The 72,089-nt window shown below is 41.1% G+C and overlaps 2 protein-coding genes and 1 long non-coding RNA gene across 3 annotated transcripts; all 3 read left to right on the forward strand.

Moving 5' to 3' along the window:
* Positions 1 to 35,352: 35,352 nt before the first annotated feature.
* LOC147884044 (protein DOG1-like 3) lies at positions 35,353 to 36,114 on the forward strand. The gene has a single exon (XM_087398134.1). The coding sequence runs from the start codon at positions 35,353 to 35,355 to the stop codon at positions 36,112 to 36,114; it is 762 nt and encodes a 253-aa protein (XP_087254260.1).
* Positions 36,115 to 63,604: 27,490 nt separating this feature from the next.
* LOC147884045 (uncharacterized) lies at positions 63,605 to 64,606 on the forward strand. Its single transcript, XR_015543611.1, has 3 exons — positions 63,605 to 63,675; positions 63,871 to 63,953; positions 64,465 to 64,606. It is a non-coding gene; the product is annotated as an uncharacterized LOC147884045 (long non-coding RNA).
* A 110-nt stretch (positions 64,607 to 64,716) lies between these two features.
* LOC147884046 (protein DOG1-like 3) lies at positions 64,717 to 65,600 on the forward strand. Its single transcript, XM_087399055.1, has one exon. It carries the CDS (start codon positions 64,718 to 64,720, stop codon positions 65,480 to 65,482), a length of 765 nt encoding a protein of 254 aa, XP_087255181.1. The 5' UTR covers position 64,717; the 3' UTR covers positions 65,483 to 65,600.
* Positions 65,601 to 72,089: the final 6,489 nt, after the last annotated feature.

Raw genomic sequence — 72,089 nt, forward strand, 5'->3', positions numbered from 1 at the left:
GAAATCCAATGAAAGATTGAACAATGAGATAGTCCAACTGTGGGATTTTCCTATTTGCCTTATAAGATCATGCAAAGATGGTCCGAACATTTATTTTTCTTTGATGGGCATTTAAAAATGATTGGTGGCTAAACCTTCACAAAATTTTCAAACATTTCAACAGGAAAAAAAGATAAGGGAGCATCTGGCTATGGTGAGCATGCTTACCAAGGCTTCAAGAAAGGTCACTTGTGAGGAAATGTGTCAAGGTTCACATCCAGCAAGAGTGCAGCACTTGGAGTGGTTTTCTTCCCCTTGCTCTACAAAGTGGTGGACAAGGAGAAGGGCAGAGTGTGTGTATGTGTGTGTGTGTTTGTGAGAGAGAGATAGAGAGAGAGAGAGAGAGAGAGAAAGAATACTATAGGACACTGAATTTTTCTAAAGACAAAGATTTAACCTGCTTAAAATTATCCAATGATAATGAATTAATCGTATGGTACGACGAGCCCGACCTAGTTGGGAGATTAGTGTGTGTGTTTAGATTTAATAATCCCATCAATAAATGAGCCATACAATTAATTCAATCATTTGGATAAAAAAGCATTGGTTGGAAGATATAAATAAATAAAACTAAATTGAAGTACCATTTGACAATTGTTGGCTCGTTCCCATGGCTTCCACAAGAAGAGCAGGGTATTCTTAGTATGCAGGGTTCCGAGGCTTTTTGTCACCTACATATATATCGGGGTTGTCATTTGTAGTACACGTGTAGCTTAGGACCTCAAGTCGTATTTTGGTGAGAGACGTAGGCTTAAGTGTGGTAAGAAAACATAGTGCATGCACTTGTGAAAGAGCGTGCATCATCATGGTTGAGGTAATGAAGGCTTTTGCCTTCATTGTGGGTTGAAGGCTTTAGGAGGAGTTTTAAGGGCTAGAGGGAGGTTCAGGGTTTAGAAGGAGGTTCCAAGGTTTAGAGAGAGGTTCCATAGTTTAGAAAAGGTTCTAGAGTGTAGAAGAGGTTCAAGGGTTAAAAGGAGGATCCAAGGTTCAGGGTAGAGTACATGGTGGAGAACTCGTCTCCCTCATAGTTCATGGAGGTTAAGAATTGAGGAATCAATGGTTTAGGTGGAGGATAGGAGTGGGAGAGGAGGAAGATGTAAGAGCATGGGGGGAAAGGAGAGAGAGAAGAGGGAGAAAGAGGAGGGAGGAGGAGGAGGGGGGAGAAGGAGGAGGAGGAGGAGGGGGGAGGAGGAGAGGGAGAGGATGGGTTGCAAGATTGGAGGAGAGGGGAGGAGGATTTCTAAGGTTAGGACATGCTTTTGGACGTGGAGTGCAAGGAAGCATGGACACTTGAGACAATTTCTTGGAATACCAAAGTAGAACTCAACACAATGCCCCAAGAGTGTGGGCTTCATTCCATTATGGGGTAGTTATACAAGTTGGAAAGCTTCTCTCTCTGCATGTAGGAATTATAAGAAATTCTCTCTCTACATGTAGAACTTGCGTATAGAAGTTACATGTAGGAGTTGCAAGTTGCATGTAGGAGGAGTTGCATGTTGCATGTAGGAGTTGCATTAGAACTTGCTTGTAAACATGCATGTAGGAGTTGCAAGTAGAACTTGCATGTTGAGGATTCCTAAGAGAGATTATTCCTAGCCTCATGCAAGTACAAGCGGAGCTTTTCTGCAACTCTACACACACATTCTGTACTACCTAAGTCCATGTTGGTATAGAGACAATATACTCCCATATCCACTTTATTACCCATCCTCGAGCTATGGCTTATTGTGAGCATGTTGCTGGGACACCATGCATGTAATCTAGTGGTTGTCGAACTTCTGTTGTGCAAGTCGAACCAACTGTAAAGCCTTAGCACCATACAATTTTTTCTCAATTTCCAGGTAGCTTGTATCCACCATTTGTTCGAATAGAGATACATGGCATGCTTTTAAGAAGATGACTCTTTGATAGAGTCAGCTTGTAATCTGAGCATCGATCCATTCATTGGGATTAAAATTGAGTGGAGGAAAATGGCTATCCATGTGACATGGGACCTCCAGAATATCAAGTGGAGGAAAATGGCTATCAAGGTGACATGCTACTGAAGTGCTATGATTATTGTGCCTTGGATATTCCATTCTACACTAGAGTATGGTTTGATCATTGGCCAATTAATAGTGCTATCTTCACCCAAAGTGTGTATGTTGGCTTCTATCTGTGACATCGTGGAATGGCATAGACCTTGGGATGGGTTCAGAGACATGGAGGTACATGCAGGTACTCTTTCAAGAAGATTACATCAAAGAGCTTGGGATGGTGCCAATCACGTTGGGGATCCAACTTGCTTATCCAATCTTCAGTAATTTGATGATTTCAAAGGTTGGTAGGGAAGTTTTTTAGGGTCCATCCACCTCGAGTTTTCATATCAGGATATTTTCTTCAAAATTCCTTGATGGGGTTACTGGGAAGTGGTATCTCATCAAAATCATACCCATCACTAGAATTTGGCATGGGATTATGAATTGGATTATCCAGATCTTGATATTCAAACTCAAATACTCTGTCATTTTTTGCTGATGGTAGCACAAGTAGACTCGGAGGTGATGACAGGGCAGGGATAGAATTTGGGGACATGGGGGAGAAATATGTAAGAGTGTTAGTTGTGGAAGGGGGACCAGAGGGGAGGAGGCAAAGAACTAGGCAAATGGTTTGCACATCTTGGTAATCCTCAAGGGTAGTATTAGCAAGGGAAAGGAAGAAGCTAGGTGTGAGGGGCTAGTAAAAGTTTGTGACTGTTAGGTTAGTTGAAAATGGTGAGAGGCATGAGCAAAGAGAGGTGAAGGGAATAGCAAAATATGAGTAGACCTGCAGTGTCCTCTAGCAGTGGTTCACATACTTCGCCATGGACAAGCAGATTGAGATCAGGAGAATCTCCTCAAATCAATGCAGATAGTGGTATGCAAGTATCACGAAAAGGAAAAGAGAAGGTAGATCAGCCCATGTTTGATGTGAATGCAGGTCACTCTTATGTGGATGGTGAATCTAGTGGCTGAGAACAAAGCATTGATGATGAGTTGGGTATTCCTTCTGTTGTTACACCTAGAGTAAGGAAGACCAGGGATGTTTTGAGAGCATCTAGAAGTGAGCCTATTTTGTGCAGGTCTACCAAAGCTAGATATCCTGTGGATAGGCTGCAATATGATGGATTTATAGCCATTCAGTATGCCTATATGGTCAAAGTGATACAGGAACCAGAACCCACTTCTTTTGAGCAAGCCATGGGAAAAGAAAAATGGGAGAAAGCCATGGATGAAGAAATGGATGCCTTGGAAGCAAATGCTACATGGGAATTGGTGCCTTTGCCTAAAGACAAGAATGCAATTAGCTATAAGTGACTTTATAAGGTCAAGCACAATGCAGATGGTTCTGTGAATAGATACAAGGCAAGATTAGTTGTCAAGGGGTATGCACAGACATATGGCATTGATTATGAAGAAACATTCAGTCCAGTTGCAAGGATGGCAACCGTAAGAGCAGTCATTGCTATGGCTGCATCAAAGGGATGGTCTTTATATCAGATGGATGTAAAGTATGTGAACCATTGCTAGAGGAGACTACAAGTCCACTAATATTTTGTGATTGCTGCTGTGAATTCTGTGCAGCATTACCATTTTGTGCATCTACATCATCAATCACATTTATTGGTTTATACCAGCTGCTCATCTCATAAAAAACAACATCTCTGCTCATTGTAAACTTACAAGTAGAAGGGTTATAGCATCTATACCTTTTCTGCTGCAGAGAATAACCAATAAAGATGCGCTTCTCAGCTTTTGGATCCAACTTGGATCTCAAATCATCTGGCACATGAACATAAGCAATGCAACGAAAAACTTTTAAATGAGAGATATTTGGTTTCCTACCAGTATACCTCCTCTGGCGTCATGCCATTGCTGTAGTGGGAGTCCTATTCATTATGTAGACTACTGTAGCAACTACTTCAACCTAATAATAATCTGGTAGGTCTTTCTCCTTGAGCATGGCACGAGATACTTCTCCAATATGCCTGTTTTTCCTTTCTGCAAGTCCATTTTGCTGTGGGGAATGACTGCATGAATATTACTGCTTTATGCCATGCTCTTGTAGGAACCTTGCAAACTCATTTGAGAGGTACTCTCCCCCTCCATTTGACCTTAGGCATTTTATTTGCAAGCCTGTTTCTTTTTCAACCATAGCTTTAAAAGCTTTGAAATGCCCAAACACTTCACTTTTCTTTTTCATAAAATACACCCAAGCTTTTCTGCTATAGTCATCAATAAAAGTGACAAAATAATGATAGCCTCCAATAGATGCAGCTTTAGTAGTCCAGACATCAGAGTGGATTAATTCCAATGGCCTCTTACTCTCTTGAACATGTCTAGCTCGCCACGGATAGGCAGATTGAGATCAGGAGGATCTTCTCAAAGCAATGCAGATAGTGGTATGAAAGTATCATGAAAAGGAAAAGAGGAAGTAGATCAGCCCATGATTGATGTGAATGCAGGTCACTCTTATGTGGATGGTGAATCCAATGGCTCAGAACAAAGCCTTGATGATGAGTTGGGTATTCCTTCTATTGTTACACCTGGAGTAAGGAAGACAAGGGATGTTTTGAGAGCACCTAGTAGTGAGCCTATTTTGTGCAGGTCTACTAGAGCTAGGTATCCAATGAATAGGCTAAAATATGATGGATTTACAGCCATTCACTATGCCTATATGGTCAAAGTAATACATGAACCAGAACCCACTTCTTTTGAGTAAGCCATGGGAAAAGAAAAATGGGAGAATGCCATGGATGAAGAAATGGATGCCTTGGAAGCAAATGCTACATGGGACATGGTGCCTTTGCCTAAAGACAAGAATGCAATTGGCTGCAAGTGGGTTTATAATGTGAATCACAATGCAGATGGTTCTATGAGCAGATACAAGGCAAGATTAGTTGTCAAGGGTATGCACAGACATATGGCATTGATTATGATGAAACATTTAGTCCGGTTGCAAGGATGGCAACCATAAGAGTAGTCATTGCTATGGCTACATCAAAGGGATGGTCTTTACATCAGATGGATGTAAAGAATGCCTTCTTGCATGGTGATTTGCAAGAAGAGGTCTATATGGAGCAGCCACCAGGTTACATTCATGCTATTCATCCTGAGTTTGTTTGTAGGTTGAAGAAAGCCTTGTATGGCTTGAAGCAAGCACCCAGAGCATGGTCTAACAAGATAGGACAGTATCTTGTCACTATTGGCTTTCAAATTTCCAAGGCAGATTTCTCACTTTATGTGAAAAAAATAGAGAAAGGCATTATGTTGCTTGTCATTTATGTTGATGATTTGATCATCACAGGTGATAGTGAATATTAGTAGTTCACTAGGATTGCTTCCATTCCTAGATTAGTTGTAGGCATGCCTTAGGAGCTCATGTTTTTTCTCCTAGGTTAGTTTTAGTTTTAGATTGAAGGAAAATTTCCGTCCCTAGAGAGAGAAAATTTCCGTCCATTGATTCCTTCCATTGCATTGAGGGAATTCCGTCATTGAGAAAGTAAGAGAGATCCATTGTGAGGGATTCAATTCTCCAAGGAGAGAAATATGAAGAGTGCAAAGTAGTTCTGTGTTTTTTGAGAGAGAGGTATTCAGTCTAAGAAAGAAAGAGAGATATGGATTTATTCTCAGGTAGTAAGTACAAACAGTGAGCTTCCTGACTATCAAATGGCACACCTCTACTCACGGTAGCTTCAACTCCTAATGATCAAACGCCTTCTCAAGCTCCTATCTACAGCGCGACCCTATCTACCATCGTAGCCGCGATCTCCATCGAGCCCTGCAAGAACTCTCAGCTCCAACAAAGCCGTCATCGGCTTTGCAGCAGAGAAGCTTCAAAGCTTCCATTTCTTTGCTAAGGTTCCCACAAAAAGCCACATGGCAGATAGGACCCATGGTTCAGTTTAGCTAACTCTGCTTGGTTTAGTGGTCTTTGGTTAGCAGAGTGCCAGGTGGCAGATAAGACTTAACTCTAGTAAGGTCAAACATAGCTATGGTTAAGTTATGTGGTTAGTTAAGCCACATCAGCATGCACAATCAGCAGTGCCTTCTAAGCACACAGCCTCTTGCTAAGCACAGTATGGAATTCAGCATGTGAATCCCTGTGCCACATCATCAAAGGGCCCTCTTCTTAATCAATACTTCCACAAGCCGTAACTTGCAATCCAGGAAGAATTTCCACACGCTCCAAAAAGAAAAAGTGATCGTCTTTTTGAGCTCTACGCGCTTGTCAAATCAGAATCATTGTATGCAATCAGACACTTCCAATATTGAAAGAAATCAATTGGTAAGACCTTTGCAGCAAATGACAAATCAAAGCATGAATGCACACATCATTGTCATAAGCATGCCAAAAGCACAAGTGCATGAGATGACCATAGCAAAAAGCATAGCATCCACACACAAAGCATTAAGGCACATGAAAGTACAAAGCATCATGCATCAAGCTACGTCAAGCAAAGAAGACGACGACATCGACAACATGTATTGAGAAGCAACACCCTTGCCACCTTCAACCCACACGTTTGTAAATCAAGCCTGAGCACCTGAGAGTAGCTATGAAAGCACCCAAGGGAGGTATTGACGTGTAAAAAACACACTTGACCACCTTAAGTAGCAATGCATGCACTAAGGGGAGGTGATGGAATGTAACTCACATCTGACCACCTTGCAGTAGCCAAAGAATCATGGCACCAAGGGGAGGTGTTGAGAGTTGTGGTGCCATGAGCACATGTAGAGCAAAGGTATGAGTAAAGGGAGATCTGCCACATGGCATGGAGGAGATATCCCACATGTGAGCAAGCATATGGATGTAAGTACCCTCACCTATAAAAGGGAGGTTCATTTGAAGTAATATCAATCAAGCACTTTGCACTATCTCAAGATTCTCTTTATGAGTCCAAGCTAATCTATCTTGGAACCTAATTGACTTGAGGTACATGTCATGAGCACTCTCTTCATCATGTTTCCACATAGGTTCCATCCACCTTAGAGTGCTCCATAGATCCTGAGGCATACATGTTTTGTCACACATACCATAGGCCAAATCACTTGATGGCTTCTACTACTACAAGAATTCAATTTCAAAATCATGGTGAGAAAAGGAGCTCAACATTTCATTGCCGACAAGTGATTTGGCCAAATGGTGATGACATATCACCATTAAGGATAGGAGAAGAGCCGAAAGGTATAGAAGATGACATACCAGATGCCGCATTATTTTAAATAGACGTTGTGCTTGATTGGTGTGTAGACATCATTGAGTACTTAATGGCAGGAAGACCACCTCCTTAAATGAAAGTAGTGGATGCCAGAAAACTAAATTTAAAATATGCACCGTATCAACTCAATGCAAGGAAACTATACAAGATGGGCAAGGAACATGTTTTAAGGAGATGTGTGATGCCACATGAGATCATGCCAATCCTCAATGAATCCCATGAAGGCATTGCAAGTGGAAATTTCCAAGGGGAAGCAACAGTAAGAAAAGTCCTTCTCGCAGGAGATTGGTGGCCAACACTTTGGGCAGATGCCTATGAATACGCCAAAACATGTGATGTATGCCAATGGACTACTAAACCACAACACAAGGACTTCAATCCCCTAACAACAGTCATTGCACAAAAACCATTTGAAAAATGGGGGATTGATTTTGTGGGTTCCATCCATCTATAGTAGAGCAAAGAGAACACGGGCACACTATAGCATTGTGGCCCACTGATTACTTTACCAAATGGGTTGAAGCTAAAGTAGTCAAAAAGGCAAATGCTAGAAGCACAACAAGGTAATTCAACAATTCAATAGTCTAAAGCTTGCATACACCTCCACACTAGGTAAGTATAAATACAAGTGCATAGAGTGGAAAAATCAAAAGGAAATAATTTCCAAGTTGGAACTTCAACTACTAGGTCAAGCTCAATGACGATGCGGAGGGTCAAAACAAGATCTTTTTGCTATAGGGCATCACTACATTATGCCAAGAGCTTGTTGCAGTCCTCCAGCAAGAGGATCACCTTGAAGGAAGAATACGCATATTGTGGAAACACTTGAAAATCAAAATGTTACATGCAATATCTGGTCTTGATTATACCAGACCAATAAGCACAAAGACTCTCCAAGATCTATGTTAGCAGATGGATGAGGACAATAAGAATGTGTTCTGTCTCTCAATGCATGCAAATCTCATACAATTAAAGGTTGATGTAATACTACTATATGATTAAAGGTTGATGGGAAGCCCCAGACTTCAGGTAGTATATCTGGCCTTCTACCCTTACTGCAATAACCACAGCAACTTCCATGGGATATAACACCCATAAAAATCCAACATTAAAGCTATCAATGCCTACTAGAAGTGACAAAGATCTGCCATAGGAGTATGTGGTCCACCTTCAATATAATCTCCCCTATCTTGCCATTCTCTTTATATCTTCTCACATCCCTCCCTAACTCTAGTACTATCATGCATACCTTTGTAGAAATCCATGCTAACCCATATTCCTTGCCATGCCTCTTTGCCCATGCCTCTCAACACTATCGCCTAATCCAAGAATCTAACTCCTATCATCCAATTATACCTAACTTTTTTCCAACACTTGACAATCCATCCCTTGAGGTTTATCAAGTTGCTAAATCCATTTGCCCATCTCTCCCTCCTCTTTCCACCAACATTCCTATTTCTACCTTCTCCAATTCACTACTTTCTTCAACCTTAAGATTTTCCCCTATAACCTCCTCCTCTCCCCCAAGGCCACATATTCCTTTGATCTCCCTTGAGTTTTCAATGGAAGACCCCATTAGTGATTCCATCAATGAGCTTCAAGAATTGGATAATCCAATTTGCACACCCACACAGGAGTTGCAACAAGATACAGACATGATTCCCATGCCTGATAATCCCATTGGTTATTTTTGGAGGCAATACCCAAACATGCATGCAAGAGGAGGATGGTACCTCTTTGGAATTTCAATGAGTATCTACCGAGCACAAATCACTCTTGACATCAGCATCAAATTGGAGCCACAGCCTGCTTGGCGGAGACCAAAGTTGCTCAATGAAAAGTACCTCCTTGAATACTTACAAGCTCCATCTTCCTTTTTCACGCATCCCACCTTTGATGCAGTACCCCGTTGCGATTGGTGGGATGCCAATCATCATGATCTAGATAGTGCAGATGCTCCTCACAAATGGCCATCAGTAATCAATAGAAAATCTAAAATCAAATGGACAAGACATCAAACACTCATCAAAGCCTTGGACAAACATGCATCAATTATGCAAGGCAGTTATGACAAAACACTCAAGGAAAGTGCAAAATAGAGTGAAGCCTTAGCAATAATCCTAGAGGTTTCCCTCACCATTGATGACCATCTTGTTGAGATATCCAACTCCACTCGTGATATGCCAGGGTGACCGTTGTGCATTTATGTCACCGACTTGTTAGCTGCAGATGCGGTTGGTACACCGCCCATGAATAATAGCTGGATGACAGCTATCTTTATGTACTCTAGTTACTGGCTCAGTTAGTATGCCACCTACATTAGCTAAGTTTGATTTGAGACCCACATATAGGGTTCATCTATTCCTTTTGTACTAAGAGAGAGAGTTCTTTTGCGCTTTCACAACTAAGAAGAAGAAAACTATTTTCAGCCTCCACCTTTGTGTGTATTACCCCATTGTGCATGTGAGAAAGCTGCAAGTGAGACTCCTTACTTCTCTCCCACTCTGTTCACATGGTATCAGAGCTTGGTTCGTGGTAAGGAGCTCAAGAAATCAAACCAAGTTCGCGGTGTCTTGGTAAGAGGATCAGTGTTGCTTTCCTTTTTTGAGTTTGGGAGCAAATCTCTACAGGTAGCATAGCTGGAAAGTGCAAGAGTGCATTGTCTCAGATTGGGATGCCCTTCACAGTGCGGCAAGAGGGCAATATATGATGCAGGCGGCAGCAAAGCCCTCGGTGACATTATTTTTTTGATTCGAGGCCATTTCGGGGCCCGTTTTGGTGGCGGAAGTTTTCCACAAGCACTTAGAAAAGTGTCGTATTTTTGTTGTGCGACCACTGTTCTACAGGTCAGTGAAAAGTTGCCGCAGAAATTGCATCGTATGCCTAGGCATAGAGATATTGGGAGTGACAGAATCATTCTTATTACTTGTTGATGCAAAATCATCACTAGGAATGACTGTGTGTCAAATACCACTTTCGTCAATTTTGCAGATTTGCCCTTGTGAGACAAAAGTTGTGTTTTTTGCAGTGACAGAATATTTTGCAATGTTTTGTAATGGTGTCTAATGATCTTTCATAGATAGTCAGTGAAAAGCTTGACAAGAACAACTTCCAAGCATGGAAGTTTAGAATGACGAATTTCCTTAAGGGAAAAGGCTATTGGGAGTTCCCAATCAACAGCAGTTGTAGGCATTTAAAGGCTGGCATGAGAGAGCCAAGAAAGTTATGTACTAGTTGTCTATCAGTATTTCAGATTCTATGATTGTGCATATTCAGGATGCAAGCACGCCGAAGGAGGCATGGGATACTTTGACAAAAATGTATAGCACAAATATGCAAGCCAGGAAAATGTAGTTCAAGCAGGAGTTGCATAATGTGTAGAGAGAAAATATGAGCATCAATGTCTACCACATGAAGGTGAAGAAGATTGCAGATGCACTTGCTTCCATTGGGTCGCCAGTGGAAGATGATGATTTAGTTTCTATGACCTTGAATGGTCTAGGAAAGGATTATGCACAATTTCGGACATCCATTGCCATCCGTGAGAATTTTCCTGATGTTGGGGAGTTGATTGCTCTTCTAATTTTTGAAGAGCAGAGAAATGGTGGTGCATCTTCTTTAGGAGAAACTTCAAAAGAAACTATCTTCTACTCAAATGCTGGAAGAGGTAGAGGCAGAGGTAGAGCAGGCCGATCTGGAGGCCATGGCAGAAATTAGAATATGCAGCAAATTCAAGAAAACCAGTCCTATGGAGGAGGACATGGTAACTTTAGAGGCAGGGGGAGCCAAAGAGGTCGTGGTGGATGGCACAAAGGCCAAAATGCAAACAACAATGTTGAATGCTACTACTGTGGTAAAATGGGTCATATGCCTAAAGACTACTATAAAAAGTAAAATGACATCAAGAATGGAAAATTGCAGCAAGGCAATTATGCATCCTCTAGTAGATAGGGTGATGACAGAAATGAGCATTTGTTTATGGTGCAGCACATGACCAATTCTGTGACAAGTGCAGAAGAAAGCAATGATGTGTGGTATGTTGACTCAGGTGCATCAAACCACATCACAGGTCATGCAGAATGGATGCAGGATGCAAGGAAAATGGAAAGACTAGGATTTGTGGAGACTGGTGATGATACTGCACATCCTATTGTGCAAATTGGTAAAGTTCCTGTGTCTATGCAGGATGGGAAAAAGAAATACCTGTCTGATGTATTTCATTTCCTGAATATCACCAAGAACCTTCTTTCTAATGGTCAAATGGTTGAGCAGAATTTGCAGGTTGGATTTAATCCTCATGGATGCTTTGTTGAGGATATGAAAAATAAAGATCGCTTGATAGCAAAAGGGAAGAAGAAGGGCAGGATGTTTACGTTGGATGCAGATATGCCTGAATTGAGTGTAGCAATGTTTGCACATGGGACCAGTGTAGTTGCAAATATGGATATCTGGCATAAACGCATTGGTCATGTTAATGTACATTGACTTAAATTAATGCAGGCCCAAAATATTGTTGTAGGATTGCCTAAGTTCAAGGTTGCAGAAATGCATAAGGTATGTGAAGCCTGTCAATTTGGAAAATAGGCAAGGAAACCATTTCCTAGACATGTTCAAGAGAGTAAGAGGCCATTGGAATTAATCCACTCTGATGTCTGGACTACTAAAGCTGCATCTATTGGGCCATTGGAATTAATCCACTCTGATGTCTGGACTACTAAAGCTGCATCTATTGGAGGCTGTCATTATTTTGTCACTTTTATTGATGACTACAGGAGAAAAGTTTGGGTGTATTTCATGAAAAAGAAAAGTGAAGTGTTTGGGCATTTCAAAGCTTTTAAAGCTATGGTTGAGAAAGAAATAGGCCTACAAATAAAATGCCTAAGGTCAGATGGAGGGGGAGAGTACCTCTCAAATGAGTTTGCAAGGTTCCTACAAGAGCATGGCATAAAGCAACAATATTCATGCAGTCATACCCCACAACATAATGGACTTGCAAAACCAAAAAACAGGGATATTGGAGAGGTATCTCATGCCATGCTCAACGGAAAAGACCAACAAGATTATTATTAGGCTGAAGCACTTGCTACAGTAGCCTACATAATGAATAGGACTCCCATTGCAGCAATACATGGCATGATGCTAGAGGAGAGGTATACTAGTGGGAAACCAGATATTTCTCATTTGAAAGTTTTTGGTTGCATTGCCTATGTTCATGTGCCAGATGAGTTGAGATCCAAGTTGGATCCAAAAACTGAGAAGTGCATCTTTATTGGTTATTCTCTACAATAGAAAGGGTATAGATGCTATAACCCTTCTAAATGTAAGTTTATAGTGAGTAGAGATGTTGTTTTTGATGAGATGAGCAGCTGGTATAAAACAGTAAATGTGATTGATGATGTAGATGCACAAGGAGATGTGCTGCTTGGAATTCCTCAATAGGGAGCCAAGGGGTTGCACTTTGGCTGCAACGTAGAGTCAGACAGGGGAGCTGTTGGCTCCTAAGAGAACCCCAAATGTAAAATGTTTGATGAATAAAGTTAACAATATTTTGAGTCAATTATAGATTCCAAAATTCACAAATTTGTTTGGAAATTGCAGAATTGCATGTGTGACATGGTAGGGCGAAGGGGTGAGTGGGTTGGGAGGGAGGGTGGTGAAGATTAAGTATAACCAAACTAGCAACAAAAGACTGGGGGGTGAGGGGGTGCACTCAAAAAACCCTAATTTAAAAGAAAAACCCTAAAGTGCTTCAAAAAAGACTATATAAAGCACTTTAAAACCCTAAAATCCCTCATTTCTATGGCACAAGTTAAAAAAACTTTTAGACCCAGTGGATGCCATTTAGACACTACCCGCTCTCCTCCTCACAACTCCATGGCCTCCGAACACAGTGCAAGCCCTACTGGCCAAGAGGGCAATGATCAGCAGGGATCTGAAGGCAGTTCTCATCTCACCAGGACTCCCAACAATGCAAGTCCCCACCATCTGACTCTCATGAGGGATCCCAGGGATCTTAGCACCATGAGGAATCCTAGCACAATGAAGGATCCAAGCACAATCAGGTGTCCTCTCAGTCCTTCCACACAACTAACCGTGGAAGTAGAGAGGTCTCTCAAGAGGGACAAAATAGTTCAATCCATCATGATGAACTGCCCTCCCTCCTCCGTGGGGTCCTGGCATGGAGCATCTAGACCAACAAGGGGAGCAAGAAAGGCAAAGAGAGGAGATGGAGAGATTAAAGGGGCCACAACAAGAGGAAGTATTTGGCAGGCTCGCAGATATAATGAACCTTGGCCCCAATCCTCCAACCAAGCAGACCGAACGGAAGAGCACTATCAACCCTCTGTGCCTAGATATTGTCACATATGAGGAGCCTCTAGTATGAGCTGAGCAAGAGCCTCAACTTGCTGTCTCATAGCCTCATCAAAAGGAAAAGGGACCAAGGACAAAGAAGACCCCTAGGCGCAACAAGCCACCTCGAAGGACCCACCAGACACATGAAGAGGAGTTTGAAGAGGCGGTTGCAAGGGAGGAGAGGTGAAAGAAGTTCAAAGCAGACAAGCATGATGAGATATCATTGAAGAAGGTGGGAGAGACGTAAGGAGTCTCACTTGCAGCTTTCTCACATACACAATGGGGGAATACACACAAAGGTGGAGGCTGAAAACAATTTTCCTCTTCTTAGTTGTGAAAGCCTAAAAGAACTCTCTCTCTTAGTACAAAAGGAATAGATGAACCCTATATGTGGGTCTCAAACCAAACTCAGCTAACCTAGGTGGCATAGTAACTGAGCCACTTACTAGAGTACATAAAGATAGATGTCATCTAGCTATTATTCATGGGTGGTGTACCAACCACATCTGCAGCTAACAAGTCGGTGACATAAATGCACAACAGTCACCCTGGCATATCACGAGTGGAGCTCAATATCTCAACACTCCCCCTCGAGCTCAATCCCAATTCCTACACACCAAGCAGGTCTCTAAACTTGTGCAGCTTCTCTGCGCCCAATGCCTTTGTGAATATGTCAGCTGGCGTAATGCTTGCAATTTCGATCATTTCACCTTTTTGCAGAAGAGCAAACCGAGCTAACCATGAAAAGTTATGACTCGGAAGAGTTTATGGTTTAACCCTAAACCTATACCCATTTCCTATAAAAACCCACTCCACCGCCTCATTCTTCATCTTTCACATCTTGCCTCCATCCTCTTCCCCATTCCAAGCCCTACACAAGACACTCCTCCCTCTCCATCGACCACCACCTACTCCCATCCTCATATGGTGAGTTACTTCGAGCCCATCTCGTAGCGATAACTTAGAGAGCGTTTAGGTGACCATCTCTTCCTCCCTTTGAATTTTCATCAAAGTTTTCCGTCTGTCAAGTTGTCTTTTTTTTCTCTTTCCCCCCCCCCCACCCCCCCCTCCTCCATCTCTCCTCCCACCACCAACCCCCCTCCACCACCACGACCTCCCTCCCCCCTCCACCTCCCCTCCCCCCCGCCCCCCTCCTCCATCTCTCCCTTCCACCACCACCCCCCTCTCCCCACCCCCACTCCATCTCCACCCCTCCCCTCCTCTCCCCCCTCCCTCTCCACACCCCTTTCCCTCCATCTCACTCCCACCACCCTTCTCTCCCACCCTCCCCCCCCTCCCTCCATCCCCCCCCCCCCGCCCCTTCACCCCTCCCTTTCTCTCTCTTTTCCCCCCCCTCTCTCTCTCTCTCACTCTCTCTCTCTCTCTCCCCCTCTCTCTCTCTCTCTTTTCTCTCTCTCTCTCTCTCTCTCTCTCTCTCTCTTCCCCCTCTCTCCCTCTCTCTTTTATCTTTCTCTCTCTACCCTCTCTCTCTCTCTCTCTCCCTCTCTCTCTCTCTCTCTCTCTCTCTCTCTCTCTCTCTCTCTCTCTCTCTCTCTCTCTTCCCCCCTCTCTCCCTCTCTCTTTTTATCTTTCTCTCTCTACCTCTCTCTCTCTCTCTCCCCTTCTCTCTCTCTCTCTCTCTCTCTCTCTCTCTCTCTCTCTCCTCTCTCTCTCTCTCTCCCCCCCTCTCTCTCTCTCTCTCTTTCCCCCCTCTCTCTCTCTCTCTCTCTCTCTCTCTCTCTCTCTCTCTCTCTCTCTCTCTCTCTCTCTCTCTCTCTCTCTCTCCCCCCCTCCCTCCCTCCCTCCCTCGCTCCCTTCCCTCCCTCTCTCCTCTCTCTCTCTCTCTCTCTCTCTCTCTCTCTCTCTCTCTCTCTCTCTCTCTCTCTCTATCTATCTATCTATCTATCTATCTCTTTCCCCCCCATCTCACCCCACTTGCACTCCCCTCCCTAAACTAAGGGCTTAAAGCCCTACTAGTCTAAGGGCTCCAGGCTTGTAAGCCCTTGGCTTAAGGCAATGCACTGCTTGGCGGCATGCGTAGAGCCTCTTGTGGTAGCACAGCCCTTCCTCTGCCTGCCCCTTTGCTTCCTCCTCCGTGCCCATGGCACCCTTCACCCTGCTCTGCCGTCGCCTCCTACATATCGCCCCCTCCTACACATCGCCCCCTCCTACTCCTCCCTCCATTCTTCTGCCATCCCTCCATCCTCCAGCCCTCCCTTCGTCTCCACACTACCCTCCCCCTCGACCACGACACTTCCCCCCACCCTTCTCCAAACCCGAGATCAATCTCCACCTGAGGGTTTCGAATGCTTGTTCGCATTCATCTATCCAAATGAAGTTGACTAGGAGCTTATATAGGGGTCTTGCAATCATGGCATACCAGTATGAACCTTTTATAGAATTCGGCATGTCCCATGAAGATTTGGACTCGCTTGGCATTTATTGGGGGGGGAAGTTCCATGATGATCTTTATTTTGTCAATGTCAATTGCAATCCCATGTCGCAAGACTATGTGTCCCAAGATTACTCCGTGTGTGACCAAAGAATTGGCATTTTAGAGGATTCAAAGAGATACATACTCCTTGCAACTTTTTAGCACTCCTTCAAGGCATTTCAAGTGATCCTTTTTTCCTGAGTGTATGCACAAGTCATCAAGGAAGACTTGTAGGAACTTGTTGAGAAATTCCTTGAAGGTGGTGTATATGACCCTTTGAAAAGTAGATTGGGCATTGCATAACACAAATGGCATGAATTTGTATGAATGCCCCATTATGTGGCAAACGCAATGTTTTCCTGATCTTGAGGTGCAATTTGTACTTAGTTGTACCCACTGAACCCATCCAAGAAGCTATACACTTCAGATCCGGCTAGCCTTTCTAAAACTATTTCAGTCAATGGTAGGTGATAGTGATCTTGGATTGTTGCTGCATTGATGTTTTTGAGATTTACACATATTCTGAGCTTATTTTTTTCCTTAGAAATAATCACAATTGGTGACACCCAGTTGGTATGCTAAACCAACATCCAGTAATTTTTCTAGTTATTCATAGACATTGGGGCCATCCTTGGGATTTGTCCTATAAGGTCCACATATCTTTGGTTTGGATGCTTCCCTTATTGGTATGGTATGTACTACAACTTTAGGAGAAATCCCTTTCATTTCTTTGTAGGACCAAGCCATGTAATCTTTGTATTCCATCAACAATGCTTTTAATTCTTTTTCTTCTTCTAGAGTGAGCTGTTTGCCAATGTATACAGGCTTTTCTTCTTCTCTATCCAAGGCAAGATTCAGTTTCCTTGTCTTGGCTGGTCCTTCATAAACAAGGGTATCCTCAATATTCTCTATTCTGTGAGCTCTGATTCCCTGACTGCTGTCCTAGGCATTACTATTGTTGCTTCTCCCCTAATGTAGTTTTTGAACTAATCGAGAACTTCCCTAAGGCCTTCATGGCACTTTGAGGTGCTTGCTTGGCTATGCTAGCTCCATTGCCAGGGGTATCTTGATGTGGACCATGCATGACTACTCAAGATATGGAGAGTGTGCATGTATGTGCTTGTGTCTTTATATGTATAATATAGGATTATGCTTCTATGACTCTCTTTTGCATGTAGGTCTTATACTAACACATTCATGCACGCGTGCAGGACTTGTTACAAGTGGATACCATGCTTGTCCTATTTGTGGACCGGGTTTGAAATCGCTTGCATGATACTCCAAACATATGAGGAAAAATGTTTATGAAGGTCATGCTCGATACCTTTCGCTGGACCATCTTGTGTGTGGAGGTCAGCTTTATCCACCACCACCATATTTGAAGGCAAGCGTCTGGATTCAGGCTTGGAGGGCAGATGGAGAGGAACCTCCTCATGGTATGAAGAGGCTATTGATCTTTCATGAGCTTCCTGTTGAGATATCGAGCTCCACTCGCGATATGCCAGGGTGACTGTTGTGCATTTATGTCACCGACTTGTTAGCTGGAGATGCGGTTGGTACACCGCTCACGAATAATAGCTGGATGACAGTTATCATTATCTACACTAGTTCGTGGCTCAGTTAGTATGCCACCTTAGTTAGTTGAGTTTGGTTTGAGACCCACATATAGGGTTCTTCTATTTCTTTGTACATGAGTTCTTTTGGCTTTCACAACTAAGAAGAGAAAAACTGTTTTCAGCCTCCACCTTTGTGTGTATTCCCCCATTGTGCATGTGAGAAAGCCGCAAGTGAGACTCCTTCCCTCTCTCCCACAATCTTCACATGGTATCAGAGCCTTGTTCGTGGTAAGGAGCTCAAGAAAGCAAGCCAAGTTCGTGGTGTCTTGGTAAGAGGACCAGTGTTGCTTTCCTATTTCGAGTTTGGGAGCAAATCTCTACAGGTAGCACAGCCAGAAGTGCAAGAGTGCACTGTTTCAGATTGAGACGCCCTTCGCGGTGTGGCGAGAGCGCAGTGTATGCTACGGGAGAGGGCGAAGGCCTTAGTGACTTTATTTTTCTGATTTGAGGCCGTTTCGGGGCCCATTTTGAAGGCGGAAGTTCTTCGCAGGCACTCAGAAAAAGGCCCTATTTTTGCTGTGCGACCACTGTTTTGCGGGTCGGTGAAAAGTTACCGCAGAAATTGCATCGTATGCCTTTGTGCAGAGATATTGGGAGTTGCAGATTCATGCTTGTTGCCTGTTGATGCAAAATTGTCACTAGGATGTGACTGTGTGGTGAAATACCACTTTCGTCAGTTTTGCAATTCTGCCCGTGTGAGGCAAAAGCTGTGTTTTTTGCAGTGACAGAATATTTTGTAGTGTTTTGCAATGGCATCTGATTCCCTTTCACAGATTCACTGAAAAACTTGACAAGAACAACTTCCAGGCATGGAAGTTCAGAATGACGAATTTCTTGATGGGAAAAGGCTATTGGGAGTTCATTACAGGAAATGAAGAAGAACTTGTTCTTCCTAATGTTCCCAGTCAACAGGAAATGCAGGCATTCAAAGGATGGCATGAGAGAGCTAGGAAAGTTATGTACTGGCTATCTATTAGTATTTCGGACTCCATGATTGTGCATATTTAGGATGCAAATACACCAAAGGAGGCATGGGATACTTTGGCAAAAATGTATAGCACAAATACGCAAGCCAGGAAAATGCAACTCAAATAGGAGTTGCACAATGTGCAGAGAGAAAATTTGAGCATAAATGACTACCACATGAAAGTGAAGAAAATTGCAGATGCACTTGCTTCCATTGGGTCGCCAGTGGATGATGACGATTTGGTTTCTGTGACCTTGAATGGTCTAGGAAAGGATTATGCACAGTTTCGGACATCCATTGCCGTCCGTGAAAAATTTCCTGATTTTGATTGGCAAAATGGGTCATATGGCTAAGGACTGCTACAAAAAGCAAAATGACATTATGAATGGAAAATTGTAGCAAGGCAATTATGCATCTTCTAGCAGGCAGGGTGATGACAGAAATGAGCATCTATTTATGGTGCAGCATATGACCAATTCTGTGACAAGTGCAGAAGAACAAAATGATGTGTGGTATGTTGACTCAGGTGCGTCAAACCACATGACAGGTCATGCAGAATGGATGCAAGATGCAAGGAAGATGGAAAAGCCAGGATTTGTGGAGACTGGTGATGATACTGCACATCCTATTGTGCAGATTGGCAAAATTCCTTTGTCTATGCAGGATGGGAAAAAGAAATACTTGTCTGATGTATTTCATGTCCCGAACATCACCAAGAACCTAGTTTCTGTTGGTCAGATGGTTGAGCAGGGCTTGCAGTCAGATTTAATCCTCATGGATGCTTTGTTGAGGATATGAAAAATAATGGTCGCTTGATAGCAAAAGGAAAGAAGAAGGGCATAATGTTTACGTTGGATGCAGACATGCCTGAATTGAGTGCAGCAATGTTTGCACATGGGACCAGTGTAGTTGCAGATATTGATATCTCGCACAAACGCATTGGTCATGTTAATATACAGCGACTTAAATCAATGCAAGCCCAAAATATTGTTGTAGGATTGCCTAAATTCAAGGTTGCAGAAATGCACAAGGTTTGTGAAGCCTGTCAATTTGGGAAACATGTAAGGAAACCTTTTCCTAGGCATGTTCAAGAGAGTAAAAAGCCATTGGAATTAATGCACTCTAATGTGTGGACTACAAAAGCTGCATCTATTGGAGGCTGTCACTATTTTGTCACATTTATTGATGACTTCAGTAGAAAACTGTGGGTGTATTTTATGAAAAAGAAAAGTGAAGTGTTTGGGCACTTCAAAGCTTTCAAAGCTATGGTTGAAAGAGAAACAGGCCTGCAAATAAAATGCCTAAGGTCAGATGGAGGGGGAGAGTACCTCTCAAATGAGTTTGCAAGGTTCTTGCAGGAGCATGGTATAAAGCAGCAATATTCATGCAGCCATACCCCATAGCAAAATGGAATTGCAGAAAAAAAAAATAGGCATATTGGAGAGGTATCTCGGGCTATGCTAAATGAAAAAGATCTACCAGATTATTATTGGGCTAAAGCAGTTGCTACAGCAGTCTATATAATGAACAGGACTCCCACTGCAGCAATACATGGCATGATGCCAGAGGAGATGTATACTAGTAGAAAACCAAATATTTCTCATTTGAAGATTTTTGGTTGCATTGCCTATGTCCATGTGCCAGATGAGTTGAGGTCCAAGTTGGATCCAAAAGCTGAGAAGTGCATCTTTATTGGTTATTCTCTGCAGCAGAAAGGGTATAGATGCTATAACCCTTCTACACATAAGTTCACAATGAGCAGAGATGTTGTTTTTGATGAGATGAGCAGCTGGTATAAACCAGTAAATGTGATGATTGATGTAGATGCACAAAATGGTAATGCTGCATAGAATGCACATCAGCAATCACAAAATATCAGTGGACCTGGAGTGTCCTCTACCAGTGGTTCACATACTTCACCATGGACAGGTAGATTGAGATCTAGAGAATCCCCTCAAAGCAATGCAGAGAGTGATACACAGGTATCACGAAAAGGAAAAGAGAAGGTAGATCAGCCCATGTATGATGTGAATGCAGGTCACTCTTGTGTGGATGGTGAATCCAGTGGCTCAGAACAGAGCATTGATGATGAGTTGGGTATTCCTTCTGTTGTTACACCTAGAGTAAGGAAGACCAGGGATGTTTTGAGAGCACCTGGAAGCGAGCCTATTTTGCGCAGGTCTACCAGGGTTAGGTATCCTGTGGATAGGCTGAAATATGATGGATTTACAGCCATTCACTATGCCTATATGGTCAAAGTGATACAGGAACCAGAACCCACTTCTTTTGAGCAAGCCATGGGAAATGAAAAATGGGAGAAAGCCATGGATGAAGAAATGGATGCCTTGGATGCTAATGCTACATGGGAATTGGTGCCTTTGCCTAAAGGCAAGAATGCAATTGGCTGTAAGTGGGTTTATAAGATCAAGCACAATGCAGATGGTTCTGTGAATAGATACAAGGCAAGATTAGTTGTCAAGGGGTATGCACAGACATATGGCATTGATTATGAAGAAACTTTCAGCCCGGTTGCAAGGATGGCAACCGTAAGAGCAGCCATTGCTATGGCTGCATCAAAGGGATGGTCTTTACATCAGATGGATGTAAAGAATGCCTTCTTGCATGGTGATTTGCAAGAAGAGGTCTTTATGGAGCAGCCAGTAGGTTATGTTCATGCTACTCATCCCGAGTTTGTTTGCAGGTTGAAGAAAGCCTTGTATGGCTTGAAGCAAGCACCTAGAGCATGGTCTGACAAGATAGGACAGTATCTTGTCACTATTGGCTTTTAGATTTCCAAGGCAGATTTCTCACTCTATGTGAGAAAAACAGAGAAAGGGATTATGCTGCTGGTCATTTATGTTGATGATTTGATCATCACAGGTGATAGTGATGAAGATATCCTTCATGTGAAAATGCTATTGAGGCAGAAGTTTGAGATGAAGGATTTGGGAGAGCTGCGTTATTTCTTGGGCATTGAGGTGATTAGATCACCAAGTGGGATACAGCTCTTGCAGAGGCAGTATGGATTGGACATGCTATCCAAATATGGGATGACAGGTTGTAAGCCTATTTCAGTTCCTTTGGAGCAGAATGTGAAGCTGAGCGCAGATGCAGGTGAGCTTCTGGAGGACCCTACTATGTACAGACGCATAGTAGGAAGTTTGATTTACATGACTATTACCAGGCCAAATTTGAGCTATGCTGTTGGGTTGGTAAGTCAGTTTATGCAGGCTCCAAGGAAACCACATTTGGATGCGACTAGACGCATACTCAGGTATGTGAAGTCCACATTGCAGTATGGACTATTTTATGAGGCTGGGGTTTAGATACAGTTGCATGGATACACTGATGCTGATTGGGCTGGTAGCATTTCAGATAGATGATCTACCAGTGGATATGTGTTCTCTTTTGGGAGTGCTGCAGTCACTTGGAGCAGCAAGAAACAGCCTACAGTTGCCTTGTCGAGCACAGAGGCTGAGTACAGGGGTGCAGCAATGGCTGCATGTGAGGTAGCTTGGTTGCATAAGCTACTCTATGATATGCATCAGTCTACAGATGGGCCAGTTGTCATTTATTATGACAACATGAGTAGTATACATTTGGCAAAGAACCCAGTCTTTCATGCCAGAACAAAGCACATTGAGGTGCATTATCACTATGTGCGGGAGAAGGTTTTACTAGGTCTTATTGATCTAGTTTATGTCAGCACAGAGGATCAGGTAGCTGACATATTCACGAAAGCATTGGGCGCAGAGAAGCTGCGCAAGTTCAGAGACATGCTTGGTGTGCAGGATTTGGGATTGAGCTCGAGGGGGAGTGTTGAGATATCGAGCTCCACTCGCGATATGCCAGGGTGACTGTTGTGCATTTATGTCACCGACTTGTTAGCTGGAGATGCGGTTGGTACACCGCTCACGAATAATAGCTGGATGACAGCTATCCTTATCTACACTAGGTCATGGCTCAGTTAGTATGCCACCTTAGTTAGTTGAGTTTGGTTTGAGACCCACATATAGGGTTCTTCTATTTCTTTGTACATGAGTTCTTTTGGCTTTCACAACTAAGAAGAGAAAAACTATTTTTAGCCTCCACCTTTGTGTGTATTCCCCCATTGTGCATGTGAGAAAGCCGCAAGTGAGACTCCTTCCCTCTCTCCCACAATCTTCACACTTCCTTATTGGGGTCAGTTACAAATCAATCATCTCTTGGATCCCATGCATATCTTCAAGAATGTGGGGGCTACTATTTGGGCACACTTGGTTGGTTCCAAAGACTCGAGAGGAGTGCGAGAAGACTTGCGTGCTATGAATAGGATGTCTCATTTGTGGCCCCAAGTGCATGCTTCGGGAAAAGTTGTCCTCCCGAAGGCAACATGGATCCTCTCCACAAGAGAGGAGGCAGCGGTGGTCAAGGCGGACATTGTCTCTTTTCAAACACCCATGGGGTACATGCGTTGCTTGAAAGGAGCATTTTCAAAGGATAATAAGCTTAGTGGGCTCAAGTCCCATGATTGGCACGAGGTCTTACATGTATTCTAAGCTATAGGATTAGTGTACGGATAATCGTGATGCGTTAATGTAATTATGATTATGTTATATTATTGACATGCCTTCTTTGTTGCTTTGATAGTTCATCCTCCCAATTATAGTAAAAGGGTGCTTTTACAAGAACATGTTAGAAATGCTATATTCAAGATCAGTGATATTGTGAGGTATGCTTACTATCAAATCGCATTGATTGCATTTTCTTCAATTTAAGATGAATAATCTGTAGACTGATTATGAATATATCTTACATGGGCATGTGAAATAGGTGGATATCTCAAAAAGAGATCTCCATATCAAGCATCAAGAAGGCTAGGGTGGAATCCATCAAAGCTGTATGCTTGCTTGAGAAGCACTTTCCCTTGAGCATTATGACAACTCAAGTGCACTTGCTTGTGCACATAGTTGATAAGGTGGCCATTACAGGTACTGTTCATAGTCGGTGGATGTTTTTTCTCGAGCAGTTTATGAAAACTTTGAAGGGATTTGTAAGACAAAGTGCAAGGCCAAAAGCAAGCATGGCAGAGGGATGGTATTGAGATATGGTGCCATGAGCACATAGATTAAAGGGATAAGGTATGTGCTAAGGAAAGAATTAAAGTAGCCACCCTAGGATGTGGACTACATGATGTGGAGATGTGGATTGAGGATATCCACAAGGAGAGATGTGGATGAGAGGATCCCACATGGCTGACTATTCAAAGGGCACTCTCTATATAAGAGGCCTATCATGTATTGTTGAATACACATTGCAATAGATTGAGTGTTTGCTATCCTATGTCTCTCTTGTGGTGCTTTGATCCTCCTTGATCCCTCACTTTGACAGATGGCTTGTGCAAGAGTCATTATTATATATCACAGAGTTTCTTGCATCCACAGATCTTGATATGCCGCAAGCTTGGCATAACAAGGATGATGATCGCATCATTGGCGAGGTTCCCTAAGGAAAAGGGATTGAAAGAAAGATGAGCGAAGAGCAAATGGAGAAATTCAATAAGTTTTGTATCCTCAATAGCAAGGAGATGCAGCAGTGGATTGAGAGATATGAAGCGGCCAAAGCAGAAAGAATAGTTACAAGGAAGAGATTCAGAGTAATTTACAGGAAATCGCAACCATATCCACTGGATCTCGCCCTTCTCCCCACTCACATGTCACTTGATTGGCTACAACTGGCTCTACATAAAGCCAAACGCGATGGAGAGACAATAAATGAGCGTGAGCAAGAGTTATCATCTGGACATATGATGCATGTAAGTTTCTTACCTCTTGACGTAATTAAGTAATTATTTGTGGCAATATATGCTATAAAATAGATGCATCTTCATTCTTTTAATGATGCTCTTTTGTAGTACAAAAAGTACAGTGCATTATGGTCATATGCATGACATTTTCGGTGGAACACATCAATTCAAAGAGAGTCACGTATGATTGTGGAGTCATGGCTAACTTCACACAAGATAGCTGAGCAAGTGCTTCGGATACCAATCTTCTCTCCTCAGTTGGATTATTGTGGAACCATACGCGAAATATATGAAATTGATTTCAGACGATTTAGTATTTTCATTCTTGATGTAAAATGGTTTAGAACTATTTACAACGGTCCCCATGCGATAGTGAGAAAAGACAATAGCGATTTCTTTGCAATAGACTCCACCAAACTTTGGACTGATGAAAGTGATACTTTTGTTCTTTCCGAGCATTGTGAGCAGGTGCATACTAATGATTTAATTAATCGAAGCTTTCGTTTTTAAAGATCCATTGATACATGTACTTAAGCATAATTTCATATATATAATTGATGGCATTTGGCACCCATCTTCAATATAAATGGTTTTTCATCCGGATCGTTCTAATCCAAGATGGTGGTACGTGATCCAAGTTGCACCATGAAACTTTGGACCGATGAAAGTGATACTTTTGTTCTTCCCGAGCATTGTGAGTAGGTGCATACTAATGATTTAATTAATCGAAGCTTTCATTTTTAAAGATCCATTGATACATGTACTTAAGCATAATTTCATATATATAATTGATGGCATTTGGCACCCATCTTCAATATAAATGGTTTTTCATCTGGATCGTTCTGATCCAAGATGGTGGTACGTGATCCAAGTTGCACCATGAAGTAAGCAAAATTTTAAAGATAGAGATGTGGATATGGAGATGTCGCTACCAATGCTGGATCCAATTGATACAGATGCATCTAGATAGCAAAGAAGATGAAGATCACAATACGAGCCAAGAGGAAGATGCACATAATGACATCATACGAGAGGAAGATGGAGATCACGATATTGAGGAAGAAGATGATGATCATCAAGAATCATTACACTTTATTGAAGAAGATGATGAACGTATGATGCTAGAGTACGATGATGATATAGGAGATCAACTCAATATAGAGTTAGAGATAGAATTGTTTGGTGCATTAGACTTGGCTCAAGATGATGAAGCCATTGATGTAAATGCTCTTCATTGATTTTTTTCATTTCAAACTTGGACATGAATATATGAGCTTCACACTTGATGTGCATGCTCTTGTACTTTTATTCTCTCAAAGGATCAAACATATATGAAAAGGAAAAAAAATTTGTCATTGGGAAAAACTATCTTTTAAACTCGGTATGGGAAAAAACACTCTCTGTAAAACATCGCTATAGGAAACTGTCTCAATGTCACTATATAACGACCATTCACAAGGCTAATAAGTGTCACTATATAGCGATGCTCTTTAAACATCACTATATAGCCACACTTGTCTAAAGTTGCTATATAGTGACACTTAACAAATCTTGCTTTGATTATCGACCATTAGTGCCCCGTGCACACTAACCATTGATGCTTAAGCATCGGAATAGGGCCCGTGTGGTAGTAGTGGTAGACTAGTCGTCCCACTTGGAATTAGTTGCACAAAGGTGGCAGTCGTGAAATTTTTCTCTCACGTGGAGAGATGGAATCAGTCTCCAATGATTTCCATATCCAAGAAGAATCTTGCCTTTATATCCCATATAGAAGCCCATGTGCTGATCCCTCTATTATTGAACCTCGTCACTAGTCGTGTGCTAATTTGCACAAGAGCTACTTGGTTTCTATAAGGCCACTTGCTAACCCAAAGGTTAAGGCCTAAGGAGCAATAAGCTTCTAATTGAGTCACTACTACACATGGATCCTATTGTGACACTTAAGTACTGATGTTTAGCGTGCACAGGGCGCTAATCGTTGGTATTGGAACTGGGGTTCATTAAGGATCGCTATATAGCGACTTTAGTAAAATGTCGCTATATAGCAACCTTTAACGAACCTCGCTTCCAATACTGATGATTAGCACCCCACATGCTAAACATCGATACTTAAGCATCACAATAGGATCCGTGTGTAGTAGTAAAACGTCGCTATATAGCGACTTTTATCAGATTGGTAATGGTCGTTATATAGCGACACTGAGATAGTTTTTTAATATAGCAACATTTTATAGAGTTTTTTTTCCCATACTGACCTTAAAAGAGTTTTTTCCAATGACAAAAAATTTTTTTTTCATAAATGTTTGATCTTTTAAGAGAATAAAAGTACGAGAGCATGTACATCAAGCCTTTGAAGCTCATATATTCATGTCCAAGTTTGAGATGAAAAAAATCAATGAAGAGCATTTACATCAATGGTTTCATCCTGAGCTAAGACTAACGCACCAAACAAGTCTATCTCTAACTCTATACCAAGTTGATCTCCTATATCATCATCGTACTCTAGCATCGTACGTTCACCGAAGAGTATTTGATCATCTTCTTCAATAAAGTATAGTGATTCTTGATGATCGTCGTCTTCTTCCTCAATATCGTGATCTCCATCTTGCTCCCGTACGATGTCATTATGCGCATCTTCCTCTTGGCTCATATTGTGATCTTAATCTTCTTTGCTAGATTCATCTGGATCAATTGGATCCGGCATTGGTAGTGGCATCTCCATATCCACATCTCTATCTTCAAAAATTTGCTTACTTCATGGTGCAACTTGGATCACGTACCACCATCTTGGATCAAAATGATCCGGATGAAAAACCACCTATAGTGAAGATGGGTGCCAAATGCCATCCTTAATAACAATGAAGATGCATCTATTTTATAGTGTATATTGCCACAAATAATTATTTAATTACGTCAAGAGGTAAGAAACTTACATGCATCATATGTCCAGATGATAACTCTCGCTCGCGCTCGTTTATTGTCTCTCCATCGCGTTCGGCTTTACATAGAGCTAGTTGTAGCTAATCAAGTGACATGTGAGTGGGGAGATGGGCGAGATCCCATGGATATGGTTGTGATCGCCTGTAAATTATTCTGAATCTCTTCCTTGTAACTATTCTTTCTACTTTAGCCGCTTCATATCTCTCAATCCACTGCTGCATCTCCTTGCTATTGAGGATACAAAACTTATTGAATTTCTCCATTTGCTCTTCGCTCATCTTTCTTTCAATCCCTTTTCCCTGGGGAACCTCGCCAACGATGCCATCATCATCCTTGTTATGCCAAGCTTGCAGCATATCAGGATCCGTGGATGCAAGAAACTCTATGATATATACTAATAATTTTTGCACAAGCCATCCCTCTGCCATGCTTGCTTCTAGTCTTGCTCTTTGTCTTACAAATCCCTTCAAAGTTTTCATAAACCGCTCGAGAAAAGACATCCACTGACTATGAACGGTACCTGTAATGGCCATCTCATCAACTATGTGCACAAGCAAGTGCACTTGAGTTGTCATAGTGCTCAAGGGAAAGTGCTTCTCAAGCAAGCATACGGCTTCGATGGATTCCACCCTAGTCTTCTCAATTCTCGATATGGAGATCTCTTTTTGAGATATCCACCTATTTCACATGCCCATGTAAGATATATTCATAATCAGTCTATAGATTATTCAGCTTAAATTGAAGAAAATGCAATCAATGCAATTTGATAGTAAGCATACCTCACAATACCACTGATCTTGAATATAGCATTTCCAACATCTTCTTGTAAGCACCCTTTTATTGTAATTGGGAGGATGAACTATCAAAGCAACAAAGAAGGCATGTCAACAATATAACATAATCATAATTACACTGATGCATCACGATTCTCGATACACTAATCCTACAGCTTAGAATACTTGTAAGACCTTGTGCCAATCATGGGACTTGAGCCCACTAAGCTTATTGTCCTTTGAAAATGCTCCTTTCAAGCAACGCATGTACCCTGTGGGTGTTTGAAAAGAGGCAATGTCCGCCTTGACTACTACCTCCTCTCTCGTAGAGAGGATCCATGCTGCTTTCTGGAGGATAACTTTTTCTGAAGCATGCACTTGGGGCCACAAATGAGACATCCTATTCATAGCACGCAAGTCTTCTCGTACTCCTCTCGAGTATTTGGAACCAACCAAGTGTGCCCAAATAGTAGCCCCAACATTCTTGAGGATATGCATGGGATCCAAGAGATGATTGATTTGTAATTGACCCCAATAAGGAAGCTCGTGAAAGATCGACAGCCTCTTCATACCAGGAGGAGGTTCCTCTCCATTCGCCCTCCAAGCCCGAATCCAGTCACTTACCTTCAAATATGATGGTGGTGGATCAAGATGACCTCCACGCGTGAGATGGTCCAACGGAAGGTATCGCGAGCATGGCCTTCATAAACATTTTTTCTCATATGTTTGGAGTATTGTGCAAGCGATTTTATACCTGGTCCACAAACAGGACAAGCATGGTACCCACTTGTAGCTAGTCAACTTGCACGTGTGCATGAATGTATTAGTATAAGACATGCATGCAAAAGAGAGTCATAAAAGCATAATCCTATATTATACATGTAAAGACACAACCACGTACCTGTGCACTCTCCATATCCTGGGTAGTCATGCATGGTCCACATCAAGATACCCCTGACCAAAATATCATTGGTATGTCTAGTAGTTCTGGAAATATCAAAGACCCGCACTCCTCTCCATAAGATCTATAACTCATCTATCAAAGGTGCCATGTACATGTCCATATTTTTGGCCTTGTACTTCCTTGGCACAAGTAGTGGAAGCATGAGGTGTCCCTTCTTTATTGTTAGCCATGGTGGGATATTGTAATTCACCAAGACTATGGGCCATGTCGAGCGTAACCCGAAAGGATTCACTCCGTCCATGGTCAGCCCAAGATGTAAGTTGCATGGCTCCCTCGCAAAGTCTGACCACTGATTGTCTATGTGCTTCCAAGCTGCACAATCTGTGGGAATCCTCAATGTGTCATCAGTGGGCCGATGAGATGCATGCCATGTCATCAACTCAAATAGCATTGACTTACCGATAATCCATCACCACGTGCAACACCAACGGTGGGTACTAGTTCGAGCTCCTCCCCATACATCTGCAAGTGGTGCATGATAATACGACATTGATGTCGTACTTCTCGCTTGCAATGAGTGCAATGACAACAACCTCTGCGTAAGCCACTCTGTGCTCTCGGGCATTGGCGCATCATCTGACAAGCTTCCACTCGTCCCTTCCATCTGCACACTTCCAAAATCACAACATGAGTTGTAAGGAAATCTATTAAGATCCAAAAAATAGCCACCCATGAGCTTCTTTTCTCTCTTCTAATAATAAGTGCCCTGAACCATTGCTATATAGTGACTTTTTGCTTTGTTCCATCGCTATATAGTGACTCTTTGCCATGTTCCATCGCTATATTATAGCGATGCTTTTTGGATATAAATGTCACTATATAGCGACGTTGGGGCTTAAACTCGAAACCCCGTGCCGCGACGCTTTCTTTAGCATCTCTATTGTGGGAAAAGCAAAAATCTCTCCTCCCACCTTATATTCGATGACCTCGCTTTCCTCCTCTCTATTTTCCACTCCTCACCACCACTCAGCCCCTCTCCTAATACTTGTGCTCCCTCTCCACCCTTCTCCCTCTTTGCTTGTGTGAAAAGAAGTTTTTCAAGAAGGTGAGTCTCTTTAAGTAATGTAGGTTTGTTTTTTGGGAGATTTCATTTTGTGAGTGTTGAAGCATGTTTCTCCTTGTATTGCTAAGGCTACGTGCTAGTTTTCATGCTTGATTTTCAAGGATTAAAGACAAAAAACGAGATTTTGTGAAAGAAAGATGACTCACCTCTTCTCTTTTTTGTATTTCTCTTCCTCCTCTTTCTCCTTATTTGTAGGCTTATGCTTTCTCCTTGTTTGTAGGCTTATGCTTGTCTCCTCAATCCAATCCCTTTGAGAAGTTGCTTCTCTAAACTCCTCCTTCCTCTAACTAGTTATTTGAAAAATGGTATGTTTCCTCTCTTTTGTAGGCCAGTCCACAAAACACCGCATGGGACTATTCCAGGTAAGAAAGTCCTTCCTCTTTTTGCATTTTGTTATTTTTGTTATTTGCATTGGCCTTCCTCCTCTTTCTCCTTATTTGTAGGCTTATGCTTTCTCCTTGTTTTTAGGCTTATGCTTGTCTCCTCAATCCAATCCCTTTGAGAAGTTGCTTCTCTAAACTCCTCCTTCCTCTAACTAGTTATTTGAAAAATGGTATGTTTCCTCTCTTTTGTAGGGCCAGTCCACAAAACACCGTGTGGGACTATTCCAGGTAAGAAAGTCCTTCCTCTTTTTGCCTTTTGTTATTTTTGTTATTTGCATTGGCCTGCAGCTAGCGCTTAAGGCGCTAGCTGCAGTGATGGGCGTAGGAACCCTCTCTTCCCCTATTCCCTCTTCTTTCCCTCTCTCCCTCTCTAGGCTCTCTTCCTTCTCTTCTTTTTCCCTCTTTCAATCTCTTTTTCTCTCTTTTCCCCTCTCTCATGCATAAGAATAAGCATATCCTTTCTTTCCTTTTCTCTTATGCATGAATGTCTCCTTCTCTTTCTCCTTCTCCTCTTTTCCTCTTTTCCTCTCTCTTTCTCCCCCTCTTTCCCCTCTTTCGATCTCTTTTCATAAGCATATGTATTTGCCTATGCTTAAGCTTTCTCTCTTTTTCTTTTATGCTCATATGCTCATGCATAAGAATAAGCATATCCTTTCCTTCCTTTTCTCTTATGCTTATGCTCTTTTTCCCTCTTCCTTGTCATATGCTTATGCTTATGCATGAGCATATGTCTCCTTCTCCTCTTTTCCTCTCTCTTTCCCCCTCTTTTCCCTCTTTCGATCTCTTTTCGTAAGCATATGTATTTGCCTGTGCTTAAGCTTTCTCTCTTTTTCTTTTATGCTGATATGCTCATGCATAAGAATAAGCATATCCTTTCCTTCCTTTTCTCTTATGCTTATGCTCTTTTTATCTCTTCCTTCTCTTATGCATGAGCATATGTCTCCTTCTCCTCTTTTCCTCTCTCTTTCTCCCCCTCTTTCGATCTCTTTTCATATGCATATGTATTTGCCTATGCTTAAGCTTTCTCTCTTTTTCTTTTATGCCCATATGCTCATGCATAAGAATAAGCATATCCTTTCCTTCCTTTTCTCTTATGCTTATGCTCTTTTTTCCTCTTCCTTCTCTTATGGTTATGCTTATGCATGAGCATATGTCTCCTTCTCTTATGCCTATGTCTATGCCAATGCATGTCCTTCTCCTTCTCCTTCTCCTTCTCCTTTTCTCTTCTTTTCATAAGCATATGCCTATGCCTATGCCTATGCATATCCTTCTCCTTTCTTTCCCTTCTTTTTTCCTCTCTTTTTCTCTTCTTTTCATAAGCATATGCCTATGCCTATGCCTATGCATGTCCTTCTCCTTTCTTTCTCTTCTTTTTTCCTCTCTTTTTCTCTTCTTTTCATAAGCAGATGCCTATGCCTATGCCCATAAGCATAAGCATATGCTTTCTCAATGTATTCTCTTATGCTTTGTCAATGTATTCTCATATGCTTTCTCAATGTATTCTCTTGTTTTTTGTTTTTTATTTTCGTGTTTGTGTCTACGTTAGACATGGGATCACGTCGCACGTCTGACGAGTACAAAAAATCCTCATAGGAGGAGACATCATGATCTCTATTCTCCAGAGGACTTTGATTCCCCTCAGGCGACACCTCAGGGGCCTACCCCCGCGACTCCGACTCCTCTCGGACGCAGCACTACGACTACCCCTTGGGGAACTCCTTTGCTAGCAGCCCATGGCTTTGCCGGGAGTCCCGACGAGTTTGTGGCACAGATGACCAATGAGGAGGCAGCGAGATTCTTCTCTCTGCTATCCCAGAGGACCTCAGTAATTTCCTCTCCTACACCGACGGCTGGACCTACTGCCTCCAGCCGTCCCCTCGTGCCCCTTCGACTGAGGGGTCACCACTTGGGTGTGCCCATCATAAGGGAAGGAAGAGTAGGAGGGGTCGCTTATGTTGTGCTGACTCGGGAGATGTAGACGAGTCAACACACTCACATCCCTACAGGTCTCCACTTGGTCTTGAGAGCCAGTACCAGTCAGGTCCCTTACCTCTCCTATTCCCACTGCTACTCCTCGCTCCGAAAGTGCTCGCACAAACACCACTTGCTCTGACTTTGCCACTACCATGAGTCCTCCTTACCCAATCGAGGACCTGTCCTATCAAATCATGGCAGTTGGAGAGATAATAGAAGATAAAAAGGGCAAAGTAGTGATGGCCACCATGAGGCGGTTGATGAGCCACCACTTCAAGAGCGGCATTGCTACTGAGACCAAAAGAAGCAGGCGGTCATCGATGAATTAAAAGAAAATTACCCTGACCTCCCAAATTGGGAGTTCAATGAGAATTACATGCGAGAGTGCATGGGTTTGGTCTTGAAGCATCGTAGATCAACCTTGCCTACTTCCATCACAAAGGGGAGGGCTAAACCCAGTTGGGTAGACAAAGTTGATTGGAAGTTTTTCAAGAAGCAGAACAGGGACCATCCCGAAGGGTCAGAGGAGGGCTATGAGGAGATGGCTAGACATCCTAGGTACTTCGCACGTTGGTGCAAGCGAACAGTTGGCATTCGAGGCAACCATGGTAAGTCTACTATTTCTCATTTAATGTATTGTTCTATTTGTTTTACTACATATTACATGCACTTTATCTAACTCTCGTAAATTGGGTCCACAACAAGCTGCAATGGGTCACCTTCCTACAGATGCAGAGACGCGACGCGCGTTTTGTGTAGGAACAAAGCCATGATTTATTGAGCAGGAGGCAATGGGAGCAACGATCGATTGGGCTGAGGTGGCTGCTCGCACGATATAAGTCTACTCCTACTTGTAATCTCACTTTTTAAATTGTTTTATTCTTTAAGTTCCAATCTGATTTCCAATTAATATGGTTTCACTCTTAGAGTCAAAGCTCGAGCGTCCCATCACCGGAGGAGAGCGATGACGAGGGCCAGGGATCAGGCGCAGCTCACGAGGGCCAGGGTTCAGGCGCAGCTCACGAGGGCTAGGGATCAGGCCAGCAAGACGAGGACGAGGAGGAGGACGACGATTCGAATGAGTAGTAGTAGTAGTAGTTTGCATATACTTCGCCATGTATATCCTTTTGTATATCGGCTCGTTTGAGCGATTTTGTATCACCCTTTTTGAAAGGGTAATTTTGTAACAAACAATGTTGTATATCTTTGACATGTATATTCTTTTGTTGCTCGATTGGTTCATTTGAGCGATTTTGTATCACCCTTTTTGTAAGGGAAATTTTGTAATAAAAAACCTTATTTTGTAATTACTAAAAAAAAAACATTAGCAGGGCAAAACAAGGCTTGCTGTGGCCCTGTTTAGCCCCACTGATGTTTTTTTTTAAGTTCTATTAATCGTCGCTATATAGCGACATTTACTAGTGTCGCTATATAGCAACATTTATTACCGACGCTTATACAGCGACTGTTCTTTTTCGACGCTTATAACGACGTAAATAATGACCTTTGCACCTGTCAAAAAAAAAAAGTGTAAAAAATGTCAGTATTTTTGTCAAAAAATGGCCTATGCCTTGTAGTGAGTTGCACCCTACCACCCACAATCTCCTATAGATTTTCGCCAAATAGGGATGAGCTTCGTTAGTAGCTCGAAACCCTTAATCTTGACTAGGAAATCGGATAAAAGATCCTCCTGCCAAGACAATGAACCATGTGAAAAACCAAGTATTCTAGCAGTTTGGATCCAATATCTCGAGAGGAATGCCCATGGCTGGGAGGAATGAAGCAGAAAGAGTCATTTGTAGCATAACTTTTTTATGTCCTCTTTAAGCGGTTGAAGCCCTAGTCCACCCACTTCTTTTGGGGTCATTTTCAAATGACCACTAGAACGAGTTCCTACCAAATGGTGTCCTTGCAAAATCTTTCCAGGTGAAGTACACAAGCCCTTTGAAAAAGGAAAGATGGAGGAAGCAAACGAAAAGAGTGTAATGGCCAATAGAGCCCTATGAGGAGTGCACGATTTCCAAGGGACAAGACAAGGGGGGTGCATTGTAGGGCTGACATAATAATATTCGAGTTGTGGGCAAGAACTTAGAAGGCTGGTGGAAGCCCTAAATATTGATCCGCGAATCGTGAAGCTTGGATTCGAGGGCACATGCGTGCCTTAAAAAAATCCACCACATTTAGAGTGCCGCGTCAGCTTCGTTCAAATTCTTTTAAGGCCTGCCTTTCCACGTAACAAGGGATGGACTTTTGGTTGGTCCTTATGAACTGGAGTGCTCGCCCGTTTTCGTAAATCAGGCGGCAGGCCCCATCTAAAGACGACTCGTTTTGATGCCAACTTTGCTGTTCTGTTCTTCTTCCTCCATTAACAGCTAAAGCTAATATAGGACTCAGGAGTTTCAGCTTGCTAGGTCATTCATTGTCTATCTCTGAAAATCTGACGAACTCCGACTGACTTTCCTGGCTGGACAACTCGATCATCGATCGTTGGGTGTTGGATATTTTGTCGTGCCACTCGCGTAGGTTCTCGAGAATTCCAAATCTTACTATTTCATTCTCTTCTTTTGAGGCGTCTGTTTGCCTCACCTTTAGCAGACTGCAGTTCTAATCTCTCTCTCTCTCTCGCGTCGTCTCTCCACCATCTCAGCCGTGAAAAAGATAGATGTCTTTGCAGATTGATAACAGAGTTACTGTAACAAGCTACGGTATGTGATTATGCCCTGTGCCTTTACGGGAACCAACCGTAAGATGGTCATTTGTGCTTGCAATTCTTAGCTAAAGCTTGACAAGGATTTCGACTCTCTAGTTTCTCTTTTCTTCATGGCTTCTGACACGGGACCTGATAACGAGAGATACGAAGATTTCTATGCTCGCTGGACTGATGGGCAGGAGGAACTGATGAGCGAGTTGGAAGAAGCGCTCGAAAGCGATATGAACGAGGCTGAAATGCAGGAGGTGGTTGCAAAGGTGGAGCAACACTATCAGGCTTATTATGATGCCAAAGGCAATGCCGCCCATCAGAACATCTTACAGGTAGCAACCCCATCTTGGAGATCCCCTCTCGAGAAGGCCTTCTTGTGGTTAGGAGGATGGCGTCCATCTATGGCACTCCAGCTGGCTTACGCACTAGCTGGCCAACAGATTGAGGCAGAACTCGCAGAGTTTCTAGAAGGGATTGATAGTCCGACGTTGGCTTCTTTGTCGGCGTCGCAACTTTCCCAGATTAGCGAACTCCAGATATACACAATCAAAGAAGAGAAGTCTCTTGGCCTTCAAATGGCCTTGCTACAGCAGAGCATTGCAGACCAGCCACTTCTTAGTTTGGCTCAGGCAGACGCGATGGTGGAAGAGTCCGAAGGTTACAGCAACGGGATCAAGGACGCCATGACCGAGAAATTGAAAACGCTGGAGGATCTTTCTATTCAGGCAGACTCTTTAAGGCGCAGCACTCTTGAAAAGCTTTTAAAAACTTTTGATACACTCCAAAAGGCTCAGTATCTAGTGGCTGCAGCTAAACTTCAGGCTGCCTTAAGGCGTGTTGGCAAAAAAATGGACATAAAAAGCGATATCGTGTCGTTGTAAGTGCCTGTTTGTTGTCATGTAGGTGAACAAGAGTTGTGATCGATCCCAGACGCAACAAAGATGTTAGCTTGGTGAGGGCTTCTGCAGATGTTCTCGCATGTACATGCCTAGAGGATATCTTGCCAGGATTGCCCAGGTACAATAAATCGAACTCAAATTTTTTTTGGAGCTGTATCTATCTTAGCCTGTGACTTATGTAGAAGTTTTTATTGTAGAACCATGTATTCTCAGCCATTGCTTGCATCGCTGTGTACGTAATAGAAAATTAACGTCGGTTTTCGAAACCTATTAAAGGCTGTTCACTGTATTACCGAAGTTAATGAGATATATTTTTACGCTAGCGGCAGCATGAGGATGGCATGTGGCCACCCCTTAAGAGTTTCCTGTGTGTGAGAGTGCTTTGCTCATCGTAGTTACATGCAGTCACTTATATGAGAAGGATACCACTATGGTCCTTTGAAAGATTGTGTTTACATTTACTTAGGTTTGTGCTTAGAGGAGGGGAAACGTGTCTTTACATGTTTGCTGACATGTAGAAACCTTCATATCACTCAAGCCTGGCAAAGGTAAATCTCGTTTCTGCAGCTTTCATCGGGTGAACTCTTAGCTAAAAATGTGTTTGAAGACTTTTGGACTCTAACTAGTACTCGAGAGGATTGAGTCGGGAGTACGGAAAATTCACGCAATACCTATCCTTTTTGGTCGATCAGAATCTCATAGTAGCTGACAATGCAGCTCCTTCTCGTCTAATTTTAGTCGAAGCCTTTGTGAAGATATCCTTGCTCGGACTCAGGATTGTACTGGTAACACAGTTCTTAATGCTTAAAGATATCCGGATGCAGCTTCCTTGGCCATATATGGTTAAAATGGAGCCCCCCATGGCTGGTGATTGGTTGAAATCACTCACATTGGCGGGCTGCATACACAGGCAGATAGGCCCTAGAATGTATGTAGATAGACATTAGTATTAAATGCTCGTACGTGTAAGAAATGCAAGTCTACAAATATGCTTGGGTGCTTCAGCATGACTCTTTCAGTACATTGCCTAGGTTTGATTTTTAGGTGTATGTACAAATGTGCATATTCATTTGTTTACAAACCTCTGTATGTAAAAAATATAGAGGAACATTTCTAGTCTGTCCTCTGCCCCTTATAATTTTTAGGAACTTATAGAGAATTGGGAAAACATTCTGGATGTTGCTCTGGATCTCTCTATCTAGAAAAGACAAGGGAAGCTAGCCTTTAGATATCCTTGGCTGTTCTTAACATGTGTGGCAAGTGTGGCACGTCAATAATGTTTGATGTTATGCTTGATCGAAACGTGGGCACTTGGAATGCCCTCTTTGATGCGCTCACCTTCTGAGCTCTTCTCAAGTGTTAGGGTCTGCTGGATCTGCTGGTAGTGCCTTTGATGCACCCTCCGACCGCATCTATCTCCACCTCTACTAACTGATGGTTGGATTCTCAACCTTGCTGCTGTCTTTCTCTACCTTCTCTAGTGCCTTTTTTGCACTTCTGAAGGGCTGATTGCAGCCTGCAATGCCCTACACTGAATGCTATTCTGCCCCCCCAGTGGGGGACTGCAAGCCCTCTGAATTAGGGTGACTACCTGCTGAGATCTGGCCAACCTGCTGACGACCAGCTTGGTTGGCTGGGTGAGCAGACCAGCCCATGGGGGACCATAAAAGCTCTTCCACGCTGCAATCAGGGAATTTATGTGATTGATGTTGAACCTATAGTAGGGCATACTTTGGTAACAACTACTTCAGATCTGAAATCATTAAGGCATGCACATTTGATCAAGCTAACAGCAGCCCCTTGGTGACCCTGCAATGTGGGCTCAAAAGTGGTTGCAGGATAGGACCCATGTGTGGCTCAAAGGATGGCCACCACCATGTCTATCTCATCAAGGACAGATCTGTCCCGACTCACAACGTGTGGGTCATCATTAAACCAAAGAAGGAACTCTATTTGTGGCCCACGTGCGACCCTAAGTGCAGCCCATGTGGTAGGCCTCTTCAGCCCTCATTGATCCCCCTATCTCTACAAGTGTCACTCTCCCATGCTCTCCTCATTCGGACGACTTACAAGTGGAGAGTTCCCCTTCACCTTCGGAGTTCCGACAGAAACTTAGTACGTAGACCTTTGTCTAAATGGATGCTCAAGTATGTGTGGGTGTGTGGATTTGTATGTGTGAGAGCATATGTTTATACCAAGGTGTACACCCACTGTTGGGTGCTGATGACATCAGTGGGGGTGTCATAGTAGCTAGTCCTTGCTATGTGTGATTGAATTTACGGTTTTCAACCTTATGAGTGACTATCATGAGATTGAAATTGCACTATGTGTTGTGTTTTTAGTGGATGAGTTTGGGCATGTTCCTAGATTCATCTAATATATACACTTGTTGTCATTCATTATCCAATGCAATATCTTGCATTTATCTATCATTGTCATAAAGTGTTTTTTCCTTCCACTATAGATCATGAGCTTTCTAGAACTAGAGGATTATGAATCTAGCAATATATTTAAGATTGTCTTTTTTTAGGATGAAACTTGTAACAATCGAGGCAAGAAGATGTAGGGACTGAAAAGCAATAGAATAAAGAGTTTGATAGTGATTATGAGGTCAAACTTGGTGAGGTAAGGTGTTGAGTTGTTTGTGACATTTTTATTTGAGATCGTGAGATCAAAATTTGCAGGCATATTTTTGCAAAGTAAATTTGTAAGTATGCAAAGTATTTGAAATAATTTTTGTTATACATACATTTTTTCTTAGGATGACCAAACATTTCGTGTTTGCATTGTTGCATGCCAAATTAGCATCACAGTTCTTTTGCATGTCATGGGAATTGGAAAATAGAAGCACATTGTTATTTGCTGAATGTGATGAATTGTGGGTCTCATTGCCCCCATGAAGCTTTCCATGTTAAATAAGCGGTCGATTGGAGAGTATTGTGTCCTTGGGGGATGCAGTTGTAGAAACCTTGCATAGGGCATGCTTTCAAGGGATGATATTCAAGCCCCTACTTCCTTTTATAAAGCATTGAATTTTATGATTTTGTTTTTAAAACACTCATGTATTTTTTAGATTTAAAAACCCTTATATTCAACTCAAATTGTATGGCTACATACTTTAAGGTGCAACCCCTTGAGATTAGATCAAGCACCAAGTTTTTGGCGAGAAGGCATTGTAATCGACCTTCTACCTTGATCCATTGGTTGAGAAGATGGAAAGAATTGTTGCTTGTTAATTTCTCTTGTGTAAGATATATCTATGTACAATGCATAGACTAGGTATGGGGAGAGTTATGTTCCCATTTCTTAGTAGCTTGGTGTTGGTCAAACTACAATATATAGATGTATAGGGGAGTAGGTTGTAGGAGGACAAATCCCGAATGTTCTATTGGTGTGGTTTCTCATACAAAATGATGCACCATTGATACACCATTCTTTTTTTAAATGTGTCAAAAGGATCGCTCATGTTTTGCATTGCCTGCAGTAACTATTTGCCTCGTTTGATATCTCCCTTATGACAATTTTACAAATGCCACATAACATACTCTACTTCTATAGCATTGATAGTTGGCAAGGGCCACCCATTGCCATTTATTATGTGGAAATGGCTAGTGGCTCTACTACTTGTGTCACATCCATGGCTAACTATGAGTTGTCAATAGCTAGTCCTAGGGTTAGAAGAGACACTAGAAGTGAGGGTATTAGTCTAGGCTAGGATACTATATGTCTAAGGAGTAACAAGCACTCAAGATATATTTAGCCATGGCTCTTGCTATATAGTGGCTTGAGAGCGTAGGCCATGGAATTTTCCTTTTGGTAGACGTCTTATGTCTACTAATTCACATAGAATGTCCCAAAAGAAAATGAAAATTAGCCAAGTTGACTTTTTGAGGTTTTGGATAAGGAAATATAGACGCTTTGTTTTGCTCAGAGGAGCTATACATTGTAAAAACATATACTTCCCAAATAACATTTCCTTCCTAATACACACCCTATGTCTTGTCTTTCATATAGAGATTGCCGAAAAAGAAAAAGAAATTATGGCTATCTTGCTCGCAAAGTAATTTGAGATTCACACATATAACACTCATTGAAAGAATAAATATTGGTATGCATCTAGAATTGCATTTTGGATCGACTTATTTAAATTTGAAAATAATCCTATTTTAATGATGAGTAGTGTCCTTGATTCATATAGTGCTAAGGAGATGGATGATTGAATGCCTTATGGACTTATGATCACTATAGTCATGTTTATTGAGGCTCTAGTGGAAAACCTAGTATAATGTCTCGATTAGTATAATTTTTTAAGTAGATGGATGAATGAAAACCTTGTATAATGTCTCAATTACTATAATTTCTACTTGGGATGGATGAATGTACATCTAGTGGACATGAAGTAATGGCTATAGCCATGTTTACCGAAGCTACCTAGCTAAGAATGAATTTTAAGAGTCCTATAACATGAGATTTGGTATTTTCATTTGTGACTATTTGAATTGGAACACCTTAAGAAATTTCAAATTCGAAAGACCACATGAGATTATGGTGTGAGGAAGTCATTAGAGTGGTTAATGCAAAAAGATTAATCACTTGCAGTAAGGTGAAATCGTAAAATTTCACCAAAGTTAACTTTTTAAATTTCCATTCTAAAATGGATCCATGCGACTGACCAATTGTATGACGATGACATCTCGTGCAATTTAAAGATATCTAGGATAGATGCTCCAATGACATTCCTGATAATAATAAGATCATGACTTTAGAGAATGGGAAATTGATTGAACTTAGAGATCTCTTATCAGATTAAATTTTATCTGAGAGTGTAAATCCTTGAATTTTAACAAGAGTGCATACTCTTCTGGTATCTACAAACCTCCAATTTCATTAACTAAAATGAAATTATATGTCTAGTACTATGTGGTTAAGTGATAATCAAGTTAATAAGTTTGAGTGGAATGATCTAAACCAATTGACTTGCTATGTACACTAGTGATATCCTTAGTGGCGGGTGAAATATGTCCAAATCGTCATAGGGGTATCCCACTCAAGATGAAAGAGGATAGGAAAAATGTTGGATGAGATTCTTGGGACTTACCAAATTGATACATTTTATAAACCTATAGTTGAGTATTTGAATTGGAAATTATAAATTGACTAGTGGCATAGTTATGACGAAATCTCTAAGTTTATTAGACACTTATTAACAAGAAGTTACTTGGATGGGAACTTAGTTTGAGCTTGGTAGTCATCCTTAAATTATTGGGCAACTATGAAGGATCATACATTATGTCGAGGATGTATGTCTCAAGGTTTCCATTAGATCTGGAGAGACACGTCCAATGGTGGAGCCCACAGCTATTATAGGCATACTACTATAATCCATATCTTAGTTATGTGCATACAACCATAAGCAATATCTTGGTTATGCTTATATTGGAACATCAATCCAAGTCTTTGATATCCCTAGGCTTTAGAAGACATGGGGTTGCACGAAATTAGATAATTCTTACTAGTTACATGATTAGATCCTTGCTTATCTAAACGGGCTATATAGGTGCTCAAAGAAGAGCAAGGTTGAATCTAATAATGATATCTTTAGATGGGCCTTCCATAGGTGCTCAAAGCAGAGCAAGGTTTAATCTAATAATGACATCTTTAGATGGGCCTTCCAGAATTAGGATATGAGGGTGGTGTAGGCATTGATGCTCATAGACTATTTTGAGGGTTGGAAACCCTATTGTATTCACATGAAATTGGTTTTGAATTTGATCTTTATTCATGTTTACCTTATAAGTTAGAAATTTTCCTTGTTTTTCATAGTTCACATACTTCTATTCTTTAAGAGAAGAAGAAATAAATATGTGGTATTTGTATATGAATTGAGAATAATTCAAACATCAAGCATATATTTAACATGAGAATGCAAAGTTATGGTTGCATGACCTTGAGGGTCTTATAGCGGCTACAGGCCTCAATTGGAACTAAAATTTGTTTTTGACTCAGACTAACCTAAGACGTAATATGAGCTCTTGCTCCGAGATATACAGAGTTATGTAGTATTGTGTGATAATCTTATCGTGTTCTCCCTATTTTCTAGTAGATGTTACATTGTTTATTCATTCGTATTTCCCTGTAGCGTCTACGGTGTATTATGATGCTACAATTGGGTGGTGCACTTGAGATCAAGATTCATGCCGTATTCATGTAGAGTCTTCGGTTCAATGAAGGTGTTAATGGAAATTAACCAAGTGAGGGAGTCATCTGAGGTCACCTCTTCCACACAAGAAATGGCTCCCGACATCCCTTACCTATATAACTTATGAACAAGGTTTGTAGATGCCTTAGGATTCTAAAAGAATGAGAGCTTGCATAGGTTATGGGTTGGCTTTAAGGGATTTCTTATCTTTGTGGTGATTGCACGGTTTTAAAAAAGAACTTTTCCAAAAGTTCAAAAAAATCTAACAGCAACAAGGTGTTTAGCACTAATGCATAGGTTATAGTAGACACCTCATTATGCATTTTGGTCACACTTTAAAATCATGGAGTTCTTTAAGCCTTTCAAGACTTCCAAAAGAAATGTAGTACCAGAGATATGGGAGTGTTGTGGGGAAGAGATATATGCTAGCAAAGAATAAATTTTTAAATAGATGTAGGTTCAATCCCATTGATGGGTAGCACTGAAGCTTTATGATTACAGGGGAAGTTAGCATGAGTCATCGCTTACATCTACCTATTTAAAGATGACTCTAAGTACCTTCTTGAATGAGAAAGGTTGATTTTTCTTCAATATAATATGAAAAAAGCTCACCACATTCTGAAATGCTCATAAAGGCAACAAAAGTCATGGATTGGGTGGAAGGATAGAAGAAGTAAAGGGCAAGAGAACTATTATAGCTGAATTTATTGGAAAGCAAGGTCACTTCTACTGATGCTTGAAGTGCGTAATGAACAATGTGCAACAAAGACCCTAAGATGTGAAGACCATTATTGCAAGATATAGGCATGCCCAAACTGAAAATTCCTCAAGCTTCCTCATCCCTTAATCAACAAAACATGGATAAGCATTTTGTACATAGAATTTATGAAGATACGAGACTAGAATGCCAGTGGTAGGCAATATCACTCTACATCCCATGATTTTCTTGGAGAGCTCAAGAAGATGATCCTCTATTATGTGATGTCACCTTTTAAAAACATTGAGACTTTCTTTAAGCGTTTGAAGAATTCCAAAAGAGCAATATATTTTGTGATGTATGGGAAGTGGAGAAGGTGGGGCAACCAATGTATCCTCATCTATAGGTGACAATGATGAGCCAAAACCTCAAATATTAAAGATGAATCCAATAGATCCTAGCAAGGAAGGGTCAGAGCACACAGTGATGAGCATGTTCCTTTAGCGACATAGACCTATTTAGAGCCTACTAGTTAGAACCTTGGTAGCCAAGGATCTTTGCAATAAGACCCCAAATTATTTATTGCTACAAGTTTTGTTATTTGAAAGATAAAAAATATAAGAGTATGTACACCAATTTTGAGATCAAAATACTCATGTATTCATGGTGAATTTAGTATACAAATGTACATAATGCACTATAAAAGTGAAAGGGATAAAGATAAAAAGCCTTGTTGATGGCAAAACAATCAATCAGAAGGATTTACATCAATGGCTTTGTCTTGATCCATGCCCGACTCACCAAATAAATCTATTTCTAACTGTACAAGCAATCGATAACCTATTTTTGAAGTCTTTGCACTACTCCTTACTTACACATTTGGCTTATGATATAACTTTCCATATCCATGAATGTACAAGAAAATGTACACATATCGGAGAAAGAAGATATGTATGGTAATATGCCATAACCATATGTGTGGAATACAATATGTATGAGAGAATATATCTTAACCCTATGGAGCATCATGTACATATAAGAGAATGCACATTTGTATAATAGAATGTACATATAAGAGAATGTACATATGTAAATAATGAGCACATAAAAGGAGATATGTCCTACCACGTGGGTCCTTGGATTGAAAAACTATGTGGCTTGCTTGCCCTTAATCACCCATACTTTCTTCATGTGATTATGTATGTAGGAAAGGCCCGATGATAATGAGATTAATGTAACAAAATAGGGTTATTTTATAAGCAACCATCAAATACATAAGAAAAAGATATAAATATTTTGTCAATCGGCTCATTACTTGTGGTAAGAAAAATGATATTTTGCCAATCTAGAAATATATTGACAAGATGTGTCAGGAGTGTGTGTGTGTGTGTGTGTTCACACTACCACACAATCAAACAAACCTACTACACTACTTGACCAATTTCCAATGTTCAACTACACCAAAGAAAGTTCCATATACAATTGCCCTTTCCAAACCACAAGTTAGAGTAATCCATTAATAATAAATACTTTCAGATAGAATATCAAAGTGGAAGTCAACTCAAATACTCACATTCATATTAGTAGAACTACTAATGTCAAAAATACAAAGAGAGTCAAGAATATTGTTTCTTCCCTACATCCATAAGATCAACTGGATCCATTGGTGGCATCTCTGTATCCACATCTATCTTCAAAAGGATGTTTACTTTGAGGAGTAACTTGGTCCACATACCACTATCTTGGACCAAAATGAACTGGATGGAAGACCACCTATGTTCAAGATGCAAACTAAATGACATCAATTGTATTAATTAACGATTAATTATATCCGAGGGGGTTACTAAAAAATATGTAAGATAGCACATGCAATCAATGGAAGGGCTTTTATAATTTTATGGAGTTACAAAAACTATGCATACATTAGGGGTTTTTTAATTCAAAAAGTGAAAACTTTCATATATAAGGGATACTTTAATCATCTCAAAATTTTTCGAAGGGGTGTCTATAGGTTATAAAAATCCATAGGTGTTTTTTAAATACCCCTTGATTGCACGCACGTGCTATATGGCATTTAAACATAGTGGCCCCTTCGGGACTTATATATGAACATGTACCAATTCTTTAAAATAAAGGAATTTGATTAATTAATTAATTCACTGATGTATTTTCTAACTATAGCATTGGGACTGTTGTAGATAGTCCTAAAATATTTTACATCAAGAGTTAGAATAAGAAATTTTCCAAAATCAACTTCATAGATTTCGCGTATGGTCCCACAATAATCTAATTGTGAGGAGAGAAGATTGGTATCAAGAATAAGAACTAATCTAAAATCAACTTCATGGATTTTGCATATGGTCCCACAATAATCTAATTTGGAGGAGAGAAGATTGGTATCAGAATCACTTGCTCGTCTATCTTGTATGAAGTTGGCCATGACTCCACAATCATATGTGACTCTCTTTGAATCTATGCATTCCACATGAAAATGCCATTTCTATGACATAATGCACTACACTTTTTGTACTACAAAAGAACAACATTAAAACAATAAGGATGCATTGTATAACAATTGTGACCATGAATAAATTACTTGAGGAAAAAGGTAAGAAGCTTGGGTCAATGTTTTCTTGGGTGTAGCCAATCGAGGAACTATTTACGGGGCCATTTTGAGGTTGTGATACGACGTGCTCCTGAGTGAAATTTTGAATTTTGCATGGATCTATGCTCTCATCGAAAATTTTCCCGATGTCATGATGTCGCACTGGCATAATAATGAGATGAAATCTATTTATTCTGAACACCTCAGAACTTGACACATGATAACTTCGCACTACATCGTGCACCTCTACACTACTTTGCGTAGCGCAGTTGGCTAACCACCTATCATCGTGCAGCCTTTTGTCGCATCTTTGCCACCTGTCACTAGGCAATGCGCCCATGCAAATCATTTAAATTCAAGGTTGTCTTGGAGAGACCACCACTCTTGTTCTTGGCATAATAATGAGACACAATCTATCATTCTGAACACCATCACAGTGCAGTCTTTGGCCTGGCCACCTGTCATTGTGCAGCCTTTTGTCGCAACTTTGCCACCTGCGTTGGGTAGCGTGCCCATGAAGATCATAGGTTATCTTCAAGAGACCACCACAATGGTTTTTGGTGTAATAATGAGACACAATCTATCATTCTAAACATCACCTCAATGCAGTCTCTAGCTTGACGACCCATCATCGCCTGAAATTCAAGGTTGTCTTGGAGCGACCACCACGCTGATTTTTAGAGTTATAGCTTCGTTACATATTTTTATGTATTATAAGAGGAGGTCTATGATGACCAATGTGATAGCAAACATAAGGAGATCTATGACAGCCACTGTGCTGGTTCTTGGAGTTATATATTTGTGTACCAAGGAAAATGTGTCTCCTTCTGCAACTAAGCAAAATGCAATTGACGATATGGTTCTTGAGGGGTCTCCTTTAGAGGAAAGGGGCATATCAACATGCCATATCTTTCCAATGGCATCCTGGATATTTTATAACGCATATCGATATGGCCCTTGCCTTTAGAGGGGAACCCTAAAGGGCCATATCGTCAACTGCATTTTCTGAAAGTTAATTGTATTTTTAAATATGTATCTCCATGCAACCACAACGGTGGGTCGATGGAGCTATTTTAGCGCTATTTTGGTCCTAAACCAATAAAATTGTAATCTACTTTATTGGTATTTTAGTCCTTGTTGCGGTAAATATAAATAAGGGTAAAAGTATTCCCAACCACCGTGGTGACTGGAGGCTCGATGGTGCCATCTACATAATCAACTACAATTCATCGAGTGAAAATTGAGCAAAAGATATTACAATGTATATCTACATCCAATAATAGGTTATATAAAAATTAAAAACTTATACTGAGCAAAAAGTGAATGGAGGATCTTACATTTATAAAAACTCAGCAATAGCTGAGAGCCTTAAAGGCCAAAAGATTACATCTAGAAACCATAACCATACATTAACAATAGTACATACTGAGAGCCTCAACTTGAACAAAAAGAGATTACATAAATGTAATAAAAGCTCAACAATTACTGAGAGCCTTAGAGACCAAAACATTCCATCCAGTGAGCCAAAAGATCGTTGAGAGCCTTAGAGGCCAAAAGATTACACCTAGCCATTGCAGGGTGGTTATGAGCCTCATTGAGCAAGAGGGAATTTGTACAACTCAGTATTGCCACCAGCCCAGCTTGTTGCATTAAAATGTTTTAAGGAGCCAATGGAGGAGACGATGGAGAGGACGAAGACCATGCAGATTTCCAGGACTTAGAGTACGCCCCCTCTAACAAGTAGAGATTACTCTCCTATGAAAATCCTGAGCCCTTTGTCAACATCTAGGGGGAACCCATACATCACAGCCATAAAGAGGCTAGAGCTGAGCATGTCATCTAAGGTGGTAACATGCAGATATGGGGGGAATCGACCATGGGAACGAAGGGTGTCCACTAGTGCCAACATTTCTACTCCAGGTGAGTGCAACACAATCACCTTATATGAGAAGGCAGATAACATTGGGATCACACTGCATCAAGGGGGGTGGTAGTAGGCATGGTGAAGATCAGTGGGTGAGCAACAGATGAGCAAGGGAGCGGATGAGTGATGAGAGTTGGAGGAGGGAGCGTGGAGCAAAGTAGAGCAGGGGAAGAAAAGAGCTAGAAGAGGTTGTGTGGAGCAAAGTATCAGAGCTGTGGAGCAAAGTAGCAAAGCATGTAGAGCATAGTAGAAGAGCAGGGGTCACATGAGAGCAGCATAGTAAAGTTCTAAATGCTACGGATCTTATATATTATAAAGTTCGAGCCACCGTGGTGGCTGGAGCCCAAGGTTCCATCCATATGAATTACATGCCACCGCGATGGAATATTAGGCGCCACCCCAGACGGGCTAGTAATCATGAAGCAGATGCCCGGTGGTGGGTGGGCAGCCCACTGTGGTGGTTGGTAATTAACTGCCACCTAGTGGAATCTTAGCCATGACAGACGTGGCTGATGAGAGCCACCACCACTGGGTTGTAATTACCACAAAAGTAAATCATGAAGCCTAATCACCTCTAATCACTCATTACCATGCACTCTAATACTCTATTAAGGATCCAAGCTCGATGACTGGTAATTTACTGCACTCTTAGTAGTCATGCATGCATGCCTTACAAGGTAATTATCGTAATTATTGGCTACTTATGACATAGATGCTCCACTAGGCCATGTATTAAATACACATAATGTACATTTTACTTTAAACATAAAAATATAGTACTAATGTACACATACACACACACACACACACATGCACACATCTATATCCCTCCTTTTTCTTCAAGCTATTTGACTACTGTCAAACAACTAGACTTGCATATAATCTTCATCAAATTCGGTACCTATTCAAGCTTTCCATGGATTAGATTTGACTTTGCAGTTCATCTATTATACCATTTCCCATTGCTACTAACCAACTACCATTTAATTGTCATTTGTCCTAGCTTCAATCATCAAATGTTATAGAGTACAAGCCTAAATGATGGTTGAGTAAGGATGAAGTAAGGGGAATCACATTCAAATTATTAGCATTTTAGGTGTGATTTTCATCCATTCCAAACTTTAATATTTATCAATTCAAATTGCAATTCTGAAGATACGTAAAACAACCCATATCAATTGATGAAATAATCCTTTGGGGGTCCACCTCCCAAAATTTTAGTGTACCACATACATTCAAAAGGAGGGGTAGTTTAATTCCACTTTTGGAAAAACTTTAATAGGTTTACAATAACAAGAGGGGGTTATTAATTCAACCTTAGGAAAAAATCCATTAGTTCATAAGTAAAGAGGAGTTGTTTTATTTGGAAAAACATTTTAGTTGAAGGGTTTCTTTAATACCCCTTGAATGCACGTGATACCTAGGATTTCTTAGTGGTGTACCCCCCAAGAAATAATCCATTTAAAACGATCAACTGGAGAACCTAGAGTGGAAAAAGGATGTGATTCATCTTATGTTTAGATTATGTTAATGATTTGGTAGGTTCTCAATAGATTAAATGGTTAGCATTGTCCCGTATTCTTTTCCCTCTTAGTTGTCCACTCACTTCAATGGTTTCTAGAGAATTCGTTTCTAGGATGAATTTCACTTGTTCAATTTTGGTTTATAAATGACATTGACTAAAGACGAGGCTTTTAGTAAGTTCAAAGAATGCAATGTAATGGTCGAGAAAGAAATGAAGAGGAAGGTGAAGAAGTTGAGATCAGACAAAGGTGGAGAGTTCACATCAAGTGAATACTTCAAGATTCTGTGATTGAGCATGCATTTGATATTGTGGATGTACTGCAAACATAGCTCCATGCAAAGGGGTGTGCATTTGCTTCCATCTCTTATCGGCCAAATATACCACTTGTTGCTTCTCCCTAGGAGCAAAGCGCACAAATTCTTTAACTTTTCATATTGCTTCTGACATCTTCCAATACACTTTACCCATAACAAAGGCATCGGCATCAACCATCCTCAATACTGTTACAAATGGTTCTACACCTTCTTTTATTCTTTCAACATTTTTCTAGAATAGAGATGATTGTATAAGATGTACACATTTAGAGCGTGGTATTGCGTACTGCATCTTTTTTTCTAGCCAATTCTCCCATCGTCTATCAGCAACAGTTTCGACTAAAGCTTGACGCACTTCCAACAATCTAGCAAGAACTAGAAAAGAAGTGACAAATCTAGTTTGACAAAGTTGCGTGAGTACTAGTTGCACAAATGGCAATTGTCCAATATCCTTCAACAATAAGTTGAGAGTATGAGTGCCACATGGCACCCATGTCAGAGTGGGATACTTTGCCATGTGGTCTTGTAATTCGATGCATTATCTGTTACTAATGCAGTAACATTCTCACAAAGAGATCCTAGAACTCCCACATACAAAAATCTATTCACATGAGATCTTAGAATCCCACAAACAAATTTCATAGACAAAAAAACAAGCTCATTTGTCACAAGAGATCTAAGGAACTCACCAAAGAGATCCTAGAACTCCCACGTACAAAAATCTATTCACATGAGGTCTAAGAAACTCAAGAAGGAGATCTTAGAACTCCCACAAATGAATTTCATAGACACAAAAACAAGCCCATTTATCACAAGAGATCTAAGAAACTCAACAAAGAGATCCCAAGGAGATCTTAAAACTCCCACAAACAAATTTCATAGACACAAAAACAAGTCCATTTATCACAAGAGATATAAGGAACTCACCAAAGAGATCCTAGAATTCCCACGTACAAAAATCTATTCACGTGAGATCTAAGAAACTCAACAAGGAGATCTTAAAACTCCCACAAACAAATTTCATAGACATAAAAACAAACATATTTCTCACAAGAGATCTAAGGAACTCAACAAGGAGATACTCAAACTCTGATAAAAAAATTTATCTCACAAGATATCTAAGGAACTCAACAAGGAGATCCTAGAACTCCCACAAACAAATTTCAAACGCATAAATATCTAAATTATTTTTATCACAAGAGATTGAAGGAACTCAATAAAGAGAACCTAGAACTCCCACAAATAAATTTCAAACACATAAATATCTAAAATATTTTTATCACAAGAGGTCGAAGGTACTCAATAAAGAGAACCTAGAACTCCAACAAACAAAAGAAAAGACCAAAACCAAAATCCAAACAAGAGATCTCAGGAACTCAGAATGAGATCCTAAAGCTCCTTAACAAAAATCTATCTTATTTTGAATCTTCTAGATTGCTTTCACAACCTTGAGGACCGTACTCCTTCTTTTCCTTTTTAGATCTCTTATGCTCAGCTGAGGAACCAAGCGTGAGATTAAAAAAATTGGCAAACAATGAGATTATATGCAAATCAAAGGAACGTATTCGTCCTAATACAAGTTTATTCATAGGAATACTTTATTTTACGAATATGTGGTGATGATGTGGTGATTTATATAAAAAACGTGGTGTGTCACCGTTTTTTAATCGATTTTTTCTTCCATTCAAATCATTCGAGTGATTTTCTCAATTTTTTCGATTCACGATTTTCTACTTAGAGTACTGTTATGGATAAATTTGACCAAAGTAAAAAGCATAAATATGTGTGTGTGCTTGTATGTGTGGCAATAGTATAATAAAATATGGTGTGCATAAGGCCCAAAGTTGAGGTGGTAAGGCATGACCATGTGCCACCCTTCCACGTAAGAGGACCCATAAGGTGTGTTGTACATAATCCATGGTAGTAATAATATAAAATGATAAGGTGGCATGGGTCCTCGAAAGGGTTGTTGCACACAATTGAGAGTGCGTAACCGCCTAGCCCACATGGGAGACTCTTCCACACACACCATGCATGTGGGAGGATGCATTTATTGGGAGAGACCCCCTCTCTTGGCTATAAAAGGAGGGGGCTATTCCTTGATGGGACATGCTCATTCTTGTAAGGCCACCTAGCTAGTACTTTGATCCCCCCCCCATCCTTCCTTTCCAATAAAGCATGACTCTCTTCCCTTGATGTCTATATCTCTGCATTCCACCTCCCATCATGTACATGCTCCTCTTCCCCCTCTTCCTTCCCCCTTGTGCCATAGTCCCCCTCTTCATTCCCACCTCTCTTAATCCCTTTTCCCCACCTATGTTAACACTTCTTTCCTCACGTTCCCTTTTCCTCCATGAACCTCGAGCATCGCCATGTCTAGCGTCTAGCCTCATGCATTGATTTCTTTTCTAGTTAATAGAATTGGTGTGGCTACTAGGATCAAAATCTCCATGGCTAGTGGCATAAAATTCATTACTCCTACGGTTGGGTGTAGTTCAATAGCACCTTTCGTGTGCGGTTCTCTGCTTCTGCACCTCCAATCTGTGTGTCTTCTGCTCGTAGTTCTCCATCTAAATGTTCAAAGTATTCCCTAACCTCTTCGCAACTAGCTACCGCCACCTTCGCCATGTGACTACCATAGAGCACAAGGTAGAGCTGAAGCCTGATGCGAAGCCTGTGGCTCAGAAGTATCAAAGATTAGGGCCCCTACAGATCGATGCTTTGTGCTCAGAGTTGAAAAAACTTGTAGAAGTTGGGTTTACTGTTCCGGTTCACAATACTAAATGGGTTTCACAAGTGGTAGTCACCCCAAAGAAAAATAACAAGTGGCGGGTCTGCATTGACTATAAGAAACTCAATGCGGCCACCAAGAGGGACCATCATCCTCTTCCCTTTCAAGACCTCATTCTTGAGAATGTAAGTGGTCATGAGATGTATACTTTTTGTGATGGTTACTCCGGGTTTTATCAAATTAGAATTGCTGAGGAGGATGTGCTTAAAACCACACTTGCCACACGTTGGGGGACGTTTGCATTCAAAGTAATGCCATTCGGCCTCACCAATGCTCCTACTACCTTTCAAAGATTTATGCAAATGGTGTTTGCTCCATATTTGGGGGTTTTCTTGGAGATGTTTTTAGATGATTTCTGTATATTCTCGACATGTAAGGAGCACATCATGAAGGTTAGGTTGGCCTTCCAAAGGGTCAATGATGCGAATGGTAGCCTCAACCCTGATAAATGCACATTGGAGCCACTCAAGGGAGGTTACTGGGACATATTGTCTCATCCGAGGGCGTCAAGCCTAACCTCGAGAAGGTAGAAGCTATCCTCAAGCTCTCCCCACTAACAACAAAACATCAGGTATGCTCATTTGTCAATCTAGCAGGATACTATCGCCGCTTCATTGATCAATACGATGCTTTGATGCATCCCATGACTATGCTATTAAAAGATGGAGTTGATTTCTCTTGGGATGAGGATTGTGATCATGGGTTTGTACAAATCAAGAGTGCTCTGGCTTTAGAACCCATTCTACACAATCTTGATTGGTCAAAGACTTTCTATATCAATCCTGGGTTTGGTGAGCATACTCTAGCAGGTATTCTTCTCCAGCAAGGGGAGGATCAGTTCATGTATCTCGTTTGATTTGCTTATTGACAATTGCTTGAAACTGAACGATGCTACTCTGAGGCTGACAAGCATGCTTTGTCTTTGGTATTCTGCATTGAGCAATTTAAGCATTATGTGGCTAGAAAGTCCATCATAATCTGCAACAATGGTCTTCCAAAGTAGGTTCTTCAATCACCAAATCCCATGGGCCGGTTGGCCAAATGGTTCGTAGTTTTACAAGAAAATGATTTTTCTTTCAAAAATTTTAAAGGGGGTTGTTCCAACTTGAAGAATGCTTTGATTGATTTGGTGGTATCTATAGATTTTTGACCGCTTTCTCCTTTCCACCAGAAAGTACTAGCTATGAGAGAAAGAAGATCCGCAGAGATAGTAGGCGCTACACTCTCCTTGATGGGGTGTTATACCGTCAAGGCCTGGATGGGGTACTAAGACGGGCCATTGATGCAGATGAAGTACCTAAGGTATTGAAGCACTATCATGATGGATTTTGTGGAGGCCACTATGCTGGTGACTATACAGCTAAAAAGATTTTACATGCTGGGTACTATTGGCCAACCTTGTTCAAGGATGTCACTATGTATTGCAAAACTTGTGAACCATGCCAATTCTTTGGTAGGAAGGATTTGCGTCCTGGGCAACATCACCCAGTGATGTCCATCCATGTGTTTCAGAAGTGGGGAATAGATTTTGTTGGGCCCCTGCCCATGACTACCTGCAAAAAGAAGTATCTTTTGGTAGCCACTCAGTATGTCACTAAGTGGGCTCAAGCTATCACCCTCCCCACTGCAAATGGTAAGGCAGTTTCAAATTTCATATTTGAACATATTTGCACAAGGTTTGGGACACCCATGGAAATAGTATCTAACCATGGGAGTCCATTCTTAAATGAAGCAGTGGAGTTGCTCATGGATCGCATGGGTATTGATCATCGCACTTCTAGCATCTATCATCCAGCGTCCATGGGACAAACAGAGCAGACCAACGGCCTCCTTTGTAAAACCATGGGAAAAATGGCCATAGGGAACAGAAGCCAGTGGGATCAGGTCATTGAAGTCGTGTGGACTTACAACATCACCCATAAAACGTCTATAGGTCACACTCCTTTTGAGTTGGTGTACGGTACTGAGGTAGTTTACCACTAGAGATAGAGATTTCGCCCTTGAGATTGGCACGAGAACAGAGGATGACAGAAGATGAACATGTAGAGGCCAGGTTGGTACAACTTGAGAAGTTAGATGAAACTCGATGCCTTGCACTACATTAAACAAAGATCCAAAAGAATTGACAAAAGGACCGCTTGGATGCTAAAATTCACAAGGGATGGGAAAGACACTTTGCTGAGGCAAATGTTGTGCTATGCTTTGATAACAGATTGGACCACCAAATGGATAAGAAGTTCCTACCACTATGGACTGGTCCATACAAAGTCATCAAGGAACGTAGCAATGGGTCTGTACAAGTTCAGGAGCTGCATGAGCCATATGGCAAGAAGGTGATCAACAAGCGTTATCTCAAGCCCTTGTTTGCACGTGATGGTCCCAGGCATGGAAATGCTGTGCATTCCCTGCCTGGGGGGGGGAAACTGTTATGGATAAATTTGACCAAAGTAAAAGGCATAAATATGTGTTTGTGCTTGTATGTGTGGCAATAGTATAATAAAATATGGTGTGCATAAGGCCCAGGGTTGAGTGGCAAGGCATGACCATGTGCCACCCTTCCACGTAAGAGGACCCATAAGGTGTGTTGTACATAAGCCATGGTAGTAATAATATAAAATGATAAGGTGGAAAGTCCAAGAATGCAAGTTAAATAATGGGAAAGTAGGATGAGGTGGCAAGATTCCTTGTGCCAACCCTGCACTTGTCCTCCTAGATGTTTGAACATATTATAAAATTGGGAAGAGACCAAGGGAGTATCTTAGACTTGGGATATGGGGGTTGATTTATGTGGAAAAATGAGGCAAAGGGTTGTCGCGCACAATTGAGAGTGAGTAACTGCCTAGCCCACATGGGAGACTCTTCCACACACCATGCATGTGGGAGGATGCATTTATTGAGAGAGGAGTGAGAGAGACCCCCTCTCTTGGCTATCAAAGGAGGGGGCTATTCCTTGATGGGGCACGCTCATTCTTGTAAAGCCACCTAGCTAGTACTTTGATTCCCCCCTCCCCCCATCCTTCTTTTCCAATAAAGCATGACTCTCTTCCCTTGATGTCTCCATCTCTACATTCCACCTCCCATCATGTACATGCTCCTCTTCCCCCTCTTCCTTCCCCCTTGTGCCATAGTCCCCCTCTTCATTCCCACCCCTCTTAATCCCTTTTCCCCATCTATGTTAACGCTTCTTCCCAGCTGAGAGTTCGTAGATGTTGTTGCGTCGTGTACCTTTACCAATGACCTTCCTTTGAAGATCCAAAATCTGTGTGCCATTTTTATCGAATTGAAGTTTGAGGTCCCGATCCATGATCGCAGAAACGGACAACAAGTTCCTCTTGATATCTGGCACATAAAGAACATCGGACAACTGTTTTACAACTCCATTTGACTTGAGAGCAATCATACCTTTTCCTTTTGCTAGACATTTTGCATCATTGCCGACTGCTACTAGGATGTCATTCCTTACCGGATGTAGAGAGGTATACCAATCCTTCCGACTGGTCATGTGGCGTGATGCACCACTGTCAATAATCCAAGGTTCTTCCGCAGGTACATGACTTGCCTCCGTGCAGATCTCCTCAATTGCTATGAACAGCTCTACTGGTGCTGCCTGTGTGTTGTTCCTTGACTCTTTCTTTACTCTGTTCTTCTCATCTGCAATCTTTTTCCGGCACTCATTCTATTTGTGCCCTGCCTTGTTGCAATAGAAGCACTTGATCTTCTTCTTTCTCTTTTTATCATCAGAATAAGATGGGTTACCAGAGTTCTTACCCTTACCTTTCTTTGATCCAGCCGAGGAAGCCAAATCTTCTCCAGTCCTTGTCTTTTGACGCATCTCCCTACGCTGAAATCCTCAAAGTTGAGGGGCGGATTTCTGTTTTGCGTATTCAGCACCGTAACAAGACCGTCATACTTTGGTGGGAGAATCTGCATGCACCTTCGTGCTAGATTCTCGCTGGTGATGGTGATGCCAATCGCAGTCATCTGATCACGCAGATTCTTCACCCTGGTGATGAACTTCTCTGCCGTTTCAGACTCAAACAGTTTCATGTTCGCGAGTTGAGTCTCCAAATTCTGAATCCGCGTCTAATTCGTGGTCTCGTACTGATTTTTCAAGACCGTCCATGCCTCCTCCCCTATGGTGACATGTTGAATTAATGCCATGATAGAATCTCTTACACTGCAGACAATAGAACACAGCGCATTTGCATTTCTTCTTGTCCACGTGAGAATCTCATCCGCAGTTGGTACTATATGTTGTCCTACAATGGCTGGATTCGATCTCGCAACTGGCTTCACGTCCACCCCAGTAGCAGTATCCCAAAGCTCATATGCGCTTAGGATGGTCTTCATCTTGAACTTCCAGAGTGGATAGTTAGTGCCGCGTCCAACTTTTCACTTTTGCCAAACGGTGGGATTCGCAGTCTTGCAGGTTGGGCCATCTCTCACAATCTGCTCACAAATAGAAACACACTATCAAATCTTCTTGCCAGAGCCCAAGCTCTGATACCATGTAAGAAAATAATACAACGTCTATGCTCAATAGATAACAGGATCTCGTATGCAAGAGAGAAAAGCAGATACTATGGAGAATCAAAAATTTGATTACTATAAAACTGATACAATAGATGGCGCTGCCTCCCAGCCGTGCGCTCCTATGAGAGAAGCTTCGATGGCGTGCTGGAAACAATAGACGACAGAGGCTGGATGCTAAGGAATCAGGGTTGCTATAGCCAGTGATGAATATGGGCTTCATGGGCTTGCTCTTATATAGCCACCAGTCGTAGTCGGTTAGACCCAATTGGGAGACCAACCCAATCGACCCAAAATGGCCAACTGGAGGTCGGTCCCGAAATAGGCCACTGACCACACGATAGAACCGTGGTGCAGAATAGAGCAACTCACCTATGGTGTCCGTTCTGCCTAGAGCCATCTGAGATCATCTGGGGCTCCAAACGGGCCCTGCAACCCGAGAGTGGGCTGCCTCGGGAAATGCTCCATCTACCCTCACTGCGGTCAGTCATGGGATGCCTTCCCGCACTTGCATGTAGCCTAGTTGGTAGTGTGCCAACTCTATCTGAAGCCTTCCAGCCATCAGGCCACACATGGCCCCCATCTGGTGTCCAAACTAGGACCTACTAGATCACCGAGCTACTCAAATGCCTTCTCCTCATATGGGGGGCTTACAAGTAGAGTTAGCTGGTTCCTGCGTAGTTACACGAGAGTGGAGCATTGATATCTAATAGAAAACATGTGGAAATCGATCACGCAAGGTCCTCCCTCCATGCTCTACCATTGTCCTCACCAAATTTTGTACACCACTTTCACCATTTTGGAAAGCTATCTCAATGATGTCCTGATCGACATTCATTAAGAAGAGTACATTCTCATTTTTGAGCACCTTCCTCTGAGACTTTGTGAGATCAGGTTGTTGACACTTCCTCTTCTCACCTACGTGAGCCATCTCATATGCAGTAAGCTGCAACATAGAATTCAAAAAAGAATTCATTGCCAGGTGCAATAAGAATATCAATGCAAGCAGTCTAAGAAATTACTTAGGTATAACCTCTCAACTCAAGCTCAAGCCTCAAATCATGTAACATACTATAGAAAATCAAAACACAAAAAATGATCTAGGTATAACCTAATCATGGACTTCACCATCTAACACTAGGATTCAACTACAACACATAACTATCAAGGGATAGTTGAGTGCCAGACTAAGTGTCTAAAAGCACATCGCATGATTTCTAACTTAGGCTGCAACACACACCTATCCAGGGACAGTTGAGTGCCAAATTAAGTGTCTAAGACAACATCGCATGATATCTAACTTAGACTGCAACACACAACTATCAAGGGACAGTTGAGTGCCAGACTAAGTACTTGAAAAAATCTCTAAACTTAGACTATAACACACAACTCTCAAGGGAGAGATGAGTGCCAGAATAAGCATCTATGAAAACATCACTAAGCTTGGACTATAACACACAACTCTCTTAAGAGAGATGAGTGCCAGCCCAAGAGTTCCTACAAACAAGCATTTTTATATAAACTGAGACTGCAACACATAACTCTCTTAAGAGAGATGAGTGCCAGTCTCAGGTAAAAGATAATAATTTATATTATAATTAAAATTGCAAGACACGACAAAAACAGACTGCAACACACAACTCTCACAAGAGAGATGAGTGCCAGCCTGTCTACATGCTTAAATACAATACAAAATAAATATTAAACAATTTAAAAAGACTACAACACACAACTCTCCTAAGAGAGATGAGTGCCAGTCTTAAACAAAACAAGAGAGAGAGAAACATTGATTACTAACGAAAGACTATAACAAAAGCAAGGTGATGTAAGGTACCTATGACGAGAGCTGGTAGGTATGGAAGTAAGCAAGAGGTAGCAGGTAGGCAACCAAGAGGTGGAAGGCAGGCAAGCAGGTGGCTCAAGAATACAGCTGGATGTATTCGTACGAATACCAAAAATAACAATTGTTTCAAATTTATACTACGTTTATTCGTACAAATGAAATCGTTTATTCGTACGAATAAAGGTTTATTCGTACGAATAACCTATTTGTATGAATAAAGTAGGAAAAATCGTTGGATTTGTTTTAATTCAGGAAAATCGTGATTTTTCGCATTTTTTCGAATCGAAAAAAAAATTCGAGTGAATTAATGCAACTTAGATAGTATTACTTGAGAGAATCCCTTACCAACCTTAATAAAAATCCTAACTCTTCATTCATCAAATAGGATCACTTCTTCTAGGAGCATTCCATTGGAAACTTATAAATGTGGAGCTAAAATGTGAATAGTATATGTTCAAAAACTTTTAACATGAATAGATCCAACACTTTGGATAACCTCTCCAAAATCCATGTCAAGTCATTCTTGAGTCAAGCAATATCATTTATTTTAAAGGAGGAAACCTTTCAAATTTTCTTTCTTGAAAATACAACTAAATTGTTAAGCCATTCATAGGCAAGCTATGATGGAATGAAAAAATATATGAGTCTGAGAATATAGCATCAATTGCTAGTAGAACTCCAAAGAGGAAAAAGTAGAGACCAAGCCCAATACTACAAATTAAGTCCTAGAACATGATAAAACAAATTTAGTCCTAGAACATGATAAAATAAATTCCAATGATGTTCATCAAGAGTAGAGATCAATGTATGAAAGAAAGCGTAGCATCATTGTGCCAAGGCGAGAGAGAGAAAAAAGCATTGTAGAAATCAAGAAAATGCAAGAAGAGCACCTACTCATTGCTAAAAGGAAATTCCCAATAGTAACATCCTTAAATTTCCACTGCATAAACTAATCTACCCAAATTCCATGTTGCATGTTGGGAGATTCTAGAAATTTTTAATATAAAACACCCTTTTGTATATTAACCTTTGGGTCTTGATTTACTTCCTTATGTATATATACATTTGTAAATAATGGAACTAATAAAAAACCATCTATTGAACTCATGTGATGGGGTTACATATAATGTGTGACCCTCTCGAGAAGAGTATTTAGGGTGTTTTTTGATAAATTTTGGATTTGCAATATAATGGATCCTGCGGCATTGGAACATTATAGATAGCATTGTATTTGCATAGATGCATATGAGTTCTAAACTCTTCAAAAAAATAAAAAAATAACACCAAACCATGCAACAAAGGCCTAAGTAAATCTACAACTGTCCTTCGAGGAGGCATCTTAGGGATGTAACAAGATGGGTACAATAAGATATAATTTTGTGGTTAAAGGGAAGGATGTGTGTGCAATGGCATGGTATAACATATATGGCATCCCAAAGACCTCATTTTATAGTATGAATAGGTGTGTAGTGATCCATCCATGGGAACAAAGGGGTTTTAAGGAAATCCTAGGATCACACTGAGATGGGAAGAGCAATCATGAAAGACTTTGCAGAGAAGAAAGCAAAGAAAAGGCCACATAAAATTTGAACAAGACAAGATGGGTCAAGAAAAACACAATTGGTAATTCTAGACAATGTATAAGAAAGTAGGCATCTTGAGAAAAGTTAATACAACATTGAAACAACTAGGATATAAGTAGATGTCTATGTCCACATAGGTTCCATTGTTTCACAGTTGCAATGGCCTCACAATCATCATAATCTCCCATAATGCATGCACTACAAAAGCAAGAAAGCTACCGTGTTTTGAGACAAAGGTAGTTGTCTAAAAAGCCCCATATGCTGTGCGAATTTCATGTCCCTTTAATTTTGTTATAGTCATATCTCTTTCTCCTCTCTACGTCATCCACCCTCACCTCATGGAACACTCTGTGAACTAAGCTATCATTGAGTCTCTTTTTACAAATAGTGTTTTAAAGACACCACCAATATGAGTATATCTAAATCCCATACCATGATACTATTTCATGGTGAGTTCCATATTAACCAAATTCCCAAAATTAATGGGATTTTTCTCATTTGAGAATTCCCAAAGTATTTGAAAATTCCCAAATTCACTAATATGGTGTTTAAACATAAATGCTATGTGCACATGGGTGGGGGCATAAAACATATTTGAGTGAGCCCTACTACTTTGACCTATTAAAATTTGAAATTGACAAGGCATGCTTATCTCTTTGTGTTATCCACCCTCCCCACAATTTGCCCCCCACAAAAGAGAAGAAATAAATAGTCACAGCCCCACCAACATTTACTTCTTACCACTCACATCACATTTTATTAAATCATACATGACACCATTTTACTGCTTGCCTAAAACCTTAAAAATGATAGTGAATATGTTAATCACACCACTCAAAATGTTGCATATTAGATAAACTATGCAAAAATAAAAAAGTTATTTAGTAAGGATGTATACTTTTCTCATGAGAAAGTAGAACCCATGTTGATAGGCTTTACTGTGCATGACTTTATTTACCCCATGACATTGCAAGTATTAGAAAATGGAAGTTAGGATCTACTAATTCGACCACGTGATGAAAGTCCAAAATTTATGGACTTCAAATCTAGAAATAGAACAAAAAAGCCATGATCAACAAGTGATCAACAGATCAACATGCTACACAATTTCTTTATAGTCCTTTAATCTAATTGCCTAATAGGGAGGAGGGACAAGAGTAACTAATAAATTTTATTAAAAGGTCAATGTGCCTACTTATTTAGGATACTTACCTACTCTATCCCCACTTGAATCCATTGTAATGCATTATTGACCTCTGAATCTTTGTAACATATCTTTTAGTTTTAGCAACCAAACTTCAAATGTGAGGGGCAGTAGTGGGCTAATATGGTTTCTTAAAATCATTTTTTAAAGGGAATTATTCTATCACTTTGGATAAATTTCAAAGTTTCTACTCTAAAGGGATTTCAAACTTATATGTAAGGGGTCCTTAACTGTCCTTTAATTCACATGATGTGCCCAAGGGTATTTTATTGTTGGCAGCAAACACCCCTTCTTCATCCCCTTCTTGAACACATCTGCACCAAGTCTTTTTGTACCTCTTTACGATGATCAAATAGCTACATTATATTCAAGGAATTTTCATAGGGTATAATTCATTTGCTAAGTTGCCTTACCAAATGGAGTAACTTACGATAGTGATGCCATGGGTTTGTAAATCCCATTCCAAACCCATTCTTAAGAAGCTAGTTCAGAATAGAAATAGACCTCTCATTTGAACATAATGCCTCTAGGAACCAAGATAGAGTATATTGGGTTTATAAAACAAGCATGAAAAATCATCCTAGTTATATCATCAATTGTTAACACATGACATGCAACTTTTGGATGGGTTAAAAGTGGGAAATGAACTTTTTCACAAGAACTAAGACCGATTGATACCCATCTTATCACCCTTGATGTGCCTGCATCCAGAGATACCTATATTCTAATATATTTTAGTAATGCAATTACCTTTCAAAAGTGAAGTTATTGACCATGGGGACTCAAGACTTAAAATCCCCAAGTGTATATCTTCTTTGGTTAGTGAACCTTTAGAGGGAACCTCCGAGGTAAACTAGGACCGAAGGATTTCAATCGCATTACAACTAACACCTAACCTCCATGGCCAACCAAAGATCCTAAGCAAGAGCCATTTTCTTATTGCAAAAATATCTATAGTTTGCAAGAAATGAATTTCTTGGTCCCTTCATAGCTTAGCCTTGCAAAAGAAGCATATTGCATTCAAAGGGGACAAATGCCTATATAAGTTACAATATAATATGCAAACAACTTGAGCAAGGGGTACCATTCTTTAACGATTAGCACCTTGGCCCCATCAATTTAGGTCTGGCGTAGCATTCATGCGCTAGTGCCCATTTACTTTAGCCAAAATATATATAAGTTTGTAAGGCACAAATATCTTGGCCGATCCATTCCTTAGCCTTGCAAATGAAGCTTAAGTCTTCCTATCTACCATGCTGCATGTAGTAGGCCAAACATCTATTTTGCCAAATTGCTTTGCCATAGTATTGGCATCTTCAAAAAATGTGCTTTTCGACTTCGTAGCCAACCCCATACAAAGGGCATAAACTATTGATAGCCTACTACTATGACAAGTGACCTTTGGCTAACTAATATCCATGTTGGTTCAATATGCTGGTGGATAATACACCAAACCTTCTAGTCCCCATGAGTGTGCAGATCCTTCAACCCCGAAAGTTGGGAGAGTCCCTAAATCTGTATCATATTATATTAAGACCTTGGCCCTTCGCTTAAAGCCTATTGCTGCCAGATATCATCAGAGCTACTCAGACATGAAACTGCCTAGATAAGTTGTGCAATATGTAGACAATTTGAGCAAACAGGTATAGTTCTTTCATCAGTGGCATCTAGCCCATCAATTCATATGCTAATGGGTAGTACACCAAACCTTCTAGTCCCTATGTGTCTACAAATCCTTAAATCCCAAGAGTTGGAAGAGTCCCTTACTTACCATATTGTATTCGAAGAGGAAGAGAACACATGCCTAGATAAGCTACCATGTGTCGACAATTTGAGTAAAGGGGTACAATTCTTTAATCATTAGCATCTAGCCCATCAATTCAAACGTGGTGTAGCATCATGGCCTAGTCCTCATTTTCCTTTAGCCAAAATACATATACTTTGTAAGAAATAAATATCTTGGTAAACGACCATTTGTTTTAGCCAAAATATATATGTAGTTTATAAGAAACATACTTTGTAATAAACATCTTGGTAAACGATCATTTCTTTTAGCCAAAATATATACACTTTGTAAGAAATGGATATCTTGGGCCTTCATATCTTAGCCTTGCAAATGAATCTTAAGATAAATATCTTGGGCCCTTCCAAAGACAAATATCTTCTTTTCTTTTTAAGGTCACACAAGAGTACTCTCACTCACACACAACCCACTACTCTCATTCACACACGCACCACTCTCACTCACACAAGGAACGGGATGGGCGTAGCCTTCGGAACATCCCTGAGGGGGTTTGAACACGAGGAACGGCTCACGTTGGCTGGCGAGTGCCCTATCACCTCACCTATCGTTGTTCCTTTGAAGCTTAAGTCTTTGGGGGCGCACGATGTGAAGGGGAGGAGGGTCACTACATATATTCCGAGGCATACAGTAACATTTTAAACGTATTTGATAATATTTTCCAGTACGTCTTCTCTATACTATATACATGATAGTAAACGTTATAATCTTGGAACAGGAAGTGGTTGTTGCTCGAATTGTTGGAACTTCCCTTGTCTGTAGAACAGCAAGGTTTGAGCTGTTTGGGAGGCAATAATTCAAGACGGTGAGCTAGAGTCTACTGCATTTCTCACCTCAGATTGACGGTAGTCCTGTCGATCGTAACACCTCCTGTATCCGTTGAGTTTCGAAGAGCGAGTTTCGATGAGCCGTAGGCTAAACCACTCATCGATTGCTGTTCATCTTCTACCTTGTTCATCTCCTAGTATTATGTAGTATGCTGGCAGCTTCTGTGGAGTCTGTGCATGAGTCTGACTATCTCCAACTGAGCTTCCCGCCTTGCCCACTTGGACTCCCATAATTTTGAAGGGTGTTAGACTCTCGTAGATTCCCGAGGATTCTACAACTTATTACTAAATCTCTTCATTTGAGGCGTCTGTCTATCTTTTGTTTAGAAGACATCCCTGTTTTCTTTCTCTCTTCTCACATGTTTCCCTCTCTCTATGCTCCGGTTTCGAAATGGTTTGCCGACTTCCAACAATATTGTTTGCCCTTCTTCGCTGTGCTATACACACTCTAGTTGTGCCCTCTCCATCATCTCAACTGTGAGAAGGCAGGTTTCAAAACGCTAGAGGCATTTGCTAGCCGAAGAAAAGCTGCAGACTCATAAAAGGGAGTTTCAACAGGGGAATTGCAACGGGCTCGAGGAATATATAGACTGCCTCCTATCCTGACGGTTTGTTCGTTCTTATTGATACCAACCATGAGTTTTGCAAGCTCGTTGTCCCTTAATGCAAAGGCTTAATTCTTGCAAATTGCCTTAAGCTAGACAAGGGCTGAAGTATATTTCAATTCTTCTCTAGTTTCTTTATGGCTTCTGTCGTAGGATCTCATAACGAGAGATACGAAGATTTCTATGCTCGATGGATTCAAAGGCAGGTGGAAATGACAAGGGACCTAGAAGAAGCGCTTGACAGCGATATGACGGAGGCTGAACTAAAGGAACTGGTTACAAAGGTCGAGCAGCACTATAAGGTTTATTATGACATGAAATGCAAGGCTGTTCACCAAAACATTTTACAGGTATCAACTCCATCTTGGAGAACCCCTCTGGAGAAGGCTTTCTTGTGGTTAGGCGGATGGCGTCCTTCTATGGCTTTTCAGTTAGCTTACGCGCTAGCTGGCCAATATATTGAGACGGAACTCGCAGAGTTTCTGGAAGGCATTGATAGTCCCACGTTGGGTTCTTTGTCGGCCTCACAACTTTCCGAGATTAGCGAACTACAGACATCCACAATCAAAGAAGAAGAATCACTTGGCCATCATATGGCCTTGTTGCAGCAGAGTATTGCAGATCAGCCGCTTCTTAAGTTGGTTCAGGCAGACATGATGGGGGGAGTGTCCGAAGATTGCACTGACGGTGTCAAGAACGCTATCACCGAGAAATTGAAAACTCTGGAGGATCTTTCCATGCAGGCAGACTCCTTAAGGCACAGCACTCTCGAAAAACTTCTTAAAACGTTTGACACACTTCAAAGGGCTCAGTATCTAGTAGCTGCAGCTAAACTTCAGGCTACCTTAAGGCGTGTTGGAAAGAAGATGCACGGAGAAAGCGAAGATGTCGTGTTGTTGTAAGGGTCATTTTAATGTTACCACCTAGCTTGTGCTTGACCTCAGATCATGCGATGGCTTCTGTATTAGTGTTTTGTTGAACGCCTTTGTCTGTCAACCGGTTGCCGCAAGGTCCTATAATTCCAACCCATTTGTTTTTGGAATCTGTGTCTATCTGGGCCTATGACTTGTATAGAAGTGATTGGGCATTGCTATACGTTGGGCATTTTGGTAGTTTAAAGAAAGTTAACGCGGTTTTTGGAAACCAATGGAAACTGTTCAGAGCATTCCCGAAGCTTTAATTTGTTATAACGATGGGCATGGAGACCAATTTCTCGACCAATAGTTTAGATTTCATAGCGAGCAGTGACACTCAAGCGGTTTGGGCGTTTGCTCCATTGAGCTTGTTGTCGTGCTGCTCAATTTGCTGGAGAAAACCAGTGGTGCACGGATAGTTGTGTCCATCATTGGCCTTGTACTATATGTTAGCATGTGATTGGGACAATAATAAATAATTATAATCAACAGATTTCATCTTGGTCACTTCACAAGAAGGGTCACCGTTGACACCACCGAACCAAACATTTGGTTACTTTAACTTTGTTATTATCATGTACGTTTGTGCATATTATGTCATTCAATGTAATAGAGGTACAAGGGTTTGCACCATTAGCATAAAAATGTGATCAAAGACTCAAGACAAGATAGTGGGGCATTCTCGCCTTTGTGAATGGATGTGGAATGAGGCTTGTGTTACCTATGGTGGGTCGATGCCGATCGGGTATAGCCAATCATAAAACTATTTTCAGGGCAATTTTGGGGCCGCAACGCGACACACCCAGGGAGTTCACCACATAATATGTAAGATAGCACGTGAGTTCAATAGAAGAGGTTTTATTTTCTTATGGACTCACAAAAATACACATACAGAGGGGGTATAAGGGGTACTTAAAAGACATTTTTTTGAACGCACATGATATAGGGGGTTTTCACATAGTGAATGCCCCGGGGTGACGTGTTGGTGGGTGATATTTTGAACTTGGGACGGACTCGCATTGTCGTCGATTTTTCCCAACATAATGATTGCCTTATTGACATAATAATGAGATGCAATCTGTCAAAACTTCCTATTGTTTTTTTCACTCTCTCTCCCATGTCCAGGTACCGAGGGTGTTGGTCATGTATACTCAAGTTGCTTGTTGTGGTAGACGTGTTCACAAGTGAAGCATAGGTTCTTGGGTTGTTTTTTGTTGAGAGGTGTAGGCTGAAGCATGGAAAGCAGCTAACATACTTGCATAGGTGAGCAAGAGGGCTGGATCACAACGATGGTGGAGGTTCTCGCCTCCATGGGAGTTCAAGGGTTTAGAAGGGGGTTGCAAGGTTCAGAAGGGGTATAGGGTTCAAAGAGCTATCTAGGAGTTCCTGAGTTGAGACAGCGTTACAGGGTTTAGGAGGAATCCAAGGTTGAGAAGTGGAGAACTAGTCTCCTTTGCAAGTTCAAGGGATAAAGGCTTGAGGAGGAGAGGCAAGGGAGGAGGAAGGGAAGAAGGAGAAGGTGGAGAGAGGAGGAGGAGGAGGGAGCTGGAGAAGGGAGGAGGAGGAGGAGGAGGAGGGAGGAGGAGGAGAAGAAGGGGGAGGATGGGAGATTGCAATTAGGTTACAGCATGCTATCACATGATATTGTTGAGGGAGCATGGATCCAAGGGAGATCAATCACATGAACACAATAGTGAGCTTGAGCATTGAGCCCCAAAGTGTGGGAGTTTCATTCCATTGAGAGAGATTTATACATGTTGGTCTCCACACAATTTATAGGTACCTCAAGGATGGGACCTCGTTTGTAAGAGACCTCTTAAACAAGAGTCCCTCCACTTTTTAAGGGACCTCTTGGGTCTCTATACAAAGTGGGGGAGCCTCATGAGTTCCTACACAAAGTGGGGCAATATTACGAGTGCCTGCACAAAGTGGAGGGACCTTTTGAGTCTCTCCACAAACTTGGGGGACCTCAAAAATTGTAGGCTTAATTGTGATCTCTAAGATGTTTCCTTCTTTGTATTAAGAAGTCCTTATTCTTGTTCTGATAATCTTCATAATTTTGAAAATAAAAACATGCCAGAATCATTATGTGCAAAGATGAAGAGAAATATTGGACATGCACAGATGTTAGATGCTATGGAATAGACTTTTTGTCTTGCATGGAATGCCACCATTTTCATTGGTGGTTGGCATGTACTGTAATATGCTAGTGTATTAATTGCCTTATGTGCAAGAAAGGATGGGTTTGTTGGCATCTTCCTAACTTTCTAGCTTGGAGATATCTACCACTAACCTTGGCTAGCTATGGCTAGTCACCAAGGTTAAATGTTCGATGAAGAACTGAAGACAGGTACTTGATTTTAGTGAAGGTTCTAGAATACTTGATGTTGAGGATAGGGAATACCATGTATACCTAATTTTCCTTTTGATAATGCTTGGCATTTCTCTTCTTTGTCTTGTACGAGGCATGTAAATGCACATGTTGAGAGGCCTTACATTTAATTACATTGTCTCGCATCAAATTTGGTTCATAAAAACATACACTTTTACTTGTTGTATTCTTATTTGTATAGAATGTATGTCTCCATAGATCTTAGAATTTGATTCATTGTTTGTTGAGAGGAATGCTTGTAAGAAAGAAAGGATAAGGTTGTCGATGATGAGGCTAAAGATTTTCATGTATGGCTTTGGCCCATGAGTGTACCTGTTTTGGTACTGATTTGCATTAATATTATATGCTGTGCTCATATCAACTTTCTATTGTCATCTAAGGACTGTGAAAGTGCATGCTTGGAGCTTATTGGATGTCTTGTCACTACAAGACATAGGCCTCCTTCCAATGCTATCTACCGATGCTTCGTAACCGCGGGTACAAAAATCATCAATACGATTGGTGAGCGGGGGAGGTGTTAGTATTCATGACAAAATACTAGTCGGTATGTGCATTGGTAGATACGGATGCCTATATTGATGTCCATACCGATGATTATCCAAGCTTGCACCAACTCTAACACCATCACCGATTTTGACTCTCAGTTAAATTTTCCATACTGAAGTTTTTACATAATCACTACAAGACATGGGCCTCTTTTCGACTCTGTCTTCCGCCACTTCGCATGTGTGGGCACGAAGATCGTCGGTACTGGTTGGCGGCAGGCAACGAAGGTGTCGATGTGGACGTCAAAATATTTGTGGGTATGCTCATTGGTATATCTGTGGGTATAGGAGTCGGTATATACTGACTACCATACCAACTAATACCACTCTTGCACTGACGCTTTTAGCAACGCTTTCATCGACACTTGGGTACATTTTTCCATACCAATATTTTTACTGAATGTCATTTGCAAGGGTCCCAAAATAATTTTGGACCACAAGTTTGGTCATTTGAAAGATAAAAATATAAGAGTATGTACACCAAATTTGATATCAAAACACTCATATATTGATAGTGAACTTAATTAACATACAAATTAATGTACAAAAATGTCACTATAAAAATGTGAGGGCCAAATTATACATAAGAAGTCTCGTCGATGTCAAAACTGTGAGTCAGTAGTATTTACATCGACAACTTCATCTTGAGCCAAGTCTTACGTGCCAAATATGTCTATCTCAAGGTTTATATTCGCCCACCTCTCCTACATTGTCCCTCTGCACCTACAAGACTTGGTATAGTTGCCTCTCCATCTCAAGGTCTTATCCTCTTTTCCCCTTCTATTTCAAGTTTGCTTGGTTTATTTTGTCTTTCTTCCTACCTCTCCTCTTGTTTCCCTTCCTCTACTTTCACTTTCCCTTCCTTTCTCTAAAGTTTCTCTCCTCATTTCCTTTCCTTTTCTTTCTGTAAAGGAAGAAACAATACACAAAAAACAATCATGAAAGAGAAGAGTATGAAAGCACTACCTATTGTTTTGGTGCTTTCTCCTTGTTTGTAGGCTTCTCTTTGTCTCCTCAATCCAATCCCTTTGGAATGTTGCTTCTCCAAACCCCTCCTTTCACTAATTAGTTTTCTTAAAGTGGTCTCTTCTATAGGGCCAGTACACAAAACACCTCCTCTTCCGAGCGAGATTAGGAAGAGTGAGATTATCTGGTGCCAGGTGACGTCGTGTCTAGGTAAGAACATGCTTTCTCTATTTTCCTATTTTTCTTTTCGTGATTGCATTGGCCTCCAGCTAGCGCCTTAAGCGCTCGCTGTAGTTCAGGGCATAGGAACTCTCCTCTCTTTCCCCCTCTTCTCGTCTTTTCTTCCCACTCTTATTTTCTTCTCTCTTTCATTCTCTTTTCCACTCTTTCCTTCTCTCTTTTTTTCCTCTTTTTTGCCTCTTTTTTCTCTCTTTTCTCCTCTCTTTTCCTCTCTTTTCCTCTCTTTCCTGCTCTCTTTTCCTCTCTTTTCTCCTCTTTTTTCCTCCTTTTTTTTCCTCTTTTTTCCTTTTCTTTTCCTTCTCTCTTCTCCTCTCTTTTTCTCTCTTCCCCTCTCTTTTCCTCTCTTTTCCTCTCTTCCCCTCTCTTTTCCTTCTCTCTTTCATTATCTTTTCCTCTGTTTCCTCCTCTCTTTTCCTCTCTTTTCTTCTCTCTTTTCCTTCTCTTTTTTTGTCTCTTCCCGTCTCTTTTCCTTCTCTCTTTCCTTCTCTCTTTTTCTCTCTTTCCACCTCTTTTTACCTCTCTTTCCTTCTCTCTTTTCCTCTCTTTCCTTCTCTCTTTTCCTCTCTTTCCACCTCTCTTTCCTGCCCTCTTTTCCTTCTCTCTTTTCCTCTCTTTCCTTCTCTCTTTTCCTCTCTTTCCTTCTCTCTTTTCCTTCTCTTTTTTTTCCTCTTTTCCTCTCTTCCCTTCTCTTTCCTTCTCAAATATCCAAGAGAGGGATCCCTCTCATACACTAGAAATTGTAGCTAACATTCTCCTAATCAGAGTACTTTATAAATTGTAAAGACATCCTTCATCATTTCTTCGATGAAGTGCTGCCCTTGCCTTTATCATCGCTCTTCCTCTTCTTATCCTCCACCTCTTTTTTCTTTTACTTTTTAGCCCAAGGAGCTTCCTTGGGCATATGGCCTTCCTCCTAGATCAACTCATGCATCTCCTCAATAGAATCATCCAGGATCTCCCGATCGACCTTGTACATGTCCTCGTCGAGCAGCTCCCCACGGTCTGTGCATTTGGACACAGATGCGCACTAGGGAGTGATGGTACATCTACCCTCAGGGAGTGCACCACTAAGAGATCCTAGGTATCACGTGCGTTCAAGGGGTATTTAAAAAACCCCTCAACTAAAAACAAATTCCAATAAAACAACCTCTCTTTGAACTAACGGATTTTTTTCTAAAGTTGAATTAAAAACCCCTCCTTTTGAATGCACGTGGTACACAAATTTTGGGAGGTGAACCCCCCGAGCATCTACCTCCCCCTCCTTTATATCATAATATTGTCTGTACAGATCCTCCAAGGATGCTACCATATCTCTTTCACTAGGGGCCATGGGGAGTAGCAGAGAGAGAGAGCAAAGATAAGGGAGTGACTAGAAGTGAGCGACAAGAAAGAAGCGACGAGAGAGTGACTAGAAGTAGCAGAGTGGAGGAGTAGTGTGAGAAGGGATATAGAGTGGAAGGAGTGGTGTGATGCAAAGAAGAGAGGAGGGGAGACTTTAAAGATTGAGGGAGGATGAAGTGGAGAAGAGAAAGGCAAAGAATAATGTAGATAGGGTGATACTCTAGCATAGATTATGGAATAAAGGAGAGTGGATGCAATAAAGTTTCTTAGAATTATTTTTTAGGAACATATTGGCTTGTGCAATATATATAATTTATTGAATAGAATTGAATGTGAATGTAGCTTGTTTGTACCCTAAATTCTTTTGCATATCTTGAATTAGTGCCCTTATATATTGATTTGTAATGTGTTTTATATGGCCATATTTGGTTCTTTTTTTTCAAACAGATTCTAAATGGAATGCCCTCCTCCACGATAGTATTTCAAAAGCCCCAACCTAGTTCCCTACGTTGCAGTGATTCGGGACATCCAAACTTTGTTATCACATGTAGCAGAGAAGATTGTGCATGACACAGACTGTGTGAAATATAACGTCAAAGTGCGTGTGCGTGGGTGGGGTCTTGACTGATCATGCATGGAGTGAGGAAGCCTGAGGCATGCATAAAATAACCTACGAGATCTCTATAGGCTTTGGAGAGGGTGGCTATGACCATGAATATAGCAAGGATGAAACTATAAAGGACATAATGGGTTGTGTAGAGGTCTTCTTGGACTACGAGTACATAGTCCAAGAAGAGTATGATTATATATTAGAAGAATTGGAAGATGAGGTCCCAAGTGATCCATCTAGCACGGTGAGGAGGAGGAAAGTACCTCGGATAGTAATGCAGAGCAATAGATCTCCTCCTCTATTTGGCCCGGGAGCAATGGTAGACTCGGCAACAACAAGGCATGGGTGGTAAGTATATGTTTATCTTCTACTAAATTTCTAATATGTTCAATCGTTCAAATTTCTTGTCATTCATATCTAACTAACTGAATTTGGATCCACAAGAATTTGTGATTGGAAGGCCTCCAGACAATGAGGAGTATAGAAGGGCCTTCAGGATTG

This window comes from Dipteris shenzhenensis, chromosome 27 (genome assembly GCF_047967505.1).
Source record: "Dipteris shenzhenensis isolate YYH24624 ecotype China chromosome 27, Dip_SZ_1.0, whole genome shotgun sequence".
In the NCBI taxonomy this organism is placed as follows: Eukaryota; Viridiplantae; Streptophyta; class Polypodiopsida; order Gleicheniales; family Dipteridaceae; genus Dipteris; species Dipteris shenzhenensis.

Bases quoted from the DNA above. Each gene is read 5' to 3' on its own strand.
- LOC147884044 (XM_087398134.1), top strand. From the start codon at position 35,353: ATGGCTTCTGACACGGGACCTGATAACGAGAGATACGAAGATTTCTAT.
- LOC147884046 (XM_087399055.1), top strand. From the start codon at position 64,718: ATGGCTTCTGTCGTAGGATCTCATAACGAGAGATACGAAGATTTCTAT.